The 67,534-nt window shown below is 49.8% G+C and overlaps 1 protein-coding gene across 1 annotated transcript; it reads left to right on the forward strand.

The window, feature by feature from the left end:
- The first annotated feature begins 24,884 nt into the window (after positions 1 to 24,884).
- On the forward strand, positions 24,885 to 45,125 carry LOC135287408 (zinc finger protein 239-like). The gene is made up of 4 exons (XM_064400767.1): positions 24,885 to 25,019; positions 25,592 to 25,659; positions 38,292 to 38,370; positions 38,557 to 45,125. The coding sequence occupies exons 3-4, from the start codon at positions 38,319 to 38,321 to the stop codon at positions 39,405 to 39,407; spliced, it is 903 nt and encodes a 300-aa protein (XP_064256837.1). The 5' UTR covers positions 24,885 to 25,019; positions 25,592 to 25,659; positions 38,292 to 38,318; the 3' UTR covers positions 39,408 to 45,125.
- The last annotated feature ends 22,409 nt before the right edge of the window (positions 45,126 to 67,534 follow it).

Raw genomic sequence — 67,534 nt, forward strand, 5'->3', positions numbered from 1 at the left:
TTACAGGTGAGTCTGCCAGGAGGACTTCTCCAGCTCCTTTGCTGATCCCTACAAAGAAGCCTGGTTCCCATCACAGGGGTGAGTAGTGTGTCCCTGCTGAACCCACAGGCTGAGCCCTGCTTTTGTGGGATCCGTTCGTGGGAAATGGAACTATGTTGCTCTAAGGTCCTCCGAGGGGAAAGGACCAACCTACAGGACACCAGAAACCCCATGAGCCATCCAAAAACATAAGGCAAATGGTGAAGGAAATGCAGCAGGCAGGAGACGGTGGGTGCATTTCCCTCATGCTTCCCCTGGGTCTCAGCAGCCAGGGGCTTTGGCTGCACATCTGGACACTCCGTGCCTGGCACAGCAGGAAGGGATCCATGGCAGCCTCGCTGCCCTGCTGCTGCTTTGACGCCCTGCAGGGCTGTTTCCCAGCCTGGCCTGGATGCAGCTTCTGCCCAGCCCCTGCAGGAAGGCATTTGGCATCAGTTGACAGGCAGCCCAGCTACACCACAGGCCTGAGATGCCCTGCAATTTCCAGTTGCTGGGTAGAACAGAAAGGGCACCAGTTTGGAGAAGGGAGGGCCCTGGCCTACCCAAAAAGTTTATAGGGATTTCCTGATTCTTAGCCATATCTTTGGCAAGCATTCCCTCCTGAAGGCGCCACCTCCCCAGTGGGGAACAGCCCCACCTGATCCAGCTGTCCCTCTTCCTTTCTCCAGAAGTGGATGGAGAGGCTGGGCAGAAGGCCACATTTCCCGGAGGAAGCAGTGGATCTGTGCCAGCCTCTGCTGCAGGAAGAGAGGCGATGCCAGGCACAGTCCCAGGAGGTAATTGCTGTGCCTCTGGGCCTGAGCCCTGCTGAGGCTTGAGCTGCCCTCTCTGCTGCGTGGCAGTGCAGGCACAGCCCGGACAAGACTGGCACAGCCCAGGGGAATTATCCCAAGCAGGCTCAGGGAACTCCGGTACTGAGCAGTCCTGCTGGGGTCCCTCTGTGGGAGACACTTCCTGAAACCTGGCAGCGACTGCACAGGGTGCCCATGGTGGGGAAAGGACAGAGAGGGAGATCAAGGCTCCAGTGTGTCCTGAGTGGGCTTGACTATGTGCCCTTGGGCTGCGGGATTTGTCCCAGGGGAAAAGAGAGATGGAGCGACAGAAGAAGGTAGAAAGGGAGGGAGACAAGGGCAGGAGGGATGGAGGGATAGAGGGTTAGTTGTGGCACTCCTGCCGCAGTTTTCCCCAGTGCTTTAGCAAGAGTTTCAGGTGTGGGAGTGAGAGAGAGCCCCAGGGTCCTAGGCTGCTCCAGCAGCCCCTCCAGGGATGTTGCAAAGGGCAGGGAAAGAAGGAGCAGGAGCCAGCCCAGAGTTCCTAAGGCCCCTGTGCAGCTTTGGCCATGTCCATTGACATCGGGCTCGCACGGCCTTACCCGACCCCCTTGCAGTGCCCAGTTCCCTGAGGCAGAAGGGGATCCCAGCACACCCTGAAAAATGTTCTCATCTGTGCTCTGATCTAGCTGAGATTGCTCAGAAGGCTTCTCCATTAGCTTGGCTGCATAAAGTTTTGAAGCCCTTGGAGTCTCCTGCAGGTATGTTCTCAGTGTGCCACCAAGGAATAATTGTTGACAACCTGGAAGGAACCAGGTGACAGAAGCTTCTGTGGCTCTTGTGTTACAGATGTGTCTGCAGGGAGGACTTTTCCTGTTCCTTTGCTGATTCGTACACAGAAGCCTGGCTCCCATGGCAGGGGTGAGTAGTGTGCTCCTGCTGACCCCACAGGCTGAGCCCTGCTTTTGTGGGATCCATTCCTGGGAAACGGAACTACTTTCTCTTAAGGTCCTCTCAGGGGGAAGAGCAAAGGCAAAAAACAGAAGAAACCCCACGAGCCAAACAACATCCTGAAACACATCGTGACAGAACTGCACAAAGGGCATGGTGAGAGCATTTCCTTTTCACTCATGTTTCCCCTGGGTCTCAGCAGCCGGGGACTTTGGCTGCACATCTGGACACGCCGTGCCCGGCACAGCGGGAAGGGATCCATGGCAGCCTCGCTGCCCCGCTGCTGCTTTCTCAGCCTGGCCTGGCTGCAGCTTCTGCCCAGCCTCTGCAGAAAGGCATTTGGCATCAGCTGATAGGCTGCCCAAACTGCACCACTGGCCTGAAATCCTCTGCAATTTCCCAATCCCCAGACCCATCCGGAGTGGTGGCTCTTTGGAGGAGGGAGGGCCATAGCCAGCCCCAAGGCACTGGAGGGATCAGGATTTTCCTGATCCTTATGCATGACTGGGACATGTGTTGCCTCCTGAAGAGGCCACCTCCCCAGTGCATAATGATTCCATCTGATCTAGCTGTGCCTCTTCCTTTCTCAAGGGATGGACAGAGAGGCTCTGTGGAAGGTGGCATTTCCTGAAGGAAGGGAAGAGATGCCAGGCACAGTCCCAGAAGGTAATTGCTGTGCCTCTGGGCCTGAGCCCTGCTGAGGCTTGAGCTGCCCTCTCTGCTGCGTGGCAGTGTGGGCACAGCCCGGACAAGACAGGCACAGCCCAGGGGCGTTATCCCGAGCAGGCTCGGGGCACTCTGGTACTGAGCAGTCCTGCTGGGGTCCCTCTGTGGGAGACACTTCCTGAAACCTGGAAGCGAGTGCATGGGGTGCCCATGGTGAGGAAAGGGCAGAGGAGGGGAGCAAGTCTCCAGTGTGTCCTGAGAGAGCCTGGATATGTGCCCTTGGGCTGTGGGAGCTGTTCCATGGGCAGGTGGGCAATCAGGAGGGAGGGTCAGAGGTTGGGAGGGATAGTTGTGGCACTACCTGCTGCAGTTTTCCCCAAGCATTTAGTGAGGGGTTCCTGTGTGGGAATGAGGGAGGCCCAGGGCCCTGGGCTCCTCCAGCAGCCCCTCCAGGGATGTTGCAAAAGGCATGGGAAGTGTGTGGAGAGTGACCAGGAGCCACAGGCTCCCACAGCCTTACCCAACCCCCTTGCAGTGCCCAGTTCCTTAAGGCAGAAAGGGATCCCAGCACACCATGGAAATGGTTCTGATCTCTGCTCCCTTTTAGATTGGGATCATGACTTAGATCACTTGGAAACACTAGTAAATGGTGGTTTGAAGACCTTGCCAGATGTTGGAGGCAAGTTCTCAATGTACATTTCCTGACAGAATAATCAGTGTCCATGTGGCAAGAGCTCAGTCAAGTGGCATTTCCCTTAAGTTCCTCTGAAGGTTGATCAGTTCAGGAAATCTTGCCCTGCTCCATTCTGGAGCTTGGAAGGATCCCACAGGATTGCTGTCAGTGGAAGCATTTAGCTGTCCATCTTCCTCCCGTGTGCAATGCCAGTGTGTCCTTCCTTGTGCTCTGTGCAGCCAGGGAGAAGGGCAGAGAGGGAAGGGGCTGGGCCCAGGGCTGTGCCCCGGGGCTGAGCCTTTGGCAGCTCCGTTGCCAGCCCCAGGGAGCCTGAGCTGCTCCTGCTGCCACTGCCAAGCCCTGGCCCTGCCTGCGGCTGGCTTTAGAGCAGCTGGCAGCTCCAGGGAGTCCTTTATGCCCCGACTGCCCCGCAAGGGGCTCCTTCCATTCCAGTGTGGGGCCACTGCAGGCACGAGGTCCCCCTGCTCCTGAGTGGAAGGCAGAGCTGAGGGAGTGCCTTGGAGGACACCAATCACCCAAGTGCCCTCACTGCCACTCAGGCCTGAAGGAGAATCTTCAACAGTGCCACAGCAGCTCTTCTGTCCTGCCTTTCTTTGCAGCTAACCCAGTTGGTGAAAGTGATCTGGCTTCCCAACCCACGTTCAGGATTGAGTCTCTGGGAGATGCTGAGGGTAGGTCAAGGCCTTTCCCCTGGGAGAGCTGCCGGCTCAAGGGCCCAAAGCTTGGCCAAGGAGGCAGCGCTGCAGGTGCCAGCACAGAACCATGCACGTGTGTGCCCATGCCCTGCACGATCCACTCATGATTTCTGCTCAGCGCTGGCAGCTGTCTGGGGAAGGGAGAGGCCTGGCCCAGCCACAAAAGCACAGATACTTTGTAAATCCTTTCCCCATTTTTGATAAGCATGCTGCCCTGAAGATGCCAGCAAAGAAATGGGGAATTGTTCCATCTGACCCAACTGTCCTTTTTTGTTTCTCAAGTGATGGACCAAAAGGCAGGGCTGAAGGAGGTGTTTCCCCAAGGAAGCAGTGGCTCATTGGCAGCCCCCGCTGCAGGAAGGAAGGCGATGGCAGCCACGGGCACAGGCACAGCAGGTAATTGCTGTGCCGGGCTCAACCCTGGGTGGGGCTGTGTGGCAGCAGCTCTTCCCCCAGGGCCTGCCCTTGCCCAGCCCGGCAGCAGCCAAAGCTGGAGGCGCCTGGGCTTCCAGGCCTCTGGAGCTGGTTCAGAGCCCCGGGGAAACGGGACTGGTGCAGCAACGTCCCTCCCGCTGCAGCTGCTGCGGAGCTGGCCCTGAGTGCCCAGAGGCCCAAGGCACAGGAGCAGCCCCGAGCGGGAGCCCTGCCGCCAGCCCAGGGCCAAAGTCAGCCCTGGCTCCCGACTGAACAGGGGCTGCGCTGGGTCCTGACAGGGCCTGAGCCTGTCCCCTGGGGCTGGGGGAGCTGTCACGGGGCAGGGAGGGCCAGGGGTGGCAGTGGCTGCTCAGGGATGGCTTTGGCCCGTGTCCCTGGCAGCAGCCACTGCCCAAGCAGCTGCGCTGTCCCCGGGCTCTCCTCCCGGCCTGCTGGGCTTTGTTGGGTGACACAGCCTGTGCCAAGGGCCGGCAAGGTGCCTGCAGGCCCCAGCTCTGGGGGAAACAGAGAACGTCCTGCCCGTATCCACCGTGCTGCCAGCTCAGCAGTGCAGCACAGCACGGGCTCACGCTCCCCATTGCTCCCACAGATGCAGCCGGCACCACAACACGTGTTCCCGATGCCCAGAAGGGCCTCGGAAGGGGCTTCTGTAAGGGAGCAGGCTGCTGGGCAGGGTTACTGGCAGGCCTGCTTTTTTTGGAGTTTATCTTCATCTTATGCTGGGTCCAAATTAATTTTTACTGCAAGAGAAAATGGTGAGTGTTTTCTTCATCTTTCCCTGAAACAGCTGCTTATGAAAATCTAATGCAGACAGGAAACATTCGCAGGGAGGCCGCCATGGAGTTGTGGCCAGTCCATGATTCTACAAATAACTCTGCTGCGGGTTCTGCTGCTGCCCAGTGCTTCCATTGGCCTCCTAATTGCTGGGCCTTGTCCTGGGGGGCCTGCTGGGGTTGCAGCCAGTGCTGGCTCCCACTGAGGCTGCCTGGCCCAGAGCAGCCCCAGGGGCACGGGGCAGAGGCAGAGGGAGGTGGGGAGGAGAAAGAGCAGGGCTGAGATTGCCCTTGAGAGGCAGGGGCCCGCTCCTGGCCAGGGACCCTGCCCAGAGCCGTCCCTGCAGGCCTGTGCCAGCAGCTCCAGCCGTGCTGGGGAGCCTTGCCAGCTCTGGGCCCTGCTGTGCAGGAGGGTCCCTGTGTGCCCCTGGCAGCTGGGGCCTCAGCCACCTCCTCTCTTCACAGGTGTTCCTGTGCATCTCCAGAAGACGAGCCAAAAAACAGAGGCAATGAGAACCTGATCGTTTATCCCAGGTCTTCACTTCCGCCCCTATTTGCCCTGCCGTGTCTGCATCACCATCCATGAGTCCATTCCAAAACCCACCCCTCCAGAATGTGTCCCTCTGCTCCTGAGCCCCCTGGTCCTGTTCCCCGGCCAGGACTGAAGGTGGGCAGCCCTTGTCTGGCAGGGCAGGTCTTGGCCCATATTTTATGTTCAAATAAAGCGTTGGAGTTTTCACAACTATGTCCAAGTGGTAGCAGCAGCAAAGCCCACCCGGCAGCAGCACTGGCTGAGCTCCATGCCCAGGAGCAGGGGCTGCTGTGACCAGCGTCGGGGCCCCAAGGGGATGGGGGAGCCTATGCTGAGCGTCCCTGGGCTGAGGGCACATTTCCTTCTGGGTGATCAGCTGGGCCTGGACCTCATGAGGTTCACTGGGATATTTTGGGTTCCCTGCTGAGGAGTGCAGGGATCCCTCATGAGGCACAAAGGAGTATTGATGGCCTCTCCTAAGGTGTGCAGGGATCCCTCATGCAGTGGGCAGCAGGGTTAAATTTGAGGGGGTTTTTTACTCTTCTCAGCACAGCACAGGGACACTTGGCTGAGGTTTTGCCAAGCTGGGAGAAAGCCTCTTGCAAAGCCTTGGGCCCAGCCTGTGGGCACAGCGGGCGGCGCAGCTCATCCCCTGGGCCAGTCCGGGCTGCTCAGGCCGGGCCGGGCCGGGCCAGGCTCGGGCCCCGGCAGGGAAGGGCCGCGGCCCTGGGCTCTGCTGAGGCTGCTGAGCTCCGGCCTGCCCTGTTCTGCAGCCCAACACATTGACAGCCATGGCCGTGCCCTGGGCCACCGCAGGCACCCAGGGCTACAGCTGAGGCCGCGCCTTCTCCCACTGAAGGGAGGCTGGCTCTGTTCCCTCGGAGGGCACAGCTTAGCTCCCAGCACCTTTGTGAACCTGCCTGCTGGGGAAATGCTGGGGGCCAGAGTGTTCCAACCCTTCTCACTGGGAAGTGTGGCTGGTGGTGTAGGGATTTTAACATTTTTTCCCTCTAAATTTGTGTCCTGGCAGAGGGTTAAGTTTGCTTGCTCTCAGTAGGGCGCTTTTCTTCTTGGCGGTCAGTTGGGTTTCAATGCAGCCAGGGTTGAAAGAGGATCTCTGGCCGCTTGGGCCGTGGTTGTGGGACACCTTGGCTTCATCCTTCCTTTGGCTGTGATTTGCACTGGTGCTTGTGCAGGCATTTTACAGTAACTGGCTTCAGTTTGTTCCTCCTGGTACCAAAAACCGAGACTAAACCTCTTTAACACCACTGTAGTATTAAGAGGCAGGCCTTACTTTCTTGACTTGCTGGATGCACAGGCCATTGGCATCACAGGGCCTTCTTGGTGGGGTCTTCAGATACCCTGGTGGTCACTAAGGAAGGAAGCTTTTTTTTCTGGGAAAAACATACTTTCCCATGTGTGGAAAAGGATAACCTCTCACTTCCCCCTCCCTTTCTATACAAAGTGATACAGGCAAGTGCATTCATATATCTCTATCTTCCCTATCTATCCATCTATCTATCTATCTATCTATCTATCTATCTATCTATCCTATTAATCTATTGTGATGTTGCGTTTTATTCAACTGGTATGCTCTATCTCGAAAATGTACCTCTTGAAAATATATGGTTTATTCCAAGCTGTGTTCCTCCCCTGAAGTCTCATCAATCTGCAATCCCATTGACCCAAATCTTATTTCGCACCCACTTTGAATTTCCCTCTTAAGCTGTGCAAGCAAGAACAGATTCTCTCATGGCCCATCTCTCCCCTAGGCTCCCCCTCTCTCCCCCTCCCTTTCCCTTTCCCCCTTCTCCCTCAGAAACCATGTTACATCCGGGGCTGGGACCCCAATAAACCCTCATCTAATCAGCACCCTCAGAAGCCGTGTGGAGTCTCCTTGCGTGCCTGCTGCTGCCAGCGAACTCACAGCCCAGGGGGCCCTCCGGGGACTCCCCGGGGAGCTCCCCTCAAAGGAACTGCTACAATCTATGAAATATTTCTATGCACGATATTTTGTTTATTTGGAAATTATGACACATCACTTGAGAGCTGGAAAAGAAAACCATCCATCTTTGATATAGCAAAGCTTGGGTGGAGGAGCAAACCTGAACTGTGATTTCCTTCTTGCTAGACATATGCTGGCTTCTTTAGATTGACTTTGAACCAAAATCCTGCAAAGCAGGAAAATGACTGGTGGCCATCACTCTGATATCCTTAAAAGCACTTTTTTCATTTTAATTGTTTTCATCTACGATGGCTGGTAAATACCTTCCTTAAGTTATGTGCTGGCAATATTGGAGGTAGAAAATAACATAATACTGCATATTTTAGATACTTGATAGTTTTCTTGTGAAATTTTCTGGCAGTATCTCCTGCCCCAAAACTAAAGCAGCAGGTCAGCTACTGAGCACAACTCATTGCATAGCTGCAGCTCATGTTTCTACAGTGGAAGTGGCTTTTTGTTCTTCTGCATGGGTATGAAACACTACCAATTGAAAGGCTGCCTACAGAGCAAAGAGCCTTTTTTAGGGTAACCTGGACTTTGGGAAGGTGGTAGCTGTTACATGAATACCCAGCAAACTGCTGAAATTAATTTTTGTGACTACTCTCTCATGATTTTGGCCTGGCTTCTTTAGGAGATTCAATTTTCATTAGAAATGGCACAGTGGAGCCAGTGCTGCCTCGGGACAGGTGGAGCTGGGACAAATGGCACATTGATTTTGATCTCAACAAAAAGCCACCTGAGCTCCTCATGACAGCAACCCCACAGACTGGTAACGGATCCATTAAAAATAACTCATCACAGACCTTTTAACTTGAAGCTCTGACACATGGAGCTTGTTCACTTCTGCCATGGAGGAAGGGAGTTTGAAGACAAAGAGGTTTAGCAAGGAGATCCATGTACAACAAAAGTGCTTCTATTTTAGCAAATGAAGTATCATAGGATGTAAAACCTCATCCATACTCCAGTCTTATCCCTCCATTTACCCAAATTCTTGATCTTAATTCCTTTGTCAGTAGGAAAATATGAAAGGGAAGTGTAGATCCTCTTTCCTTCTTCAGCTGGGCAGCTTGTAATCTCGTCTGCTTCCGTAAACAAGAGCAGGCAAACGGGAATTTTGTCATGAAAGCATACTTGGGAAAGTTTGCCCTGTGTTTGTTTTTGTCCTGAAGTAACTGAGATTCATCGGAGTATTTACAAGCCATAAATGATGGATTTATTTGGTTTGCTAGAATTTTGATTTTTTTAGACCTTTTCTGCTGCAGAAGAGCCTGGCACTTGCAGAACTCTTGCCCCATGCACTTCTCCAGTGCTTCTTGCAGAGAAGCTTTGGGAAGTACTTAGGAAAAGTGCCATGTTCATGTGTGGTTTATGGAGCTCACAGGACAGGGAAATGTCTTTGCAGTGGGCACTGCCTTTTATTCCAAGGTGTAGAAGGATTCTTGGCTGAACAGGGCCATGATATTCTCCTGTGGGAATGGGACAGCCCTGGGCTGCAGATTACAGAGTCACTCTGAAAACCATGTAGCGTCCTCAAACAGGAACAAGATAGACCATGCACTGTCCTCAAACAGATACAACAATAAAGAATGAGCATTGTGCCAGGATGAAACCAAATGCGCCAAGCACGTCGTGGGAGCTGCTCATTTGGCACACCTTAGCTAAAGATGCTTATAGCATGACAACCAATCAGTAATTAAGATGTATGTGTGAATATAGCTACTTAACCAATGATCATTAAGCACTAGAGGCATGAGAATGTGTATAGAAAAGGATAAATATGCCAATGTTGCTTAATAAAGGAGGATGACACTTAGCCACATTTGTTTTGAGTGTCGTTACTCAGCGGACTCTCCGTGGGAGCCTCACCACCAAGGAATTGTCTTTGCTGTGGGTACTGGCTGTTATTCCAACACCTGTGTCATTTGTTCTACTGGAATCCTTGTGAGAAAGGTTGTTCTTTGCCATTGAGATTTTTAGTTGACATTTTTGATCTCAAACAGCCCAAAGTTTTCCATCTCTCAGGTTTCTGATGCTGGTTTTTCCTTTCCAGTCTGTTGTTGGCCAAGGAAGATGCTGCTTAGATTCTGCAGGCCCCCATACATGAGTACTGTTATAGGTAAAAATTAAATCCAGCCAATTTAATAAAAATAAAATATAAATTTATTCACAACCGATATACAGTCAGGACAGCCAACAATCAAGGACAGCACCGACCCCGAGATGGAAGCTGGGTGAACACAGATCCGCCTTCTATCGCACCCAATCCCCCCTGTTCACCAATGCCGCTTGGCAGAATCCGTTCTTATACTCTTTTTCTAGCCCGTGTGAGAGTCCCTTTGTCTTTCCTCAGGGTTCTTCATATTCATGACGCATCTATTCTCCGTCCTGTGCTGGACAAAACCTTGTCCGGGAACTGATGTGTATCCACTCTTCGGTTACCGGAATCCCGTGTGCAGATGTATGTCCTTGATGGTCCCCTCTGTCTAAGATGAACATCTCCATGGGCCATCATCGCTGGGCCTCCTCCTGTTCACACCAGTGAGAACGACAATCTCCTGTGCCGGCGAGGTTCACTTCCTATGTTAATGACACTCCTCCTACCCGACTGCCAGCTGCGGTTTCCTCACCCTGTGAAGCAATCTCCTCTTCCCTTGCTACTGTGATTTCAAGGTTTGATATTTTATTCTTATATATATACATATATTCTATCAGTACAAATTACCATAATATACATAACAGGTACCAAGCTGAAAGTTCTCCAGTGCTCCACAGCAGCCCAGTTATTCACAGGAGGGCCAAGAGCAGCTCCAGAAGCTCCAAGGAATTCTAACAGATGAATTTCTGTCCCTCAGGAAGGCAGGGCTGGGTCTGAAGTAAAGGGTCTGACCTTGCACCCACCTTTGCATAAGAGCAGCTGTCCCACTCTTTATGAAAGACACATAACATGCGCCACTCTTAATTCAGCACTGGCTTAGTCAGTCTTATAAATCTCTTTAAAAAAAAAAAAAAAACAAAAACAGACTGGTCAAAATTATTTATATTTTTGTTGGTTGGGTTGTTTTTGGCTTTTTTTTTTTTTTTCTTGTTTCTTTGCATGATGCTCAGAGATCATGAAGTAAAAGAGATTTTCTGTTCAACTTGCCTGGCAGTATGCAGGGGGCAAGGAAAGGAGATCAGTGTTTCACCAGCTGGTTAAGGAGCTCTAGAAGCAATTGTGCTGTCCCTAATCAGGGGATGGGGGCACTGCTAACAGCCTGGATTGTCCCCACCCGTGTTCCCCTCCTTACCAAAGTACTGTGTAGATCCAGAGCCTTGTACCTCGGCCTGATGGTGCAAAAATCCTCCCAACATCCCTCAGATTGCAAAAATAAAGGCTTTGTGCTCATTAAGGTGAAAAACTGTATGGGTGGCCTGCAGCTAATGTTCTTTTGTTGCCTGGACCCCAGTCAGTGCTGACATCTAAATGACTGACCAGCCCCAAGCTGCTCTTAAGACTGTTTTAATCAAAGGCACTGAAGCTCTGTTGAGTGCAAATTCTCCAGGAAAACAAGCACAGGAACTTGGATAATGTTGGTGGTAAAAGCATATTACAGAATGGTACCAATTCCAGCCTTTATTTTGCCTTCTTTTGCTGCCATGCATTAAACTGTCAGACTCATCAATGAACTGGGTTCTTCCAGGATGGGGTGTGCAAGGATGATCCCTCAGCTCGTGTGTGGACCTGGTGTGCACCAGGCCAGAGAGGTGACTGTCATCCATAGCCAGCCCCCGTCTGCCAAGAGAACAGGGAGCTGCAGCTCTGAGGAACTCAGGGGTGAGGCAGCAAACAGCCCAAATGCCTACTTTATATCAGTTACTGGTCAGGAGTATTTACTGCGGAGAGATTTTTATTTTCCTGCCCAGAGCTGGAAAAAAAGAACCCTGGCAGTTTGCTTTAGCTGTGAAGAGACTCTCTTCAACAGGTTCCAGCTCTGCTGCTTGTTTCAATTAAAAGCAGAGCCAAACTCTTCTGTTGGTCACATCAAACCAACATAAGTTTCAGGAGTCTCTGAAAGACATAAGAGTGTCAACATTATTTCATTTTATAGTACTTACAGTCTTCTAATTCAGCCATGGGATAATTAGGCCATCACTCACTATATCAATTAACTGGAAAAAGCCCTGGAAGTTTATTTACAACTAAGTTTTAAAAACTAATTAACAAGTTTCATAAAGAAAACCATGTATTAAGAATACAGTAATTGAAACATCTCAAAGCTCTTTGATAATGGAGCCCTGAACCCCAGTCATGTGCAGTGCAGCCTCAGCTGTCCCTTTGAGGCCAGAGAACTGCCAAGGCTCAGGGCTGGGATGAACCTTCGTCCAAAACCTGCTCCAAGACTGACTGGGAATCAATCCAGAGCAGGGCTCACACAAAGAGCAAAGTCTCAAGGCCAAATCCAAACCTTCATCACGTTGGATTTGTTTTAACACAGATCTGGAGCAAATTTGCTTCCCCTGCAATACCACTGTTACCATGAACCTTTACATGAGCTACTAAATAAGCACTGTCCTGTCCTGAGCCTTGCTGCCCAAATACTGTGGAGAACTTGCACTGCCTCTGCCCTGTGCCCCTGGGGCTGGCCTTGGCCAGGCAGCCTCAGTGGGAGCTGATGTTAAGGGAAAGGGCACATGAGTGAGCTCTTGCCACATGGACACAGATTATTTAGTCAGGAAACACACATAGAGAACTTGCCCTCAGCATGCTGTAGAATATTCAAACTGTCATTCACCACCTTTCCAATATAAGCAATGTCACAATCCCAATGTAGAAGGAAGCACAGACCAGACCCATTTCCATGGTGTGCTGGGATCCCCCTCTGCTTTTGGGAACTGGGCACTTCAAGGGGGTCGGGTAAGGCCATGGGAGCCAGATGTCAGTGGACAAAGCCAAAGCTGCACAGGGGCCTGGGGAGCTCTGGGTAAGATCTGGTCACTCTCCACCCTCTTTGCAGGCCCTGTGTAACATCCCTGGATGGGTGGCTGGAGCAGCCCCAGGCCCGTGGGGGCTCTCTCTCTCCCACAGAGGAAACCCTCCCCAGAGCCCTGGGCAAAACCATCCCCAGTGCTTCCCGGGGAGCAGGGAGCACTGTGGGTGGCCAGAGTAGCTTCCCCAGGCAGGTGCTGTCGGGGTGCCTGCAGCACCAAAAGCGTCTCCGCTTCGGGCAGCCTTGACAACTCCCCCAGCCCTGCAGACGCCTGAGCCTGGATGGAGTAATGACAGCCTCACCAGACAGACGAGGGCACTCTTGGCTTGGCAGATCCAGCAGGGTTTGTTTAGGGAAGATCCAGGGGTCCAGGTGGGGTGAGGGTGAGGAGAATGAACAGGAGCACGACCTCTGCTGAGGATAACCAGGGGCCAAGAGTGACCAGCAGGGGATGGGCCAGGGTATATCACTGGGGGAAGGTAGGAGGGGTCAGGGTACAAATAATGCAATGGGGAAGGGAGTCAGGGGAGGAGTTGAAATGGGGTGACTGGGGTCCACCAATGAGGGAGCAGAGTGGGGGTGGTTTCCCAGGGAAAGCCAGTGGGGGAAGAGGGGGCACAGAACTCTCTAGAACAGGGGGATGAACAGCAGTTGAGTGACAACAGCACATTAACAACCAGAGACTCCTGGGGATTTGTGCCAGCCTCTAACTAAACAGCACTGTCCTCCCAGGGCATTCCAGCCCCATCATTCCCATGACTATCTCCCACATCTTCCCCCTTTTTATTTATTAAATAAACATTTCCTAAAGTTTTGTCTCTGGTTTTCTTAAAACACTTCAGTGCTGTTGAGAGTACAGCAACGATGAGAAAGACCCACTGTAAACTCTTAAGAATGGGGGCCACTCTCCCAGGAACGCCCCATTGCATAAGTGTTTTGTCCATCATGTCCACAACCTTCTTATCAGTAAGAAGAGTCTTCATTTGGTCTTGCATTTGCTTGATGTTGGCTCGGATCGACGTGCTTCTTGAACAAAGGTTAAAACCACAAAGTCCTTCAAAATCCTCACAACCATGGCCATGGGCGAGCAGCAGGAAGTCAACTGCTGCTCTGTTCTGGAGGGTGGCATGTCTGGTGGTTTCTTTGTCCACCAAGAGGTCTGATAGGGTGGCAGATGTAGCGTTGGTCGGCTTACTGAGCCAGCACTCCAGGTGAGAAAGCTCACCAAGGGCTTTGGCGGCTGCAACCCATGGCAAAAATATGGACACAGCTACCCCTCTTTGTCTTGCCCCTGTTATAAATTTGGTCACCACAATTTTGGTTGAATTGAGTGTTTGATCGTTTTTGGTGTGTCAATTGAGTTTCTCACTTCCAATATTTAATTTGAGTAGTGTTGGGGTAAGGGTGGTAAGCTGATCAAGGCTGCAGGGGCCCCCTTTGATCTTCGAGGGATCCCTGTGGCTGCAGATGAGAAACACTGCCCTGGGGAGCACTCTGGGAAATGGAGAGGACTTAGACAATGTTTCAACAGTATAATTGCACCACTCAACAACGTTGTATCTTTTACCATTTGGAGATACATCTTTTCTCACAGTAATCTGTGGCTTAGTTATTTCCGGACAATTTTGTTTGGGTGGTTCACAGAAAAATTTACACAGTAAGTCGCTTTTGAGGAGCCCAGTAGGTCTAGTTGCTGGGGCTCTTGTGGTGCATGTGGTAGAGTCTTCATCCAATCATCCCAAGTCTACATTGGGGTGGGTTTCTTACCTGTCTATGGGTACTCGTTTGGTGACAGGGGGATTCCCTCCAGACATGTAGACAGCAGGTCTTCTACGCTTCCCATGGCCATGCAAAAATTATCTTGTTTGAGAGATTTCACTAGTGTGATCTATACATTTTCTTTCGGTTGTGGCACGACCCATCCGACCGATGTTTGGATGCACAGGAGGGCAGTGATGGTGGTGGCCGCTCTTAAGATGTTTTGGGGTGTCCTGGGAGTGGGCATCTGCTTCTCAAATGAATCAGGTATAGACTGTTTGAGCACTGATAGAAACAGGAATAGTAAAGTTAGTTGTCATGGTTATTTTCTTTGTTTTGTCCCCACTATATATTAGATCTTTGGTTTTCCTTTCTGTCTCATCCTATATTTAAATTAATAGGTTAAAGACATAGGTAAGGTTGGTTATGGGGGTAATGGGTAGGGGTTATGGGAGAGATCGAGGGAAGTGGTATGAGGGAAATGCTACTGGGATTTCAGGAGAGGGTATAAAGGAACCTGTAGAGTCATTTAACATTGGAAAATATTTCCAATATAACAAAATATTAGAACTTCAGCAATGATGTTTGGCTGGACAGGCTTCTTTCTTCGGCGTCGCCAGGCAACAGCATTCTCGGAACTGTTCTGCGGTGGGGGCATGTTGAGGTAGTCTGATGTAGTATTATCATCTGCTGCGGTGTCCAGGGAGGGTTTGATGAATTTCCCTGGGATGCATCGTGGGCCCTGCTCTGTGGAAACACACCCGTACCCTCTTCCCCAGGTTATCAGGGGGTACAGACCTTTAATACATTTCAAGTCTGGGTCTTTTATTAAAACAGGAGGTCTCTCCTTTAAATGTGCATAGGTGTTGGTATGGAAATGCCTGAGAATGGGCGGATTTGGCTCTCTTAGAGAACAGTTTGTAAAGTAAATGACATAAAGTGCTTTGCAAAGTCTCTCTGTTGGAAACATGGTTAGCTCAGCATTGTGCTGTTGCTCAAGCATTCTTTTTATTTCTTTGTGCACTCTCTCAACTACTGACTGGCCAGTGGGGTTACAAGGGATGCCAGTACAGTGGCTGATGTCCCACAATTGTGTGAATTCCTTAAACTGATTTGTGCTGAACCCAGGGCCGTTATCTGTTTTTATAGCTTTTGGGACGCCTAGGTTGGCAAATGCCATATAGAAAGGCTTTATGATATCTTTTGTTTTTTCTCCTGTGTGGGTGGATGCGAACACAACTCCAGAGAATGTGTCTACTGAGATGTGTATGTATTTGAGGAGTCCAAATGGGGTGTCGTGTGTCCCATCAGTTTGCCACAATTCCAGAGCTCCCAAGCCTCTTGGGGGTCTGATGCTACAGATGGAAGGGCTAGGGACTGGCAACTGGGGCAGGTGGAGACAATTGCTTTGGCTTGGTCTCTGGAGGTCTTCAATTGATGCACTAAAGCGGGAGCATTCTGATGGAAAAATGTGTGACTTAGATGAGCCTGTTGAAAGACTTGTGGTACAGCTGGGGAAATGTGAGTGGCATTCACCGCCATCACTAACAAGTCTGCCTTCCCGTTGCCCTCAGTGATGTATCCTGGCAGCTCTGTGTGGTACAGGACGTGATAAGGTTGCTCTCTGTGGGAAATGAGCCAAATTAATTCAGAGAGCAAGCTATATAATTTTTTATTCTGTACTTCTTTGAGCAGGGCATGCTCTGCTCGCTCTGCTATCCCAGCAACATACGTCAAATCTGTGACCAAATTAAAGGGTTGTTGAAATTTTCGGAATGCTCTCACAACTGCAGCGAGTTCTGCAATCTGGCGGGAACCTTCAACAACCTGGACATCAGAGTCCCACTTCTGAGTGTCCAGGTCCCTCCAGGTGAACACTGACTTGTGGGATTTGCCTGAACCATCAGTGAACACTGTGACAGCTTCTTGATTGGGGTTTTGCTTTTGTATGATTTTGGAGCCAAATGTAGTGAATCTCTAAAAAGCCTATGTTTAGGTTAATGAATTTAAATTTGTCCGGGATAGCTGTCTAATGGAATTTCGAGATGTTCATTTGTTCGTAATAGAGAATCCAATTGTTCAAGGGAATAAGGAAGATAAATGCACGCCGGATCACAAGCTGCAAGAGTCCAGAGACCATGTCGGCCTTTGATAATAAGTTTGGCTATGAGTTCCTGTGGAGTGGTGACTGTCTTGTGTGTTTGGTGCGGCAGAAAAAGCCACTCGAAAATAATGAGTGGGTCTTTGGAAAAGGCATCCCACTGAAAAAGCAATGCATGGAAGTTCGGCACTTACAAAAAATACCAAGATTGAGGGGAAGGGACCGGTCGATCCGATGTGCCTGGCAGTGCTTGATGGCGCCAGCAACTTTCTCCAAGGCCTCACGGACTTCCGATGTTATCGAGTGTGGGGAAGCCAGGTCGCCATCTCCCTGCAGAAAGTCGATGAGCGGTGCCAGCTCCTTTGTGGTGAAGACCAGGAAAGGTCGGATCCACGTGATGATACTGCACAGCTGTTGCCTATCTCTTAAGGTCTTAGGATGTTCGTTGATGGACAAGCTTTGGGGCATGATGGTCCTTCCCGTGATTAAAAACCCGAGGTACTTCCATGGGCTCGATAGCTGAATTTTGTCCTCAGCTATCTGAAATCCTGTTTTCGATTGCTGCCACAGTGTTGGATAGTGCTGAGTCTAAGTTTAGTACGTTGTCCATGTAGTGTAAGATTATAGCTTCTAGGAGCATCTTGCACACAGGAGACAACACTTGTGTGACAAAAGTTTGGTAGAGCACCGGGGAATTTTTCATTCCCTGGGGCAAAGTGACCCAGTGATATCTTTTGAAGCGCTCTCCATGGCTGACAGATGGAACAGAGAATGCAAACCTGGGAACATCTCCGGGGTACAGCGGGATGTTCAAAAAGCAATCCTTGATATCAAGGATCGTGAGCTGCAAATCCCAGGGAAGCATGGAGGGAGAAGGGAGGCCAGGTTGTAGGGGGCCTATATCCTCGACAACCTCATTGACCTTACGTAGGTCTTGCAGCAAGTGCCACTTGTCTTTGCCAGGATTATAGTAACAAAGACAGGGGTGATCCAGGGACTGGTGGATGGTACAAGGTGCCCCAGACACAATTGCTCCTCAACTAATTCATGGAGCGCGGTCAATTTTTCTTCTGGGAGGGGCCACTGATCCGCCCACACTGGTGTGTTGATCTTCCAATTCAGAGGTGAGGCTGTGCACTCTGCAGTGGCCCATACTAAAAATCCCACTTGGGGTCAGGGATATTGAGGCAGGCTCCCCACTGGGACAAAACATCCCTTCCAAGTAATCTGATGTTAGAAGAAACAACAAATGGCCAAGTGGTGACAATCTGCCCCTCAGACCCTTCCACGCTTACCAGATGCTTGCTTCGCAAGGAATTGACAGCTTCCCTGATGCCAGAAATTGTGCCACAAGGGGACATGAACTCCCAGTCGCGAGGCCACTCTGCCCTGTGAAGAATGGTAATATCTGCACTGGTGTCTGCCATCATGTCCAGTTCGATGAATCACCCTTTTTGGGATATGACAGAGGAGATAGGTGGTCTTTGCCTACTTAAATTCTTAGAGTAATAAACATGGACATCCTTGTCATCATTTGGATAGTCTTGTCCGGATAAAATATACATTTGAGAAAAGGGGGACCCTTTGCACAGGGTATAGGGTGGGTTATAACACATTACAGAACCAGTGATTTCATTTCCAGGATCGATGGTCACCACCTCGGGGAGGACGGTAAGTTTGTGCGGTGTAATGCGAGAGTCTCCGAGGAGGAACACGGTGGTGCTGCGGTCGTGGTAAGGGGGACCCAGGTACCCTGCAGAGACCTTACCAGATCCTCGTCGACGAAAAACAGGTGGATGCAGCTGTATAAAATCCTACCAGTGTCTTGGTTTACGTTGCGGGTTCTCCTGAAGGGCCTGAGTCCTTCTTCATGGCTCCAATCCTGGGAAATGAGCTGTCTGGGAACTGGGTCTCCTGGATGGTCGGGAGACTTTGGTGATACGGCCTGCCATTTGGTGTCTCCGCGTGGAGCTGCCATGCGCTCTGCCACCCGTTTCCCGGATGGTGTGGGGATTGGTGGTTTCCAGGCATTCTTGGCAAAGGCACATAGGGTGAATTAAAATGTCTGGGGGGCAAATGAGGATGGTTACCTTGGAAATGGCCTAATTGGCCACAGTTAAAACACCTGACATTGTTTATGTTCACCACTGCCTCCCCGACTCCCTTACTGACAGCCAAGGCCCAGGTGTTTTCTAGAAAGGAGGCCTTGGTGCATGCATTGACCATCTGTGGTATGGTTGGCTCGGGCTCCTGGGGGACAGCTCTGAGGATATTTTTTGTTTCCACGTTGGCGTTGGACATTGCCATTTTCCTCAAGAGCTCATCCCTGGCATCAACATTGTCTATCTGGCGTTCAATGGCCTCTCGGACGTGGTCGACAAATTTAATAAATATCTCTTCAATCCCTTGATGGATCAAAGAAAAGTTTTAGAAGGGGGTAGTTCCGTCAGGTATTTTTAAAAGACCACTTTTTGCAGCAGTTTTGATGTCATCTAAGACAGCAGCAGGTAACATGACCTGGTCTTCCAATCCAGAGAACTCCCCCTCACCCGCAAAAGCTCCAGGGCCTTCTTCCCCTTCTACCAGCACAGCACCTAAATCACATTTGGAAAGAATGGGCTTCAACAGCTTTTTCCATTGCATTTCCCATAGTAAAAATTCAGTGGGAGAGAGCAATGCGGTAGTAATATATTGTAAATCATGGGGAATTAAGGTGTGTCGAGTAAAAGTTAGATCTAGAACATTTTTAAAATATGGTGAATTGCAGCCATAGTCCTTGGTCGTCTTTTTCAACTCCTTCACCTCGGTGTAGGGAATGTGCTCCCATCACGGTTCCGTCCCTTGGTTCATAATGACTGGCGCCGCAAAGCAATCAAGGTCCCGCACCAAACCCAAATCACCCTCCCGTAAGGCTTTTTCCCTGATGGTGCATGTCCACCTTCCTCCCAGCCTGATGGTGCTGCTAGGGATGTCAGCGTTCCCATCGTCCTCGGAGGATGAGATCAGGCAAGCTGGGGCGCGGAGTCTCCGACTGGCCGGCGGGACCTGGTGACTTGGGTCCCGGCAGGCCAAAATGGCCTGCTTCTGGCCAGGCCTGCTTCCGGTTCCGTTGGCATGGGAACCAGGAGAGGCAGGAGAGGGAGGGGTGTGGCCTGGTGGTAGACCTGACCCGCCCACTGGGGCGTGGCCTTCTTGGAGGCCAGAACCACCCACAGGAGGCCCACCCAGGGGTCTGGTCAAAGGGACGGAGGGGTGGGCCCCGACAATGACACCATCGATGCAACCGCGCACGAAGGGGAGGGACCCGACTTGGGGAACGTGAGGGGGTGAAGGAGGAGAGACGCCATTTCATTCAGTGTTATAAGTAAAAATTGTTTTAAATTAGATTAGGGTTCAATTCTATTGTATTAATTATGTTACGTTAAGAGTTAGAATGGTTAGAATGTTCTGGAGGAAGGGTACAGGCTTTGGTGGAGGGGCAGTCTGGCGGGCAGAGCAAGGATGACGAAGATTGGACGGAAGATCTGACCAATCATTCGACGCCCTGCAGAAATGATTGGTCCAGAATGAACGGCATTAAAGACCAAAGAGAAGGCTGTAAACAGACCAATCACCGTGCGGATCCAAAATCCACCAATCCTGGACTGGAATGGGGCTATAAAAGGGGAAGTTCGATTTAGCTTGGTTCTTTTAGGAAACTTGTTTTCTGGGGAGAACCCAGTACGTTTGAGAACAACATACTCTTTCGGTTTTTTGAGTCGCTGCATGAGTGCTCGGGCCTACCCTGGGCACTCTGTTCCTTGTAGCTATTTAAATAAACAAGAACCTCTTTCTCCTGAGAAAGTTTGGCCTCGTTCATATTCATAACAACATTGGGGTCTCGTCCGGGCTAGGCCACACCCCAAAACGTTCCAGTGTAGCCCAGGACCTGGGAGACGCGTCCAGCCACCTTTTTGGCTACCAGAGACTGGACTACATCGGACCACGGAAGGGATTGCGCCTATACCCGAGGCTGCAGGGAACACAGCGACTCAAAAGGTGAGAGCCCTCCGAGAGGGAGCGGAGCTCACCTTGCCTCTGAGTTACGTGAGTGGGGTTTAAGGTGATAGGGGGTGGGAAGTGGGTGTGTGTGACTGAGATGGGGGCTGTGAGTACAGACCCCCAGAGTGAGTGCAGACCTCCCAGTACCATAGTTCTGGACTCCTGTGAGGGGGGCTGACCGGGAACGGAGGGAAGCAAGTGTTGTAGAGTGTGTGTACCCCTATGGATCCCCGGGAGTAGGGGAGACGGGGAGTGCCTACCTATAGCCACCCTTACCCACTCAGGCTCCCGTTCCTCCAGTGATTGGAGGTTCCTAGGGGTGGTTTGAGCCATTGGCCTGAGTTGTACCCCTCGAACGAGGATCCCATTGGGGGACCATAGAGGGGGACACACTCGGTACCCCAAGCTAGGATCCCATTGGGGGGGGTTGTAGGGGTATCCGAGGAGGGTTAGTGGGGGCGGACTTGCCCAGTGAGGAGTAGAGCTTCGACCACTAGCTCAAACCAGCTGGAGGGCTGTTCCTCAGGAGCAGACCGGGGGAGTCTAGTCTCTGAGGAACTGGGACCTTGGGGGTGGGAGAAAATACTCCTATACGGAGACCACCTAACAAAGTGGCCACTGTGTAGGGGAGTGCCCCTTTTTGAGGCCAGGGAAGGGGACGGTGCCCAAACCAAGGGGAGTAGGGCCCCCTCGAACTAGGACCCCAGTAGAAGGGGGTCATAGAGGGGAAGTAGGCTCACCCCGAGCTAGGATCCCAGCTAAAGGGGGTCATAGGGGTGGCTGAAACAGACTTCGCAGGTGCGGGGACCCACAGTGGGGAGGTGGGCCACCGGCTGCGGAAGGGCCCTTTCAGTCACTAGGACTAAAGGGGAGGTTAGAACCGCCTCACGTTAGGGAAAGGGGTTTTAGTGTGTGTGTGTGTGTGTGTGTGTGTGTGTGTTGGAAACTGGGACCCCTGAGGAGTAAGGTTCAGAGGTGAGGGGAACCAAAAGTCTTCTGACCGCTCCTTGGGGATTCTTTTGATTTCGTGTGTGGCAGGCCGAGAAGCGGCCATTTTATGTTTCTTGTGTGGTGAGCTGAGAAGAGGCCATTTTATGTTTCTTGTGTGGTGAGCTGAGAAGTGGCCATTTTAAGTTTATAGCGTGCTGTTTTGAGTAGGAGATTGCAGCTAGTTGTTGACCAGCCATCCTGTTAAACAATATATACTTAGAGTTTAAATCATATTTTTATTAGTAGTAGTAGGTATAGGTGAAAGTAATTTTATTTCTTGGAATCGCCATTCATTATTTCGTTTTCTAATTACCATTTTGCCATTTTCTCCCTAGTATTTTTAACTATTTTTTAAAAATTATTGATATTATCATTTTTCTATTTTAACCTCCACCCTTAAATCACCCCATTAAAGTCACCATATTGATTTAATTTCTTTAATTCGCTATCTTTATATTTACTCTATTTCTTTAAGTAGCCATCTTTATTTTAGTTTCCTATTTCTTTAAGTCACTATCTTATTCTATTTTCCACATGAAATTCACTGCCATATTTATTTCGTTCCTTTAAGTTGCTATCTTTATTCTGTTTCCCACATTAAAAAGTGCCATATTTATTTCCGACACCAAATATTTTCTTTAAATCATCATTTTTTAAATATCTACTTCCTTTTAATCGATACTTTAATAATTATCTAGGCAATTCCATTCCTGGAACTTTATTATTTAAATCAGTAAATCAATTAATTCAGCGGTATCTAAAGTCTGAAATATGGGGCAGTGTGTGGGAAGCTTTTCCCACTGGATTCCCAGAGGAGCAGCTCTCTTCTCCACTGGATTCCCAGAGGAAGCCCAGGCCCATCTACACTGCCACTGGACCTTCAGAGGAAAACTCCACCCTTCTACAGGATCACTGCTCCAGCAGAATCACATCTATCACTGCAGGAAGACTGCAGCCACCATTTAATGGGACTGCTGCCAACACCCTGACCAACGGGGTGTCAGGTCATATTCTGACTCTGTCAGTATTTTGTATTACTGCATTGTTTTGGTTTTTTTTAAATTTTATTTTCTTCCCTAATAAAGAACTATTATTCCCATAAGAGTCTTTATTAGGGAAGAACTCCTTATCTTTGGGAACTCCCATATCTTTATTAGGGAAGAATTCCCTGTCTTAGGGAAGAGCTCCCATATATTTGCCTGAGAACCCCTTAATTTCAAAATTAAAACAATTTGGAGGGAGGGGGTTTACATTTGCCATTTCAGGGGAAGCTTCTGCCTTCCTTAGCAGACACCTGTCTTTTCAAACCAAGGCAGATTTCTATAACAAACCCCCCTCTTATTCTTTATAAATTATTTGGCTTGAGCAATATTTCTTGTCCACTTGTATGTTTTGGACTACGCTGGTAATTAGTCAAATAAAACAGGATTAAACAAGGAAGAAATATCAAACCATCTGTAGCACATAAAAGGAAGAAGCCTAATTTCTTCCACCTTTCTATCCCCAATACATTGCCCCACTAGCTAGATTTTAACATTGGTTCCCAATTTTGGACCGGTACCTGGGTTATTTTTCTGATATCTTTTGCTATTTCCAGGATGACATCCCTGTTCTCATCTATATTCAACAATCTGATATATTATAAACTTTCCACAAGCACCCACTTCTTTAGTCAATAGTCTAAAGCCAATCCATTTTGATACACTATGGTTTTTGTTTGGCTTTGTTGACTTGGTATTAATTCTGATGCCTGAGGACTTCTGTTTGTTAATATCTCGAAAACTGCTTGGAGTCTTATCATAGAATTCAGCACATAAATTTGGGTTCATAATGAGTTAGATTGCTGTGCTGGTTTTGCCTTTTTGTTTACTAATTGTTTTTTTTCCCGAATCTTGAACTACACCCCTAAGGGCAAATGGGAAACAAATCCATCTCTCTCCTTTTGGATATTCAATTCCCAGTCTATAAGCACTTTTTCCTAAGTTTCTTGCAATCCAATATTTTTTCCCTTTTTGCCTACAGGTACTTCATTTGGATGGGTTATAACAGTGCCTGTTGACATGGGGGTGTGCAATAAAAGAGGAACTTTGGTTTCTTTCTATGTAATGCTTTCAGTAGCATTTGTGATACAATCTTGCCATTATCCCAAAAGGGAAAAGACAAAAGATGAGTGACAGAAAAAGGAATAACAGAGGTCTGGTATGGCTTATACCCCCACCTCCCATGCCCATGGGGTTGCAGCCTGTTGGAACCCTGCATGCTGAGAATTTTAGATTTTCTGTACAGACAGACTCTGACACCCTGGAGAGCACTGCATTTGACCTGAGGCCGTGGAACAGGCTTCCAAAATTGATTGATAGCACTGGGGTCATGGGTGTGTAACTGGTTAGAGGTGTATAATATCACAGGGTGGAAAATGTAGAGTTTGGGTTTTAGAATATCATAATAAATATGAAGCCAGATGGAGGTTTTAGGGTGGAGACAGGTTGTTCTTCTTTACCTTCTTCTTCCTTCTTCTCCATGTGTTTGGGTGGTCTTTTGTAATTAGACAGAAAAGTCCACCCTGTGGGCTTTGAGGGATTAGTTATTGGGTTAAAAGGGAAAATAATTTAGGCGTCATTTCTTAATTGGATAGTTTAGCCTTAAAAGACCTTGTAACAAGAGATAGCGAGCCATTTTGTGCCTTGCTAATGAAAGTCTGCAGAACTCACGGCTGTGAGGCTGTCACATTGATAGGAAATCATAAACACCTGAGTCTGAACGTGAACTATCCTCTCAAGTGCCTTCATTTTTGACCTCGACAGAGGCAGAAAAAGGAAGCTGAAAACCAGCAGCAAGCCATTGCAGATGTATTTGATCTTCTCGGAGGCAAGTACAGCGGCCAACCCAGTCTTGCCCTCTTTTTCCCTTGTCACTTCCTTTTTACTGATTTCCAGGCAAATAATTTTTGACATTCCTTAACTGTTTCCCACCATTCCTCAGGTATCTCCCATTCAACAGGCACTAATAATTCCCATCTACAAAGCAAAGTTATTATTTCAGTTGTTTTGAGTTCTATTTGGATAGGGGGTAGATTTGGTGCTTGACATTTCATGCAATGAGAGTCCGTTTTTTTGAACTACAATACGAATTTTTTCACAATTTAAACATTTACATATAACTCAGCTAGCACGTCTGGTATTGGGATGAATCAGACAGGGTATACGATATGCCTCTGATAGAAGTTGTAATTCTTTTTCTTCCTATAAGTCACAGGCTAAGGCCAGAATATGAGAACTCTCTGTCTGAATCAGTCCTGATGCTCCTGTTTGAAGAGGAAGGATTCCTCCCCAGGGAGGTGTCTCAAAACTTGTCCACGAGCCGGTGCTGCTGTGGCCGTGGGGTAGAGCAGGTGCGGAAGGCGGGTCCGGGGCGGGAGCGGAGGAGGAGCGGGAGGAAGGGCAGGGAGAGGGGAAGGGGAGGAGCAGGAAGGCGAGGAGCACGAAGAGGAGCGGCCCGAGGAGGAGCAGCAGTGGCAGGAGCATTGCGGGGCTCCACGGCGAGCCCGCTGAGCCCGCAGCTCGGCTGGCCCCGGCAGCATCGCATTGCCCTGCGTGCCGCGGGTGAGCGCGGAGGGGAAGCTCGCCCCGAGCCGATCGCGGCAGCTCCGGGAGGGATTTTTGGGGGGCGAAAGGAGGGAGGTTGGAGGGGTTTGGGTCTCGCGGAATCCGGAGTCGCGTCCCAAATATATTTCGGTTTTGCTGGGAGCGGTATTTTTTCTTCCTATGACGAGGGGACATTTTTGGATGTGGCCGGAGTGCAGAGCTGAGCCGTGAATGGCCCGGGGGGATTTTGCGGGGCCCACGTGGCGCTCGGCCGGTGGCGGCGGGCGGGCCACGGGTTTGGGGATCCCCGGGAGAGGCGGGGATGAAAGGCGGGAGCCCCGGCGTGGGGAGAGGGGCGATAGCAGAGCTGGGGGAGCTCCGGCAGGCTGGAGGGGCGGTGGAGCCGGGAGATGAGTGGGGCCCGGGCCCCGAGCCTGAAAGTATTGTCGGGGAGCGGGGGAAGCGCTGAGTGCCTGGGGTGGGGGGATGCTGGAGAAGGGGACCCTGGGACACCTGGGAGCCGCGCTCGAACTGATATAACATTTCAATAACCAAACTGAATTTTTTTTTTCATGTCTTTTATTTTAAAGCAAGCAAGCAGCACTGGGTTTTCGGGAAGTCACCGCTCTACTCACGGCACACACCACTTACAAGTTCGGTAAAGTATATATACTGTTTTTAAGCCTACAAAGCATTTTCCAATGTGCTCGGTTAGTCCAAATCAGCAAATATCAATAAGCTGGGATCCGCAATTTCATAATCTTTCCAGGTGGTCCTTGGCTTCCTGTCCTTCCTGTGGTCATCTGGAGGGAGGTGATTTACACTGGTGTCTGCTACCTGATTTTATCACGTTGTTGTAGGTAAAAAATTGATGCAGCCAATTTAATAAAAATAAAAACAGAATTTATTCACAACCAATATACAGTCCTGACAGCCAACAATCAAGGAACAGCACCGACCCCGGGATCTGAGCTGGGTGAACACAGAGTCCGAGGTGGCTAGCAGGGAATCCCCACTGTTCACAAAGAGAGCCTGGTAGAGCAGGCTTAAATACAGTTTTTCTAGCCCCAGGCAGGGTCTCTTGTCTTCCATGTAGGACTCTCGTCTTTTTTCAGGTTTTCTCATATTCATGTCATTTTATTTCTCCGTGCAAAAGTCTTAACAAAGCTCGTCCAGGAATCCATGTATTTTTGCTGCCGAGTTCCTGGAATATGCATTTCAGATGTAAGTTTCTGATGGCTCAGGTTATGTAGGTCAGACATCTTCATGGGCCATCATGGCTGGGTGGCTCCTGGTTCATTCTAGAGAGAACACCCATCTCCTGTCTCAGCCAGTCTTTTTCATGTGTTAATTTGGATTCCTCTGCTGCCAGCTGTGGTTTCCTCACTCTCTATAGCAATCCCTTGTCTCTGGCTAGTGTGCCCTCATGACTTGTTTGATTAGAAATCATACTATATCCTATATAACACTCATACCACATCTGACAGAATACTCATAATGTACGAATTATCAATATACACATACACATGTAGTCTCAATCAGCACGAATTGCCAAAATACACCTAACAATCCCTCCCCTTCTTCATAAACACATTAAGTTGTGCTGTTTTTCTAAAAGTGTTCATGCGTACATCTTTCTAGCCTTTTAAAAATTTTCCCTTAGAACCCATGTGATTACCTTTAGCTACTTGGTGCTTATGTGAGTTTACTGTTAGGATGGAAATACATGGAGTATACTCTTCTACTTCATGATATTCTTTTCCTTCCCTGCTGATGCAAATTGTTGTAATCACCCTTTTGTTTTTGAAATCTTTGCATTATCGCATTTGAGAAGCTGCTCTGGAGCTAAACTCTCACTTTTCTAGGGCTATTTTTCTGCTGATATGAGCCTTCCACAAATCCAGCAGTTGGATTGTTCCACCCTCTTCTTCTTTATTTCTGACTCCTGTCGTCTTAACTCTTGAGCTACCTGCTTTATTTTGCTCTCTGGATCCACCCCATCTTTATTCTTCAAAAACAAAAAGTCCTATCATATTGCAGACAAGCCCTGTCATCATGATCTTCAAGAAGGTCAAGAATAACTGGCTCATTCTTGAGGATAGCCTATTTTCATATTTCAAATTCTTTCTTACCCAGTATGTTTTCTTCTTATCACACACCTTTTCAGGCGATTATGATCATAACATAGTTTGTTAACTTGGAAATAAGCTACAAACTCCATTATTCCCCCAGTCTACATAGTGTGATTACATGTATCACAAATAGGGATGGGTATCTGTTCAATATTCCTCTTATAAATTTTATGCATGGGTGTTTCTAACTTTTTGCTTTTTGCACATAACATATTATTTTTCCATTCTAGTCACATATACTGAGTAATATTTAAGGTACTGTACCCACTTTTCTTACCTTTGCTGCAATCTGCTGGGGCTGGGTGTGCTGAAGTCTCTGTCTCTGCTTGTCCTCTCAGGACAATCTGCAAACATTGCCTGCACTCATTACCAGGACTCTGCCTCTCCATGCTGGGCAAATTTTCCAGGTGTGAACCAGCTGTGCTGCACATGGTTAGACTCAGGCCCATCAGGATCCCCATATTTGTATTCTTCTGCTTCTGCTTATGCCCACTGGGTTGCAGCCAGCAGCAAGGTCAGACCATCTTCTCAGCAGCAAGAATATTCTTCTGGGGTCCCATACCCGGACCAAGCCACATACTTTTTTAAAGATGCCCCATCTTGAGAGTTGAACTGTATCAGTTCTGCAGGGCACTGTGTTCAATCTCTGGTACTCGATTGTTAGAATTTGAGCTTGCGAATTTACTTTTTCCCTCTGTCCTGTTCTGAAACAAGTGATGTCACTCCAGGGAATCCAATTCTATTATGCCTAATTCAGTAGTGATTTCTAAGATACAGCTAGTCAGATACTGTTCTTCCTCTGTATCCCTTGTACATAAACCTCTTGGTCTATATCCCCTCCTACAGTGTGTGACCTAGACTTAGTGACAGCATTCGCATTTAAAATAGATGGATGTGCAACCAGTCACTGTGCAACTTACCTGATCTTTTTCAGTCATTTACTTGGCTTTTCTCTTTTAATTTGGTGCTTACTAAATATCCAACAGTTTTTGTCGTACTTTAACTTATTTTAATTTTACTTCCAATGTTTCTTATAACTTCAATCTAGTTTGTATCTTATATACCCAGTCTTTCCAGATTTTTCACTAATCACGTTACTTGTTTTATTATATTCTTTACAGTATCTTCTAACTATTCAATATACTTAAAACAACTTCATGAATAATACTCATAGTTCCAAAGAAAAGATTTTACTTCTCGTAACAATCTGTTTTTACAACTTACAACCTTAGGTATTAACATGCATAAACACAGACTCATTTACTTATAAAACAAGAGGTGTTTTCCACACTTCAAAATTACTAGATGGACATTAATTATGATGGGATTCTTTTGATTTTTTGTGTAACCTTGTGGCAAATAATTTATCAAAGAATATTTTAAAAATTGAAAACATAGGAAAAGATTGGGAAGATTTCATCTCACTTGTGCAAGAGAAGTTAGTTTAAGAGCAGTTTAGTTGCTTAGCTTACAGTTTGGCAATTTACTAGGCCTACAGTGTCTATTGAACTTGTAAATTGAGTCGTTTAGGAGATAAAGGCCTGGATGTCTCTTTTGTGGTTCAAACAAAGGGCTCAGCTCTGCCTTTGGGAGTCTTTAATAGGGAGCTTATCTAGCTCCCAGAAGAAGTTTTAAGTTTTACAACATTTAATAAAAACATAGTAACTTGATGCAACTATAACTTTTCTCAGAGGATGACAGTATTGTTTCAGATCACACTACAGTTCTTAAACTTATAATTGCTTTGTCTTAAAAACACATCTAAACTTTTAAAACTTCCACCCAATGTAGCTTTTCTTAATTTCACACATTGAATGTGATGTTTTAAATCTTTCTCTTCTGTTTAAGCACAAATATATATATATATATATATTTTAACCAATATACTACTAGTTTACTTTAAAGCACTGTAATCATAATAAATACAGCACAAATTTAACACTTAGAGACAGAGACTGGTTAAACACATATTTTATGCACATATCAATTATAAGCTACAAGACTCGTTTGGACTTCAAACATATAAATCTGGCTGATTTACTTTAGAGCTGCTAGTTCTGTTAAACTTTTGTCCAAACTTTTAAAACTGCATATAATTCACAGACTTGAGCAGACACTTAAGGATCTTGATCTTTACAATATTCTAAACGTCTTCTTAGCCTAGCCTTTTTGTGGTAACACAATAATTTACTTTCAACACTTCTGAAAACTTCTAAAACTTCTAAAACTTCTAAAATTTTTTTCAAAAACTTCTCAAGACTTTCAAAACTCCAAGCAAATTTCCAAAAATTTTTTAATCTGCAAAAGTGCATCAATCTTTCTCAACTAGTCTCTCTTAAAAACTTTTTTTCAAAGTTGTACACCATCTCTATAGGTATGCACATAATTAAGGAGATACACTTCAATACTACTTTCTTCTAGGAAAGAAATGTTGCTATTTTTCTCTAATAACACCTCTAGATCTTTTCTTAACACATTGAAACTTAGTTTAGAAATTGATAAGGTATTTATTCTTTTATATTTTGGTGTCTCTCTTAATTGCAACACTTTTAATAATAGGAACTTCAAATTCTTTTCCTTTTTCTATTTCTGTAGGGACTTTTCATGTTTCACATCTTCCTGGTATTTCTATAATACATGTTTTCTTTGCACTAAGATCAAAAGCTTTGCTAATGTGAGCCTCTTGAGATAATGTGAGCTGTATCTACTGGCACTTCTTCCTTCTCTCTTTTTCTTGAATTCAAATAATTAGGAGGAGCAGATGGTCTTACAGCCTCCTCCACAGGCTGGGCAAGGGAGGTAAATTGTCACAGGACTCCCAAGTGTTATTTTTGATTTTCAGCTTTAACCCTTGATTCTGACTCATCTTGTCCATTTTAACCTATTAGTAGTAAGTTTCTCATAAAGGAATTTTACCTTCTCACTATACCCTTCAATCCAGTGCCTGCAATACCTTAGAAGTTTCAGCAGCTGTCTGATCTCTCTTTTTGTCTGTGGGAGGGTAAAGCAACAATTCTTGCTACTCTTTCAGGGTCTAATTTATTTTTCCTTTTTATTAACCAATGTCCCAGATATTTAACTTCAGGTTCAGTAAACTGTAACTTAGATTTTGAAATTTTTAGGCCCTTATCTTTTAAGAAGTTTAATGATGTTATGGTACTTGCTTTTACATCTTTCTCTTTAGGATTAGCCACTAAGAGGTTATCTACATATTGTAATAATTTTGTCCCTTCTATTTGCACAAATTGATTTAATAATTGTTCAAGAGCCTGACCAAACAGATTTGGTGAATCTACAAACTCTTGAGGCAAAGATGCCTACTTGAATTGCTGCTTTTTATTTGTCTTTGGGTCGCAGCATTTCTGTAAATTTTGATTGGGAATAATCTTGTACTAGCATAGTCCCATAATCTGGCAGAGTCCCCTTCCTCTTTATTTTGCAAATTCTTACCACCCACGTGATGATGTAAAGCTTGGCAAGTCCATCTTTTTGAAGGTGCTAAACACAGGCTAGATTAGATGTTTTCTAATTTCCTCATTTCCCCCTATTCTACGCAATAATGTATCATTAGTTCTTTGGATCTTATTTGTCTCTTGGGGCAGTTCTCTTAGTGTTCTAGCATCCACCTCAACGCACTATTTCTCGGAATTTCAGGTAGACCGTTCTCCTGTTCTTTTTCAGGTTTGCTCTGAGTATTTCCCTGAATCTTGCTCTTTTTTTGCTCCATTTCACAAGCTCTTCCTAAAGTTCCCTTAACGTACGTACCTTTTTCTGAGCTGAAAGGAATTCCTAGAAAAACTTTTTTACTGGTACTGTGTCTAAGTTCTGATCCCCTTTTGAAAAAATATTACCAGTCTACTAGACACACAGCGAACCGGTCTGTGGATTTTCGGCTGGTAATGAGCTCTTGTTCTTTTCTTTTACCTGGATTTCTTTTTCCCCCATGCTGGAGAACTTACCTTCCCCTTTCTGATCCTGCCCGTAATCGATCCCCCTAGCTCCCCGACTTTCAGGTTTTTTTGTCTGAAAATGATTTTTTGTCTGCTTCCCCCTCGACCGACCACTTTCCTCTCGGAAGAGTGGAACTGTGATCCTGGGGTCCACACTCGCTTCGTGACAGTGCCACGTCTCATGACTTCATGACTTGTTTGATTAGAAATCATACTATATCCTATATAACACTCATACCACATCTGACAGAATACTCAAAATGTACGAATTATCAATATACACATACACATATAGTCTCAATCAGCACAAATTACCAAAATATACGTAACAAAATGCATCAGGCTTTTTATTATGCATAAGCATTTAGTTGCTTTGTTGTAATATCTCTTAGCTTTAGCACAAGTTCCTCTATTTTATTCTAAGCATCAGTTGTCTTGCTACTTCCTGTCTTTTACTCTACTATACTTCTTTTATTTTGATGCTTTATTTGGCCATTTGGTCAGAAAGTTTCAGAACCTTTCTTTGTGTCTATTTTGGGCACAGCAGATAGAAACATTTGCTGATTCCATTGCCAATTGCCACAAATCACAAAAACATTTTTCATAATCCTCCCCTTTATCTTATTGATTCATGTCTTTGCTTCAAATTGAGCTAATACTGTTTGAGTTTCAGTTTTATTTGGTTCTGCTTTGCCCTTGACTGTCATAAGGGAGAGAGTTTTTTCTCCTGTGGTTGTTATTTTAGGGTTTATGGGTATTGCTGAAATCTGCATTCCCTGGATCATTGAATGCATTAACCTAATAAAGCATGGAATCAAACATGGTATAAACAATAGGCCTAATGCAGAAGAAAGCAACATAAACCCCAATGTTTTCCACCAGGCACCTTCAAACAAATTATTCCGTGAATTGTCAGTTAATGTGGAATTCCATTATTGCACTGGAACACGTGCAACTTGTTTAATTTTGTCTACCAAATGTGTAACAGCCTCTCCATTATCATCAGTCTCTAAACAGCACTCAGATGTACTAAATTTTCCACAAAACTCCCTTTCTTCAGCTCATAAGTAATCTGGGGCTAGCCTATTCTGATATACTGCTGCTCTGGTCTGGCTTAGTTGTCTAGCTACAAGCTTCAATGCCTCTGATGTTTGGTTAAAAGTAATTTCTACACTGGCCTGTAATCTAATAATTTGGTTAAGCATATAAATAGGGGTTCTATAACCCCAGCTGCTGTGCTGAGCCCAGGAGGCAGGATCACAGTAATCTGTGATCCATTGGGAAGTCCATTCTTCATTTTTCCAGGTCTGTTTTCCTCCTATTTCAGTTTGTTTTCTTCTGCGCAGAGTTTCCTAAAGAGATTGTCCCAAATATTCACCTTTGCTCTTTGGTAGCAAAAAGAATGCAGGTTGTATAATTGCAATTGTACAGGTACCTCTCCACCTCTTTGATAATTCATCATATGCCCCTTTACCACATATCCAAAATAATCCATTTGAAGCTTTCCTGTTTTCAGCCTTCTGCCCCTGATTTTCCCAATATCCCTTAAGATCTTTTACCTCCTCTAAAGGATTAGCCTGTGTTACACTTTTCCAGCAAACAGTTCCATTGGTACAATTGATGGAGCAATAACCTGTTGGTGGTTTTGGCCACCAGGTTGTAAAAGTGGAGTTGGTGGTATATATCAACTTGCAGGAGGTATGTCCTACATACGTAGTATAATTGTTTCCTTTCCTAGAAATACAAATTTGGCCTACTGCTTCATGAGTCAATATTTACCCCTGAGGTTGAATTTCATTAAATCTTTGTGTCGTGTTCCATAATATCAACTGATCAGGTCCAACCCCTTCTCCCCTCCACAGCCATTGCTCGGTCATTTGGGATCCCCACCAACCCAGCATTTAGTCACATTTAGTTCCTTAACTACTTTTTGCATCAGATCAATGAACAAATTTTTTTCCTAACATGGCGAGGTCCCAATCCCTGAGTCTTTTCTTAATATTTTATACAGGTCACTTCCTGCTCTTGTTCTTTTTGGTTTGAATTTCCCCTAAATTCTTTGTGATGTCTTTCACTAACTCTTCCTTGAATTTATCTTGTATTCCCCCTTTATTTGAGTATCCCCACATTCCGCCTTTGGGAAAAGAGAAGAATGGTTCTCCCTGGTGACAAAATTGATAGTTTCCAGGTGCCCATCCTCCCACTCCTGAATCTGTTGCTACCCAGTAACTCTTCTCTCCTGTTGTACAGGTTTCAGGTTGTCCTGGCCCATAACATCCTGCATTAATATGAGTATGTGCTCGGGCCATGGTCCAGCCATACTTTACATTTTGGTCGCACTTCAAGCAGGGATTGGTTTCCCATTCCCTGGAAGACCCAACAGTACCAGAAGGCCCCAAGGTTTTATTGTCCCTCTTCCTCCTTGGCCTCCCGGGGTGCTCCCAGCAGTGAGGGGTACCATCTTTGCTGCAGCAAGGATATTCTTCAGGGGTTCCGTGTGAGCTTTCCTGCATTCCGTGCCGTTTCTTAAATACTTCCCAGTTCTTTGCTTTGGCTGGCTTGGATCTGCAAAGGACTCGATTACGTTTGCAACGCTCAATCTTTTTAATGTTTGACTCACTTGATAGTCCCCCTCTTAATCCATATTTCCACAACATCTACCACTCATAAGAATCTAGTTTTAATGTTCCTTTCTCTAGTCTCTTTTATAAAAAATATATTCAGACAAAATCTGTTCAATGTGTTTACACTCTGGACACAACCCACTTGGAGGATTACCCCTGTGACAATGATAACACCACCTCTCCTTCCAATAGTTGCATTCAGTGCTTACAAAGGGGTAGCAATTACAGTCCTTTTCAATACAGGTTATTTTATCTCCTGACATCTCTTGAGAATATGGCATCCCATATAACATCTTGTATGGGGAGATCCCATGCTCTGAGTTTGGCATTGTTCGAATATTTAACCACAGTAATGGTAAATACTCGGTAAATATTGGATTAATGCTTAATCCAAGATAGTTTTTTTTTAATCATTAGTTTTGCTAGGTGATGCTTTAGGGTCTGGTTCATTCTTTCGACTCTCCCCAAACTCTGAGGGTGCCAAGGGGTATAATATTCCCAAGAGATCCCTAGAGCTTTCATTACTTTTAACACTTTTGAGGTAAAGTGGGAACCCTGATCCAAATCACTCACTCTAATCATCCCAAATCGTGGAATTATTTCTTCTAAAATAATCTTTGTAACAAAATGTGCTGTTGTTTGTGCCACATGGTAGGTCTCTACCCAATGAGTTAATTGGTCTATTATTACTAACAAATACTTGTATCTTCCCACTCTCAGTAGTTTGGTAAAATCCACTTGTATCTTTTCAAAAGGCCTATAGGCAGTTTTTCTCTCTCCCTGTGAGGTCTGTCTAGATGTCTTCTTGTTAATTTTCTGGCAAATAATGCATCCTTGTGTCTTCTGTTTTGCTATATCAAATATTCTTATACACCCAAAAAACTTTAAAAAGTGGTCACTTAGTGCTCATGTTCCCCAATGAGTTCATGAATGTAACTTGGGAATTATTCTTTTAACATTACTTTTAGATAGCATTTCTCTACCATCTGGTAAAAGCCACTTGTGCCCTTCTAGCTTAGCCCCTAGTTTCTGCATCTCTTGTATTTCCTTTGAGAGATAGCATTTTTGATACTTTGTATCATCCTCACTTTTATTCCAATTATTTAAAAACACAGGTAAGCATACTGCTGCCCTTTGTGCTTCTGCATCAGCCAAATTATTGCCATGAGTCCCATAATCCGTTCCCCTCTGGTGTCCTCTGACATGGACAGCAGCTATCACTGATGGACCCCTCAAAGCTTCTGATACTCTTATGGGAACAACTGGATTACTTATTTCTATCCTTATGGGTCCAGTCTTCAGCTTTCCTATCTCCCCTTTATGGTGCCACACTTTTGGATTAATTTTGTCTTCATCTTTTGACATTAAGGTATAAAACTGTACCTGTAGTTCTCCTTGTTTCACTTCTAAATTTATTCCTAAAGCTATAATTAAATTTCTTCCTAGCAAATTATTATCTGCTTCTGGTACCAATAACAAATGATTCAAACAAATCTTATTTTCTGATTCAATTTCAACATTTTAAAGTATGGGTACTTTAAATGGTTCCCCTTTTGCTCCCACAACTAGAGCAATTTCTTAAGTAATTTTACCCCCTTTGAGGCGGTGCTGTATAGTTGATCTTTCTGCTCCAGTGTCCACTAAAAAGTAAACTTCTTCCCCTTGGGGACCTATTTTTAATTCTATCAAGGGCTCTTTTGATGATCTGGTCCTCAAGATGTACAGCCCCTGACACCCCTATTTGTCCTCTTCAGACTTTTTTTTTTTCCCATCTTTTTGTTGTTGCCTACAGCTTAGCTTTGTCTTCTCCTTCCTCACTAATAGCAATGATAATCTGCAGGACCATCTCTGGGGTTTCTAATTTGGGGAAGTTTCTTATAATCTCCCCTAGGTCTTTGTCCTTCTGTTCTAAATGCTTTATTTTCCCCCTTCTGAGTTTCCCTCACAGCTGCTACAAAAAAAATCTTGGCTTTTGCCTTTTGTGTTTCTTCACCTCTCCTCACGTACACCTTTTGGTCTTCCCACAATAGCTCTTGGAGACCCCAGTCCTGCCAATCCTCTCATTTCTCCAGCCTTTTTTTTTTTTTTCATATGTCTCCCCATAATTTTGCCACAAATGGAGTTTGAAGCAATGCTGTTCCTACTGGTGAATCTGGGTCCACTCCTGAATACATTTGCAGGCTCTTTCTGAGCCTCTCAAGCCAATCTGTAGGTGTTTCATCTTTTTCTTGGCACACGCTGAAGGCCTTGCTAATATTTTGCCCTCGAGGTATGGCATTCTGTATCCCTTGTATAATGATATCTCTAAGGTCCCTCACATTTTGTCTGTCCTGCTCGTTCTGATTAGGCCATTTTTGATCCCCACGTGGACCCTGCTGGTGTCTCCTTTCCCATTCTCTCATTCCTGCTTGCCTAATCATTTCCCTTTCCTTACAGTAGTAAATAGTATTCCTACTATAGCTTGAAGCTCATCCCAGGTGTAGGTATTTGGCCCTAAAAATTGGTCTAACCTCTCGGAAACCCCTAAAGGTTTTTCAAGCAGCCGCCCCATTTCCTTTTTAAATTCTCTTACATTTCCAGTGTTAAGTGGGACTGCTAGAGACACTATTCCCCTATCATTTCTTCCCATAAGTACTTCTCTCAAAGGGAATAGTCTCTTCTTTTGATCTTTCTCCTCCCCACTAGAATTATTTTCCTGGCGTTGTTCTCTCCTCTTGCTCCGAGTCCTACTAGATTGTGATGATAGTGGTGGAGTTGTTGAGCTCCGGGGCCTCTCAGGGGAGGAGAGAGTTTCCTGCCCTTGATAGGGAGGGGGCAAATTGTCTAATGGTTCCCAAGGTTTTTCTTTTTCCTTTGCCTTTCTCCTTTTTTTAGTTTTTAGGGGGTATAATGTTATCACTACAGAGACCCCCCCTCCTCCAAAGTGCCACATAATCACTTTCCTCCTGATCAAAGGGTTCCTTACTATTTACGTAAAGATTTAAAGCTTGACACATCCAATCATGAAAGGACCCAAGCACTGCCCAATATAAATGACCAGGCCTAATTTCTTCCTTAGTCCACTCTACCATACAATAATGGACCATCTCTTCTTTACTTTTTCACTTCCTAGAGGGCATTGCATCCCAATGTGCAGTTGTTAACCCCAGGGGGCTGTCCGGGGGTATCTCTGGTTATTCACTCCCTTTCTCGTTTTTAGAGCCTCTCTGGGGGCCCCATAACCTTGAGCCTCTCTTGGGACCCTTTGAGCCTCTCTGGGGGCTCGTTGAACCTCCCTGGGGGCTCCTTGAGCCAGAGGTCTTACTGTTCCCCTGAGCCATCGTGAGCAGTGTCTCACAGCACTCGCTTTGTCCCTTCACTGGCCGAGCCCCTCGCGGGGTGATGGGAGAGCAGATAGAAGGACTCCTCGATGGCTCCGCGATAATATTGCGTCTCACTCACTTTCACTCAGACACTGCCGTGTCCACCCAGCCGAACGATACTCACAGCCCGCTGCTCTTGTCTGGATCTTTGTGCACTGGAATTGCAGGTGATTTAAACTGCAATTCTCAGGGAGCTCAGTTCCTTGCTTGCTTTCTTTACCAGGTTTGTGGTGTCGTTAGCTCCCGGGCTATTGGCTTCTACGGGCCACAAAAGTGGGGTGCCCCCTGCAGTAGCCTCAGTCCGTGAGATCCCAGGGCATCAGGTCGGCATCACCAAATTGATATAAAATCTTCATAGTCAATCTGAATTTTATTTCTATATCTTTTGTTTTAAAGAAAGCAAGCCAGCAGCACTGGGTGGTCGGGGAGTCACTGATGTACTCAAGGCACACACCACTTACAAGTTCAGTAAAGTATATATACTGTTTTTAAGCCTACAAAGCATTTTACAATGTGCTTGGTTAGTCCAAATCAGCAAATATCAATAAGCTGGGATCCGCAGTTTCATAATCTTTCCAGGTGGTCATTGATTCCTATCCTTCTTGTGGTCATCTGGAGGGAGGCCTTACACTGCTGTCCGCTACATGATTTGGTCAAGTGCATCAAGCTTTTTTTGTACATAAGCATTTAGTTGCTTTGTTGCAATATCTCTTAGCTTTACCATAACTTCCTCTCTTTTATTCCAAGCATCAGTCATCTTGCAACCTCATCTCTTTTACTCTATTATACTTCTTTTATTTTGATGCTTTATTTGGTTATTTGGTCAGAAAGATCTAAAACCTTTTTTTGTGTCAATTTTGGACACAGCAGATAGAAGCGTTAGCTAATTCTATTGCCAGTTGACACAAATCACAAAAACATTTGTCACAGAATCAGGCGAGGATGAGCCCTGGGACCCCCAAAAGCCCCTCAGCATGCCTGAGCAGAACCTGGGAGAGGGGGGATGCCCAGGTCCCACAGGCCCCTCAGAAGTTCTGAGAAGAGGGACCCCCATAACCACAAATAAGGACACTGGAAACAGGGAAATCCTGGGAGAGTGGTTTTGAACTTGCTGATTTTTGGAGCTGTTTCTGGCCACCAGACACCCGGTGACTTCTAGAGATGGACTTGGCCATGGACCATCAAAGGCAATGCACTCACATCTTGTTTTTCCCCGAATCAGGATTGTCCATTCCCAAACCTTCTCTGGATGGAGGAGAAGGCTGCGAGGAAGCAGAAGATGCCCCAGGACACTGAGGCAGGTGAGGAAGAAATCACTGCCCCTTTCCCCCTCTCTCCTGCTCCATCTCCCAGCCCAGCACTGCCCCTGGCTGCAGGACAACCCTGCTGCCAACGCTGTCCTGCTGGGGATGGATTGGGAGGATCTCCTTCTCCTTCCCTCTGGCACGGAGGCAAATCCCATCCTCTCCTTGTCCTTCCTCCCACAGATAATGAGCTGAGGATGGAGAGCAGGGAGGACAAATCCCCATGGCAGAACCTCATGGACGAGGCCGTTTTTAGCGGCTCCATGGCACAGGAATCCAATGGGGAGGAAAAGCCCCGGAGATCCCTCAGGAGGAGGGGCTCCAAACCCAGCCCAGGATATGCTGAGGGAGAAAGACCCAGCCTGTGCCAGGAAGGCAGCCAGAGATCTGGCCAGAGCTCTGAGGTGGTGGTCCATGTGCAGCTTAATGATGACAAGAAGCCCCACCATTGCTTGGAATGTGGGCAGAGTTTCCTCATGAGGTCCCGCCTGGTCCGCCACCAGATGGTGCACACTGGGGAACGGCCCTACGAGTGTGGGGAATGTGGGAAGAGCTTCAGAGACACCTCGGACCTGATCCGCCACCAGAGGATTCACACTGGGGAACACCCCTACGAGTGTGGGGAATGTGGGCAGAGATTCAGCATCAGCTCCTACCTGATCGTCCACCAGAGGATCCACACTGGGCAACGGCCCTATGAGTGTGGGCAATGTGGAAAGACCTTCAACACCAGCTCCAGTTTGATCCTCCACCAGAGGACCCACACTGATGAACGGCCCTATACATGTGGAGAATGTGGGAAAGCCTTCAGGAAGAGCGGCCACCTGAATCGCCACCAGATGACCCACACTGGGATACGACCCTATGTGTGTGGGGAGTGTGGGAAGGGCTTCTGTGACACCTCTGGCCTGATCATCCACCAGACCATGCACACTGGGGAAAGCCCCTACAGGTGCTCACAATGTGGGAAGAGCTTCAGCCGGAGCTCCAAACTGATTGTCCACCAGAGGATCCACACTGGGGAGAAGCCCTAACAGTGTCCCAAGTGTGGGAAGAACTTCTCCCAGAACTCTACTGTGACCCAGCACCAAGGGAGGCAGGAGTAAGGGAAGCCCTACAATTGCCCCGTGTGCAGGAAGAGCTTTGAGCGCTGCTCCAACTCCATCCCCCACTGGAGGACCCCCATTGGATGATCCACAGTGAGACTTGGTGATCCATGGTCCTGGTGATCCTTGTTAGGAAGACACCTGGCTGGTGGTCTGCACATCTTCCTGGCTTCCCTTGGACACTTGGACACAGCCAGAGAAAAATGCATTGGGATGCAAACCGACATCAGAATTTCATAGGGGACAGCAGTTTTTTACTTTCGACCCCAAAATTATCTTACCTTTTGCAGCCAATCATTTCTTCAGGTGGCATCAAGGATGGTATTGGAGGTCTTTTCCAACCTAAATCATTCCATGATTCTAATTCTCCCTGGCCTAGAGACATCATCCACAGCCAAATGGTGATGGACTGGGGCACAAAACCAGGATTTTGGAGACAATGGAGTGGAAATTCCTCTAGAAAAGGTCCATTGTACCCACCCAGGCACATGGATACTCAGCCAACATGGACACATAAATCCTGTTATTTTGGCCTTGATTTTCTTTCACTTTTCTTCATCCCTTCACCCAACACTGGGGTAAAAATAAGACATTTAACTAAGACACGGATGGTGACATTGGGGAATATGGTGGGGATGGGGCTGGGGACATGGACAAGGATATGGGTGTGGACATGGCTGTGGATGGCAATGTTGGGCATGGAGGGGGTGTCACAGGTATAGATGGTGACATGGGGCCATATGGCTATGGATGAGGACATGGGGGACGTGGCCATGGGTGGTGACAAGTGGCTTAGGGGACAAGTCCATGGGTTGACATGTCCATGCCATGAGGTGTCCCATGACCAAGAACAGCACATCCCCACCACCACCACGATACTGTCCCCTTCATGCTCCCGTTTATTCCCTGCTCTTTCCCTGGCTGTGACACCTCCCTTGCAGGATGTCCCCATGTCCAGGTGACCCGTGTCCCTCAGCTACTCCCAGTGGCTCCAGCAGCAGCCAGAGCCCATCCTCAGCACGCAGGATCAGCTCGGGCTTGCGGCACGGGGGTGGCCTCGCCGTGTCCCTCCACAGCACAAACCGGGACAGTGTCAGTGCCACTGCCACCTTCATCTCAGCCATGGCAAAGCTCTGCCCGATGCAGTTCCTGCCACCACATCCCTACTGTCAGTGTCACCCCACTGTGAACCCAGCCAGGGATGGGGGTGGCACTTGGGGACACTCCTGTCCCCACTCCACCACTTACCTGGGGCCAGCAGAGAAGGGGATGAAGGACAATGGGGACCCTTGCTGTTCTCCAGGCTGAACCTCAGAGGGTTGAACACCTGGGGTGACACCAACACAGTCACACTGAGGGGACACAGTTGTCACCATCATGGTGACAGGGACACCTGACAGGGCAGCCCTACCTCAGGCTCAGGCCAGAGGTCTGGGTTGTGGTGGGTCCCGTAGATGCTCATCGGGCATTCCTGGTGAGATGGGAATGGCCACTTTAGGGACAGCAGATGAGGGTGGCTGGTGACACTGTGGACGCCCTGGCCGTGCCATACGCTTGGCGATGACACGGCCATCACGCAGGGGAATGTCCTCAGTGCAGCCCCGGGACACAGCAGTGACAGGAGGGTGCAGCCGCAGGCTCTCCTTGATGCACATGGTGGTGAAGGGCAACTCCCTGGGGACAATTGGGGATAGTATCATGTGTCTGGTGCCCCATGTGTGGAGACATTGAGTCTGGACTCCATGTTCTCAGACGGCTGGTTTATTATATTATGATACATATTATATTGAAATACAATATTATATTGAAATATAATATAAAAAACTATACTAAAAGAATAGAGAGAAAAAATTCATCAGAAAGCTAGAAAGAACAAGAATAGAATGCATAACACAATCTTGTGACTGCTCACAGCCTCGACACAGGTGGCTGTGATTGGTCATCAAGTGAAAACAATCCACATGGACCAATGGAAGATGCACCTGTTGCATTCCACAGCAGCAGATAGTCATTGTTTACATTTCTCTCCTGAGGCTCCTCAGCTTCCCTGGAGGGAATAATCCTAGCAAAGTATTTTTCATAAAATATCATAGCTACAGTACCATGTCCCCAAGCCACATGACCAGGGCTGACCCTGGGGACATCTCACCATTCAATGTCCGCAGTGTCCTGGCCAGCCAGGAGCTCCTGGACCTCCTGGCGGCATCGCTCCTGGTGCTCAGGGTGGCCAGCCAGGTTGTAGAAGAGCCATGCCAGGCCACTGGCCGTGGTGTTATGACCTGTGGGGACATTGGGTGAGTGAGGGGACACTGGAGTGGCTCCTCCCCAGTGGCGCCTGGGAGCTCGTGCTCACCCTGAAACATGAAGGTGTCAGCCTCAGCCGCGATGTCCTTGTCCGACAGGGTGTGGCCGTTCTCGTCCTGCGGGGGTGAGATGAGCCTGGGGCCACCGGTCTACGGCCAAATCCCATCCATGGCCACCACTCTTCCCCCATGGCCACCACCCTACAGGTACCACCATGCCACTGGCCATCAGCTCTATGGTCAATGCTGCCCATGGCCACCACTGTTCCCCTGTGGCCACCAGTCTATGCCCCAGCCCACCATGGCCACCAGCATCCTCCGTGCCTCTATGGCCAACCCTTCCATGGCCACCACCATCCCCTAGACCACCATCCCCCCATGGCCACCACCCTATGGTCACCATCATCTCCCCATGGCCACAGCCACCCTCTTGAGCACTTCCATGTCTCCATGGCCACCATCATCCCCCATCCCCTCATGGCCACCAAAGGATGAGGGTTGGGGGACAACCAGAGGCTGGACATGGTGACACCTTTGGGTGGCCTTGAGGAACCTCAAGGACAGGTTGGTGGCCACTGTGGGGTGGCATTTGGCCTGGCAGTGGTGACACCTCTGGGGACCTGTGGACTTGGGTTGGTGGCTACTGCCTGGGCACTGCCAGGTCTCTGTGCCAGGTGCGGTGACACCCATGGGTGGCCCTGGGGACCCGTCTGATGTCCCATGTCCTACCTGAGGCACTGAGGAGTGGCTGGAGGGTGCTGGGGTGGAAGAGGCACAGGACAGGCAGCCAGAGAAGTTCCCACCAGAGGCAGCTATGACAGTACTGGGCCACCAAGGTGTCCACCTGCTGTAGGGCTTCCTCCGTGCTCTGGCCCTGGGGAGAACAGGACATGTGTGTCACTGGGGACACAGATAGGCTTGGGGACTTGTGTGTCACCAAGACACTGCCAGCCTTGGGGACATGTGTGACTGTCCCCACTGTCCCCTTGCAGGTGCCACCACTCTGTCCTCACCATCCCAAGTGCCACCACCCCATTCCTTCAGTCCCCTCATAGGTGCCACCACCCAATTGTTCCTTTGCAGGTGCCTCCACCCCTGTCCCCGTTGTTCCCGCAGGTGCCATCCACTGTCCTCTCACAATGCCGGTGTGTCCCAGCAACCAATTGTGCCAGGGCAGGATGGGGAACTTGTTCAGCTGGTGACAAGTGGCCCGGAATTGGGTGACAGCCACCAGCACATCCCAGAGCCACCGCAGCAGCAGGACCACCACGAAGGTGCCCAGGGCCACCATGCCCAGGGAACCTAGTGCCATGGCCACCGCCATGGAACTGCTCCTGGGGACAGGCTGGGGACAGGGCAAGGGGCGGGCATGGGTGGTGTCACCGCGGGGTCACGTGGCACCGTGCTGGGTGTCACCGGATCCGCCTTTTGTCGTAATGCACGTTCTGGTGGCAGCGTCCTCTGACACGTCCTGATGGCTTCTTGTGCTGACATGTCCTAGTCCTGCGTCCCCACATGTGTATCCTGGTGGCATCGTGTTCCCCCCCGCTGCTTGCAGTGTCCCCGTCTCCCTGTGTGTGTCCCTGTCCCCTCCATGTGTCCCTGTCCCTCCTTCCCTCTGTGTATCACCATCCCCCACCTGTGTGTCCCTATCTCTCTGCACCTGTCCCTGTCCACTTTCCCCATCGTCGTGTGTTCCTGTCCCGTCCTAGTGTCCCTGTCCCCATCTCCCCCATGTGACCCCGTTCCCTTCCATGTGTCCCTGTCCCCTCTGAGTGTCCTCATCCCCATCTGCCCCGTGTGACTCTGTTCTTTCCGTGTGTCCCTGTCCCTCTCTGTATGCCCCCTGCCCCTCGCCCCTGGTGGGACCAAAAATCCCCGAGGTCCCAGGGCTGTGTCCTGTGGGATATTCACGTGTCCCACAGCATGTCCCTGTGTCCCATAGGATGTTCCAATGGCTGTTCCTTGCACTGAGCTTCTGCCCTGTGCCAGCACAGAGAGGGACACCCCATGACAACCCACAGCACCCCACGGCACTTTGACCTCTGGTTTTGTCTTTTCTCCTTGGTTTGGTGGGCACCTCTGTCTCGATCCTCTGGTACAAGTGGAGGTCGTGATGGTTCATTAACTGATTTCAGAGTGCAAAATCAACACAGAGGGGATTTCAGTATTGATCAAAACAAATGCACCTTTTATTGATTGCCCACAGCAAATGCCATAGAAGTGTTAGAAAAGAGATAAAATATAAAGACAGAGAGAGACAGAGATTGAGAGAGAGAAAGAGAGAGAGAGAAAGAGAGGGTATAGCTACCAAACGTAGAGACAAAATCCTTGTGGTCCAGATTGATGGAAATTAACCTTGTGATGTCGGGGAGAATCTCAACATCCTGGTTAACTCAGATATTGTATTTGTGTTTCCCCCAGACAGGGAAGGAATGATGAATCTGACTCCATGTTCTCAGAAGGCTAATTGATTATTTTGTGATACTATATTATATTAAAAGAATGCTATACTATACTATACTATACTATACTATACTATACTAAAGAATATAGAAAGGATACTTACAGAAGGCTAAAAAGACAATAATGGAACTCATGACTCTCTCCAGAGTCTGACACAGCTTGGCCCTGATTGGCCAATAAGTCAAAACAATCAGAGCAAAAACCAATGAAACAATCACCTGTTGGTAAACAATCTCCAACCACATTCCACATGAGCAAAACAGAGGGGAAGCAAATCAGATAATCATTGCTTTCATTTTTCTCTGAGGCTTTTCAGTTTCCCTGGACAAAAATCCTGGGCAAAGGGATTTTTCAGTGAATGTGACACTCAGGGGTCTCTTATAGTCCTTTGCCAAGGGAGGGAACAGGTAATTCTCTTGAAATCGCTGAGGGGGAACAGGTACAATGAAGAGTAAGTCTGTTGAAACCGTCAAGGGGGAACAGGTCATGTTCTCAGCAGTGAGTGAGAGTCATTGTTTTCTTGACCCAACGACAACACCTGGCACATCTCGCTTCAGTTTGGTCAGCCCCCCCCGCACTTCATGTTAAATTACAGGGGTCTCAATCTCAGTCCTTGGGAGGGGGGGCTGCAATCTCTGTCTGTCATTTTGGTAGAGAAGCAGATGAAGGGTTTTCCATGGGGAACCACCAAAGTTAGCCCTGAAAGTTCATTTGGCCAAGAGGTGGGGAAATTCATGGGCTATTGCCAAGAAGCGGGTGCAAGCATATAGGGCGAGTCGCTCCTTTGCCAGCCCCCAGCTAGAAGCAGTCACTGCAAACACAGCTGTGCACAATCACTTGGGCAGCATCCACCTCAGCCAGGCCAGAACTCCAGTCAGGGCCCTTGGCCCTTGTCCCTGCGATAATCATGAGGCAAATGAGGGAAAGTTTGGACCATCTCTTACAAGGGCCCAGGGCCCCAAAGGGGCCTCTGGATTCTCCAAGACCCCAGAGTGTCACAGGGCCCCTGTGATCCCATCAGTCCCTGCAGTGTCACCATGTCCCCAGGAGGCCCTGCAGTGTCACAGAGGAGCAGCACTGGAGTGGGCACAGCACCAGGGGAGGTTTGGCAGCGTTCCACTCTCTGTGAGACCACAGCAGTGGAAGCCACAATGTTCCCCTCTCTCTGACACTACAGGTGTGGCAGTACCAAGTCCCCCTCTCTGTGAGACCACAGCAGTGGCAATTTCTACATTCCCTTCTTTGACACCACACGGGGTAGTGTCAAAATTCCACTCTTTATGACACCACAGCAATGGCTGCCCCAATATTCCCTTCTCTGTCACACCAGAGCAGTAGCAGCGCCAGCATTCCTCTCTCTGTGACACCACAGTGGTGGCAATCCTGACCTTCCCCTCTCTGTGACACCACAGCAGTTACAGCCCCAGCGTTCCCCTCCTTGTGACACTGCAGCTGTGGAAGCCCCAAGTCCCTGTCTCTGTGGAACTGCAGCAGTGGCAGCCCCAGTGTCTCTCCCTCTTTGACACCCCAGTGGTGGCAGCCCCAAAGTTCCCCTCTCTGTGACACTGCAGGGGTGGCCGTCCAAAGTTCTACTCTCTATGACAGCACCACAGTGGCAGTTCCAACATTCCCCTCTCTGTGACACCTCAACATCTGCAGCCCCAGTGTTCCCCTGTCAGTGACATGACAGCAGTGACAATACCAATGACCCCTTGTCTATGACACCAAAGAGGTTGTAACCCCAACGTTCCCCTCTTTGTGACAACACAGCAGTGGAACCCTCAGCGTTTCCCTCTCTATGACAGCATTGCAGTGGCAGCCCCAACACTCCCCTCTTTATGACACTACAGGGGTGGCAGCCCCAAATGTTCCCCTGTTTATGAGAGCACAGCAGTGGCAGCCCCAGCGTTCCCTTCTATGACACCACAGCAGCAGCCGCCCCAACTTTCTCCTCTCTGTGACACCACAGCTGTGGCAGTCCCCTTGTCCTGATCTCTGTGACACCACAGTGGTTTGTGCCCAAACGTTCCCCTCTCCATGACACTGCAGCTGTGGCAGCAGCACTGGAACAGAAGCAGCAGCCATGGAACAGCAGGGGAGCAGGGGAGGAGCAGAGACAGAGCTCTGGATCAGCGGGAGATGGGCAGTGATGGAGCAGTGCTGGAGCAGTGTTGGACAAGCAGAGGAACTGTGCTGGAACATCCCCAGAGCAGCACTGGAGCAGCTTTTGAGCAGCACTGGGGTAACCATGGAAAAGGTGGAACAGTGGTGGAACCGGAACCACAGCCATGAACAGTGGTGGCATGCTGGTGGCACATTGCTGGCACATTGGTTACACATAGGTGGCACACTGGTTACACATTGGAGGCACACTGGTGGCACACTGGTGGCACAATGGTGGCACATTGGTGGCACAGGCCCCACGGCCGTGGAGCGGCACAGGAGATGCCGACGCTGCGGGACACAGAGCGGCTCCGAGCGCTTTGTCCTGCAGGGGCTGGCTCTGCACACCAGAGCGATCCCAGCAGGCTGATCCAGAGTGGGGACAGAAGCAGGAATTGCTGCAGGGCCCTGGAAGGCAGGGATGGAGAACATTGAATGGTGACCTGGGAGTTTGATCCTGCTCATTGTGGCTGCTTTTGGGGTGCCAGGACCGTTCCAGTCCATTTGAAGTCATCAACTCAGGAGATACTCAGGACAAAAGCAATCAAACTGCCTTCTTTACTGCAGGGAAGCACAGCTTGGGACAAGTTTCATGATTTCTGATTTAGGAACGAAACTGGGTCAATTATTGGCCTGTGGTATGTTCTAGTCCTGAAACTATTCCCAAAGTGCTGGGATTTGGCGTTAAAAACGAGCAATGTGCCTCATCACCTGGATATTGCACAAGGAGTACAGAGCTATTTCTGGTCATTACGATCCAGAAAACAAATGGATATCTTTCCCTGATTTCACTCTTCCTTCCTCTCTCTCTGGGATGAGGGCTCCAAGACTCCCTGCAGGTCTGCTTTCCTGAAGCTGCTCCTCTGGAGTTGGGATGGGACAAATGAGCAGTGGGAAGAGGGAGGAAAATGGACCATTCAAACTGCAAACTCTGTTGTTGTAGCCTCTGCATTTCCAGTGTTTAGAAACTGTCATGTGTTCAACTCTCAGACCAACTCCCACATTTCTCTCTTTTGCCATGGCAGAAAACCTTCCTTTAGCCCTATTTAGGATCTGACCCTCGGAAACACCTCAGTGCAGATGCTTTTTGGTTGGTTTTGCTAACAGATCGCGAGAAAATCAGCACAAGGGGAGGGATGAGGGAGAGGGCAGAAACCATTCCTTTCTTTTCTCTTCCAGGTGCAAAGTCTCCTATGCAGGTTGTGCTGCAGCCAGAGACTTCCCAGGCCAAGGACTGAGGGAAGCGATTCAGCTGAGGCAGCTGAGACATCTCCTCCCTGCTTTGCAGCCCTGGGGCTGGCAGGGGACACAGCTGCCCCCCGTGCACCCCACACAGCCCCTGGAATGGGGGATTCTTCCTGCCTCTGCCAGATGCTCCTTCTCCATCCTTGGCCTGACTGCTCCTGCTCTGAGCTCCCTGCCATGGTCATTGCTGGGGCTGGGGAGCAGGAGGGAGGAGCTCAGCACCAACCTGGGAGGTGCCAGCGGGGTCAGAGATGTGTGGAGGTGACAGTGCCAGAGTGATGGGATGTGCAGATGGACACAGGGACAAGAGAACACCTCTGGGGGAAACCTCTTCAAAATTTGGGGGATTTTTGTTTGTAAAATACATATAGACATGGATTTACAGACACACGGTGTGACTTTGCTGAAAGGGTTTATTGGTTATTGATTATTGAAGGGAAATGGCCCAGGGCTCCCAGGGGATCAGAGGGTTCCTCCAGGGATGATCATCTCCTCATGCCACCAGAGGGGATCGGGACACCGGTGTCCGCACAGCTTCCAATCCTAAAAGACAAACGCCAGAACGTGACTCTGGAGTACACTGGGCCATGGATGGGCTTTGTCTCCACCCCTGTCCCTGCAGGCACAGCTCACCTAGGCATCCAGAGAGGCAGCCAGGCGCTTCACACGCAGATCCAGCAGCTTTTCAGGCAGAGGGGGCTGGGGACAAAGGCAGCGTTAGAGACCCACTGGGGGCACTGGGCTGGACTGGGCGGCAGGGGAGAGCAGGGGGGCCTTGGGGAAGGGGCTGCAGGAGCAATGGGGTGCAGGAGCTGCTGTGCTCCTGCCCAGAAGCACTGGGCTCCTGGCCAAGAGGCACAGCTGGGGCAGGGGCTGCGTCCTGGCTCATCCAGGGGGTCCTGGGGTGACAGGGACGGGAATGCAGCAGGGGCTCTGGGCAAAGGCTTCCCTGGCGAGGAGCCGTGGGGCAGGGCGTTGTCTGGGCTGTCAGTAGGGGTGCACTGGGCTGTGCTGGGACAGACTGGGATGGGCTGGGCTGTGGTGGCCATGCAAGGGGAGGGTCTGACACCGGCAGAACTCGTGGTACCCACCAGAGGCGTTTCCAGGTTCACGACGTTGTCTAAATCCAACTGCAGAGAGAGCAGGAGACCTGGCTGGTCACTGGGATGTCCCCAGTGCCAGCGAGGGATGGGGGGAATGAACTGCCACCCAATTCCCTGAGGGGATGCCCTCCAATGCCAGCAGCCCACTCACCTCCCGGAGATCATCTTGGGTTCCTTCCAGGAGTGCCTGGAAAGGAGAACAAAGGCTTGGTCTGGACTGGCCCTTGTGGGGCTGTGGGGGGACACGGGTGCAGGGAGCAGGGCCCAGGCAGAGGGATGAGAATTCAGGGCCTCCAAGGAGATCTGCTGGAGGTGGGGGAGACCCAAAGACACTGATCTGGGGTCAACTGAGGGCCCATGAGACAGGGCTGGGGGCGTGGAAGGAGCAGGGTGTGAGGTACAGGGGAGGAGAAAGGAATTGCAGTGTAGGGACATGGGAGTGCAAGGGACGGGCTAAGTGGGGACAGAATAATGAGGATGGTTGGGGACAAAACCAACAGGAATGAGAGATTGTGTGGGAGTGGGGGTTGAGTCAGGGAATTGTACAGGGAGACCCTTCTGCCATGGCCAGGAAGAAAGGCAAAGAATGGAGGGGAGACGTGGAAGGAAAGGCCTTGGGAATGGTCAGTGGGAGGGAGTTTGGGGACCCTGAATGGGATACAGAGGAGGGACCAAAAGGGTGGGTTGGGAGGGTAGAAAGGGCAGGATGTGGGGACAGCGTTTGGCTGGTGCCTCACCTTGGCCTGTGCCGGGGGGCACAGCAGGATGCAGAAGAGCAGGGCCACGCTGAGCACAGCCACCTTCATCTTCCTCTGGCTCTGGGCAGCAATGCCTGAGGCTGCAGCAGGTGAGGAGCACCTTTATCCCTGCTGGGACTCCTCCCTGCACCCTCCCTGCCAGCCCCCAGGCCAAAGCCCGGCTTGGCACAGCCTCCAGCCCTGGCCACAAGCCCAGCCCTGGCACAGAGTCCACCCCACCTGTGGCACGGATCCAGCCCCCTTGCCCGGCATCCCTCCAGCTTCCTGCACAGGGCAGCTGCCCCTGGAAGGGTCCAGACACCTGGGGGACCAAGGGGGGCAGGCAGGGAGCCAAAGGCATCTGGGCACCCTGTGGGGACAACCCCCAGTCCAACACAATCCATCCTCCAACACCCCCAGTGCAGATCCCCCATCTCCTGCTGCCCCTCTCCTCCCAGAGCTTTCCCTGTGGGACAGCCCAGAGCTGAGCCCGGCCCCAAACCCAACATGTGGGAGAACAAAGGGAACAAGGGACGTGTGATCAGGTGGGTGATTGGCATCTCCAGTCACTGCAGATACTGGGGGCACTGGGCAATGCGGAACACCTGCAGACAAGGCTGAGGGTTGGGGAACGGCTCAGGCGTGGCAATTCCCACATGCACACAACCTGATATCCCATTCCCTGCAGATGCCAATCCCATCCAGTCTCCATGCCCAGAGGGGAATATGCCCTGACCTGACCCTCATCCTGTCACACCTGCAGCCACTGAGCCCTCCCAGAGCACCTGGGGCATGGCCCTGGCTCTGGGCCCAGGCCAGCACTGGCCCTGAGCAGGATGTGCCCATCCCAGGGACGTGGGGAAGGGGGCACCTGTCCCCAGGCAGCCACTCGCAGCTAATTGGGGTAACAGAGGTGCCCTGTGAGGAGGAGGGGTGTTGGTCCCTTATCAGCATCTCTGACAAGCCCTGTTTACCCAGGCCCTGAGGCAGCAGGAAGTCATTCAGATATCTTGGACTTTCTGGGACTGCCTGGTGCAAGGTGGTATGTGCATGGGGGAGCTGAGAGCAGATGGATCCCTGGTGGGACAACCCCAACTCCAACACAATCCATCCTCCAACAGCCCCCAGAACCACCTACCCCCATCTCCTGCTGCCCCTTCCCTCCCAGAGCTTTCCCTGTGGGACACCCCAGAGCTGAGCCCATCCCAAAATCTGTAGAGCCCCAGCAGAATTGCCCCTGTTCCTGCTCTGGCACTTGGAGGAAACAGTGGTGGGCACTGACCGCTCTTCCAGGGGCATCAGGACCCCAGACTCAGGGAAAGCAGGAATGTGGCAGGACTTTGAGTCAAGGGCAGGCAGGTGATTGGGATCTGCAGCCCCTGGAGACACTGGGAGCACTGGGCAGTGTTGATCACCTGTTGATCACCTTGCAGACAAGGCTGAGCCTTGGGCAATGCCTCAGGTGTGCTTGTTCCCTCAGCCAGACCACTCCATTCCCCTTTCCCTGCTGGCCCCAAACCAGTCCCATCTCCAGCCCCAGAGCAGAGTGCAGAGGGCAATGTGCCCTGCCCTGCCCCTCAGCCTGTCCCACCCACAGCCACCGTGCCCACCCAGAGCACCCGTGTCCCGCTCTGCACAGCTGCCACATGCAGGGTGCCAGGGACCCCATCCCCAGCGAGGCTCAAACTCCAGCCCTGGCCCTGGCTGCCATGGGCTGCAGCTCCCCAGGGCCCTTGGCCCCACACAGGGTCTCTGCAATGGCCTGGCCCTGAACTGAGGCCAGTGCTGGCCCTGAGCAGGATGTGCCCATCCCAGCGACATGGGGAAGGGGGCACCTGTCCCCAGGCAGCCACTCAGACCTCATTGGGGTAACAGAGGTACCCTGTGAGGAGGAGGGGTGTTGGTCCCTTTTCAGCATCTCTCACAAGCCCTGTTTACCCAGGCCCTGAGGCACCAGGAAGACATTCAGATATCTTGGGCTTCCAGGAAGGACAAGCCATGGTGAAGTGATACCCAAGAGCTGTCCTTGGCAGTGACTCCTGTTTGACATTCCAGGCCATTAGTGAAGGGTTGTGCACCTCTCTTTCCCCAGGGACAATGTGGATCCATCCCTGATGTGTTGTGGCCCAGCTATGAAAACATTTCAGGCCACTGCCTTAACTGTTTGCTCTGGAACTTGCCCAAGGAGCTGCAGGGTCCAGGAAGATTTTCTTGTGGAGTGCCCCAGGACTCAGACACCAGAGTGTCCCCATGGGGGATCCTTGACCAGAGGCACAAGTGCTGTGACATCACTGCTGTGCTGACATGGTCTTGGAATGGGATTGAGGAAGTGTCCACAGGGTTCTAATTGCAGAATAATGGCCAAGGAGAGATTCAGACTTCCTTGGAGATCAGCGCCAGTCAGGGGGGTGGCAGTGGACAGCCACTGACCATGTGCTAACAGCCCAGGCAGAGGGAGCTTGACATGGCCAGAGGCTCCCAGTGTGGGCAGATTGGCCCTGCAGCTTCAGGAACCCCATGGGAATGTCCCTGCCCCCCTCGGGGCTGTGGATGAGCTGTGCAGAAACTGTCCCTCCAGCTCTCAGCAGCATTTCAGAAATGAGGTTATTTCCCCTCCATTGTATTCACTGTGATCCCCATGGCAGGAGAAATGATGAAGAGGACTCCTTGGCTATCAGAAGGGTAATTAATTACTATATTATACTACAATATTATATACTATATTACACTATATTACACTACATCTAAACTGAATCTGCCAAGCACTCAACTCTGCTCTCAACTGCCGACAGTCCCGACACACACACACACACTTGGCGCTGATTGGCCAGGGAAACAAAATACCATCACTTTGGGTAGACAGTCTGCATATTGCATTCAACTTCTGCACAAACACAGGCACAGCAAATGAGATAAGAATTGTGTTTCCTTTTTCTGGGGTTCAGAGAATGTGAATCTCAGAAATATTCTTGGGAAGTCGTGCCTTGCTTTTCTCTGTGAAGAGACATGACTGCTGCTTTTGCATCAACCTTTTACAGTGGGGTCCTCAGCACAGGAAAGGCTCAGACTTCGTGGAGCAGTTCCAGAGGAGGCTGAGATGCTCCAAATGCTTGGAGCACCTCTGTGACAGAGACAGGCTGTGGGAGTTGGGGCAGTTCAGCCTAGATCAGAAAAGGCCACGGGAAGACCCCACAGTGACCTTGCAGGACTTCAAGGAACTTCACAGGATACGTGGGGAGAAATGTTTTAGTAGGATGTGTCTCAGCTGGAGAAGAGGAAATGGTTTTAAAGCAGAAGTGGATAAGTTCAGACTGGAGATAAGGAAGAAATCTTTGATGCTCTCGTCGGTGAAACACGGGCACACGTTTCACAGACACCTGGTGCATGACCCATCCTTGGAAATATTCCTGGTTGGATGGGCTCTGAGCAACATGATGGAGGAAAAGATCTCTCTGCTCCCATCCCACGGGAGGCCCTGTGGTGTCAGCTACAGGAGTGGTCGGTGTCTCTTGTAGGATTCAATTCCCCCCGGGGAGCGGAGGGAACACACAGCAGCACAGATGGCAGGAACGTCCTCCCATGGAGAAGGGAATATTCTGGATCAACAGGCTCAGGCTGCCCAGTTTTGTGTCTCTGTAGATGGCCACAAGTGTCAGAAGAGACTAAGAACCAGGAGGCCCTGCAGTGTCTCTGAGTCCCCTCGGTTCCAGGAGGCCCCACAGAATCCTAGGGCCACTTTGGCTCCATGAGGCCCCACAGAATCCCAAGGCCCCTTTGGTCTCATGAGGTCTCACAATGTCACAAGGACCCCTGGACACCACAATGCCTTGAGGAATCCCAACGGATCCTTGCTTCCAACTGGCCTGGCTGTGTCACAAGGGCCCCTGGATTCCCTGAGACCCCACAGTGTCACAGTGTCCCCTTGTTTCCACAAGCCACAGGGTCACAACAGCCCCTGGTCATCTTTAGGCACCAGAGTGTCACAGCATCCCCTCAGTTCCATGAACTCCACAGTGTCACAATGTCCCCTTGGATCCATTCAGTCCTGCAGTGTCAGAGTGTCCCCCTGGTTCCATTTAGTTCTGCAGAGTCACAGTGCTCCCTTGCTTCCATTCAGTCCTGCAGTGTCACAATGGTTCCTGGGAACCATGAGGCCCTGAGGGATCACAGTGGAAGTTTTCATGAAGCCCCACAGATTGGCAGACTCCTCTTGATTCCATGAGGGTCCATGGCCCCAAAGGGGCCTCTGGATTCTACAAGGTGTAGAATGGAGTGTCACAGGCCCCCTGTGATCCCATCAGTCTCAGCAGTGTCTCCTTGACCCCAGGAGGTCCTGTGGTGTCACCATGTCTCCATGAGTCCCTGAGATGTCACAGTGTCCTCAGGAAACACCGCAGTGTCACCATGTCCCCAAGAATCCCTGCAGTTTCAGTTTCCCCGGGAGGCCCTGCAGTGTCACAGAGGAGCAGCACTGGAGTGGGCACAGCACCAGGGGAGGTTTGGCAGCGTTCCCCTCTCTGTGACACCACAGCAGTGGCAATTCCAATATTCCCCTCTATGTGAGACCACAAGGGTGGCAGCCACAAAGTTCCACTCTTTATGACCCCACAGCAATGGCTGCCCCAGCGTTCCCTTCTCTGTCACACCAGAGCAGTAGCAGCGCCAGCATTCCCCTCTCTGTGACACCACTATGGTGGCAATCCTGACCTTCCCCTCTCTGTGACAACACAGCTGTGGCACTCCCCCTAGTACCCCTCTCTCTGACACCAGAGCTGGCACCCCCAGCGTTCCCCTCTGTCTGACACCAACACAGTGGCAAACCAAAGATTCCCCTCTCTATGAGAAAACAGTGGTGGCAGCCCCAAGGTTCCAATCTCTCTGACACCACATTGGTGGCAGACCCAACGTTCCCTAGTCTATGAAAACACAGAAGTAGCAGCTCCAGCCTTCGCCTCTCTGTGACACTGCAGCCCTGGCAGTCCCAGTGTTCCCCTGTCAGTGACACTACAGTGTTGGCAACCTCAGTGTTCCCCCCTTTGTGACATGACAGCAGTGGCAATACCAGTGTCACCTTGTCTATGACACTGAAGCAGTTGTAAGCCCAGTGTTCCCTTCTCTGTGAAACCCCAGGAGTGGCAGCCCCAAAGTTCCCCTCTCTGTGACACTACTACAGGGGTGGCCATCCAAAGTTCTACTCCCTATGACAGCACCACAAGTGGCAGTTCCAACATTCCCCTCTCTGTGACACCTCAACATCTGCAGCCCCAGTGTTTCCCTGTCAGTGACATGACAGCAGTGGCAATACCAATGACCCCTTGTCTATGACACCAAAGCAGTTGCACCCCCAGCGTTCCCCCGTCTGAGACACCACAGAGGTCGCAACCCAGCGTTTTCCTCTCTATGACAGCATTGCAGTGGCAGCCCCAACACTCCCCTCTCTGTGACACCACAGGGGAGGCAGCCCCAAATGTTCCCCTGTTTGTGACAGCACAGCGGTGGCAACCCCAGTGTTCTCTTCTATGACACCACAGCAGCAGCCGCCCCAACCTTCCCCTCCCTGTGACACCACAGCTGTGGCAGTTCCCTTGTCCTGGTCTCTGTGACACCACAGTGGGTGATGCCTAAACGTTCCCCTCTCCGTGACACTGCAGCTGTGGCAGCAGCACTGGAACAGAAGCAGCAGCCGTGGAACAACAGGGGAGCAAGGGAGGAGCAGAGATGGAGCTCTGGATCAGCGGGAGATGAGCAGTGCTGGAGCAGTGCTGGAGCTGTGGTGGAACTGTGGTGGATGAGCAGAGGAACTGTGCTGAGAGTCCAGAGGAAGATCCCCAGAGCAGCACTGGAGCAGCTTTGGAGCAGCAGTGGAGTAACCATGGAAAAGGTGGAACAGTGGTGGAACAGGAACCATAGCCATGAACTGTTGCCACATTTCCCTTCATAGAGAAAAGCAAGGCACAATTCTTCCCAAGGATTTCTGAGATTAATATTCTCTGAAGCTCAGAGAAAGGGAAAACACAATTCTTATCTCATTTGCTGTGCGTGTGTTGTGCCAAAGTAGAATGGAATATGGAGATTGTTTACCCAAAGTGAGGATGTTTTGTTTCCTGGACCTATTAGGGCCAAGAGAGTGTGTGTGTCGGACTGTCGGCTGACAGTCAGGGGAGAGTCACGAGATGAGTGCAGTTCTGTGCAGTTGTGTGCAGAGATGAGTGCTTGGCAGAATCAGTTTAGATGTAACGCATATATTATGGTATAATAACGTAATTAATTAGCTTTCTAATATTAATGGAGTCCACCTCTTCATTCCCTCACCAACATCGGAGACATCTTTGATTTACAGTAATGAACACTGGTAGCTCAGGAACCACAGCCATAGACAGTGGTGGTACATAGGAGGCACACTGCTGGCACACTGGAGGCACACTGCTGGCACATTGCAGGCTCATTGGTGGCACACTGGTGGCACAATGGTGGAACATTGGTGTCGCATTGCAGGCTCATTGGTGGCACATTGGTGGCACATTGGAGGCACATTGATGGCACAGGCCCCACGGTCGTGGAGCGGCACAGGAGATGCCGACGCTGCGGGACACAGAGCGGCTCCGAGCGCTTTGTCCTGCAGGGACTGGCTCTGCACACCAGAGCGATCCCAGCAGGCTGATCCAGAGCGGGGCCAGAAGCAGGAATTGCTGCTGGGCTCTGGAAGGCAGGGATGGAGAACATTGAATGGTGACCTGGAGGTTTGATCCTGCTCATTTTGGCCGCTTTTGGGGTGCCAGGACCATTCCAGTCCATTTGAAGTCATAAACTCAGGAGATACTCAGCACAAAAGCAATCAAGCTGCCTTCTTTACTGCAGGAAAACTGTCGTGGTTTGGCCCGCAAGTGAGTTTCTGGAAAAGTCTAGGTCAAACCAATCAGTGGCCAGATTTGAAACTGCCATCTGGTGTGGCCAATGGGGATCTGGATGCGCCTCTGAGAACACACAGGGGTTAAAAGCAGAGCATTCTGAGAGAAACTTCCTCTTTTGATCCAGCCGGTGAGTGAGTCTGACCTCCTCTCCCCTGCCCAGCTGCGTCTAGGTGGGGCAGGGGAGGCCATGCAGCCTGTGGGGAGGGAGGCCGGAGCTCTGTAAGGTGCAGGGGTGGAGGAGACCTGGGATGTCTGGGCAGCCCCCCCGGGAGAGAGTGATAGAGACTGTTCTGGCAGCACAGCCGGCCAGAAGCGGGGGATGCGGCGAGAGAAGGTGCACGGCAGCTGTGGGAGTCCTGGGCAAACAGAGGCGAAGATTTTAACCCCTTTGTAGAATATGGAAACCTTACAAATACTGATCCTCCTGAATCGGAATGAGGAGAGAGATGAAGCACGACGAAATGGGCAAGTGTGAGGAAAATTTGGAAGAGGTGAGAAGAATCCTAGGTGGGAAGAGATGATGGAGTGGCCTTGGGCTGGACTCTTTCTTGTATGGCCATGGACAGACCCGTGTTTTTTTCCTGTGACCCAGAGACTGTATTTAGGGGGAGGCAATACCTTGGAGTCAAGAGTGAAGCATCGTCGTGAACAAAGACAGCTGAAGAGGGTGTGGGATGCCCTCTGTCTCCACGGAGAGGAAGATCTCTGTTCACGAGGCCCCTCGGCCCCAGGCAGTGAAATCTGGGGGGGACTGGTGTCCTAAAGTTGAGAGGTGAAGCAGTGGTGAGAACAGAGATGGGTGAGAAGGGTGTGAGATGCCCTCAAACCCTTCAGAGAGGGTTTGAGATCTCTGTTCACAAGGCCCCTCGGCCCCAGGGGGTAAATTTAGGGGGGGACTGATGTCCCAAAGTTGAGAGACTGCTGCTTCTGGAACTGGATGGAGCATCTTTAAACAGGGAACCCTAAAAGCAGTCCTGGCCCATGTCCAGTGGTGAGAGTGCTGGACGTGGGGGGGAGAAGTCACGAGGGCCGATGTTCTCTGGGTGGGGCCATGGGTGACACGGAAGCACAGGAGGTTTTAATTGTGCTTCTGGGGGAAGCCTATGGTGCAAGGGGGGACTCCTCTCTCTCCCTGATGGATTTGAGAGTTGATTATTTGAGGGGTGGTGAATCTGTGGAGAAAAGGGAGGGGGGAGGAGGAATGTATTTGGAGGGTTTTCATTCTTAGCTTTGTATGTGTTCCTTTCTAGATGTTGTAATGAATAAAGTGTTGTGTTTTTCCTTCCATCCCCAAGTGGGAGCCTGCTTTGTTCTGTTTCCGGGTCACATCTCACAGTAACCATTTTGGAAATACACCTTTCATGGGGGCCCTGGCACTGTGCCAGGGCCAAACCATGACAATCAGGAAGGTTTCTGTATTGGTTTTGGTTCACCATTTTGAGATTTCTTGGCCAATGCAGCAATTAGTCTGTTGGGTTCAGTGTTGGCTAATTACCAGTGCACTCACTAGAATATACTTCCTCATTTCCTGCTCTGAAATATGATTAGGAGAAAGGCAGAGTTTATTAATCGTAACTAAAGGAAAGAGCAGTAAGGATCAGAACAGAACTTTCAGAACAATTCTCCTCTCCCTACAACCGTTTCCTTCTTCCTGACAATGTAAAGAGACAAATCCAAAAATTTTCAGTCAGTTTACCACCTTTAGAATAGTTTTCTTCAGTTTGCTTAGGGAGAGGATTTTCTCTTTCATGCTATGGAGACTTCTCCATAAGAAAAGTTTTCTCGTAGCTCTCAATTCCCACAAATAGCAGCTGCCCAGAAAATCTCCAATCGTCAAGTCCCTCCCATTTTTCACAGCTTTTCCCACTGTTGTGTTTATGGGCCATGACAACTTATGGGGTATGAGTTTAAAGATAAGCTGTTTAAGAGCAAAGGTTCTCTTCATCTATTTCTGAAATCATTTCATTTCTAAGAACAGAGATCTTTTTCTTTTCTCTGTGATGGCACAGGGTCTCATCACTCTTCTGTCTTTCAATGTTCAAAGTTCTCATGGGATCACAGCTACATCAACATTTCCTTACTTTAGCATGTAGGCCTTTGCTGAACAAGTCATCTCCCTATACTTTTCAATGCACTACAGGGAAAAAGAGAGTCTGATGTATCAATTACATCCTTCTCCATGGCTTTACAAGAGGATTTCAGCCCTCAGATCAGGGAATTTCCTCATTGTTCCCATCAAGGATTCAATTTTCCCTTCACTGAGCTTGGTGTCTTCATGTGGCTCCTCTGTGTGCCTGCACTTTGTCCTTTTCTCTCACTCGAGGGAGGATGGAAGCACTGAAAGAGTTAATATCTCTCCCGGGGCCTGCAGATGGTTCCGTGACCCCGGCCGGGCTGGGTCCTTGCAGCCGGAGCTGTTTTATGATGGAGGTTTCTGCAGCGGCTGCGCTGGGGCTGTGTCAGGATGGGCCGCGCTGGGGCAGGGCCAGGATCTCAGCAGCCAGGCCAGAACACAGCAGCAGCACGGCCGGGGCCCATGGCTTCTCCTCCCCCTGCCCGGGGGTTGCGGGTGAACCCCAAGGGTGGCAGAATCTTGGCCGAGCTGGCCCGGCCTGGGGCTGCTCCTGGGGCCCAGCAGATCCTGGCTCAGCCCGGGCCGGGAGTGGGGCAGGGCTCGGTAGCGCCCAGGTGTTGGCAACCGCAGCCATGGCCCGGCCCGGCCTCGGCCCCGCGGCCTCCCCTGCCCTGCCCGGCAGCCGATGGGGCCTGGGGGGCTCCCTGGGAAGGGGCCCGGCCCCACGGCAGGAGCCGCCCGGCCCGGCCCAGCTGAGACGGGGGCTGGGTCAGCCTTGTTACCTCTTTGATGGCCAGAAAGGAAAGAGATCTTCCCAGGCTTTCTCATCTTTAACATGTGTCTGCACAGAGGCACGTACAGGTTACTAAGTGGTTTAACAGACTGTAAATTCTCAAAGATAATTACTGAATTTTTTTTGTGAGACACAGAGGAAACTGCTACAGCTTCTCTTACAAGATCACTTTTGTGATGCAAAACCCCCACAACAGCACAGAGCTCCTTTGTCTATATGGAGTGGTCTTGTGCTGGATGCCTCAAAATCCATTCTTGGGAGATTGCTGGACCCTCTCCAAGGTGTTTTGAAATGAAAACATTCAGCTCCTAGTCTAAGAAAATCACCAGAGGACAGGGCTAGCCTGACCAGTTTTTCCTGGCGACTTTTGTCTTGGAGCAATGCTTGGATATACAGAATTTTGGAGGCCATATTCTAATTTTGGCCATGGTCCCTTGGAAAGAAGGCCAGTTATTTTTCATAGGAAGGAAGGAACAGAGCCCCGGTGTTTCAAGAGCAGATGCAAAGTGACCACCAGAGGCCAAGGCCAGCCAGGGCTGGCAGGTTTTTTTCTGAGAGATACCCTTGCATATGGGAAAATATTTTAGGGAGAGTACCACTTTTGGCAATGGGCCTCTGAAAAGAGGGACGCTTCTTTTCCATAGTAAGGAAAGCACAAAACCTCACTGTTCCAGGAGCTGATGAGAGGCAGCCCTTGACATCCCAAGATCAGCCAGACCTGTCAGGTGGCCCCAGGGAAGCCAAGCCAGCCAGACCTGTTCCATGTTCCCCCAGTTCCATGGGGCCCCACAGCGTCCCAATGGTCCCTTGCTTCCATGAGGCCCTGAGGTGCCATAATGCCCCCTTGGTGACACAAGGCCCTGAAGGGTCCTAACGGTCTCCATGGTTCCATCAGGCCCCACAGAGTCACAATGGTCTCTGGGTTCCATGAAGCCCCGCTGTGTCACCATGGCCCCTTGGTTCCATGGGCTCCAGTGGTGCTAAAATGATCTCCTGGGTTTCATGAGGGCCCACAGTGTCCCAGTGATGTCCATGGGAAGGAAAGAACCCAGCCCCAGTGTCGCAGGGGCAGTCACCAGAGGCCAAGGCCAACCACACTTGGCGGTACTGGCAGATTTTGCCTGGGAGCAACCCTTGGATATACAGAATTTTAGAGGTGCAATCCCAATTTCAGACATGGATGCCCAGAGGAGAAGGACAATTCTTTACCATTGGAAGAAAATGATAGAACATTGTTGTTTCAGGGGCAGATGAATGGCAGTCATCAGAGGCTTAGACCAGCCAGACCTCTCTGTGTCCTGGTAACTTTTGTCTGAAAGCAACCCTTGGACATAGGGAATTTTGGAGGTGGAATCCCAATTTCGGCCACTTCTGTGTAGATAAGTGGGACGGTTCTTTTTCATAGAAGGGAAAGCTCCGAGCCTGAGTGTTTCAAAGGCAGAAGAGGAAAGAGGTGGCTCCTGGGCGGCCAAGCCATCCAGACCTGTTTGTCCTGAAGCTTTTGTCATGGCAGAATGCTTGGATATATTCAATTTGGGAGGAGGAATCTCAATTTTGACCACAGACACTTTGAGAAGAAGAACAGTTCTTTTCCATTGGAAGGAAAGCACAGAGCCCCAGTGTTTGGAAAGCAGGTGAGAGGGAGCTCCCAAGAGGCCATGGGCAGCCAGACCTGTCTGTCCTGGAAACTTTCACTTGGGAGCAATCCTTGATGTACAGAGTTTTGGAGGTGGAATCCCAGTTTTGGACAGGGGCACCTGGTCAACATGGATGTTTTTTTTCTTATAGGAAAGAAAGTGTGAATTCCAAGTGTTCTGGAAGAAGATGAGAGGTGGCCACCCTCAGGCCAAACCAGCCAGACCTGTCTCTTTTGGCACCTTTTGTCTAGGGACTATCCTTGGACATAGGGCATTTTGGAGGAGGAATCTCAATTTTGGCTGTGGAGGCCTGGACAGGAAGAAGAATGCTTTTCATTGGGAAGGAAAGCACAGAGCCCCAGTGTTTCAGAGGTAGATGAGTGCCAGCCCTAAGGAAGCCAAGGCCAGCCAAACTTGTCAGTCCTGGCAGCTTTTGTCTAGGAGCTATACTTGGATATAGGGAATTCTGGAGGCAGATGCCCAATTTTGGCTATGGGTGCCTGGTCAAGATGGATGGTTTTTTCCCATCAAAAAGAAAAGCACATAGTGCCAGTGTTTCAAAGGCAGATGAAAGGTGCCCTCCGGTTAGCCAAGGCAGCCAGATCTGTCTGTCCTGGCAGATTTCATCTGGGAACAATCTTTGCATGTAAAGAAATTCAAAGGAGGAATCCCAGTTTTGGCAATGGGCCCCTGGAGGACAAGGACAGTTCTCTCCAGTAGGAAGGAAAGCCTGGAGCCCCAGTGCGAGTCCCGAGAAGTAGCCCTCGACATGCCAAGGTCAGCTGGACCTGTCAGGTGGTCCCCAGGAGGCCCAGCCAGCCAGACCTATTCCCTGTTCCCTTGGTTTCATGGGACCCCACAGTGTCACAATGGTCTCTTTGGTTCCATGAGGCCCTGGAGCGTCACAATGTTCCCCTTGCTTCTGCAGTGTCACAATGGCCCCGTCCTCCCATGAGGCCTTGCAATGGTTCCACAAAGCCCTGATGTGTCACCATGGCCTCGCGGCTCCATGCACCCTCGCTGTGTCTCAAGGGCTCCTCCGTGACACTCTGGGCTCCACAAGGTCACCATGGACCCTTGGTTCCTTGGAGCCCTTGAGTTCCACAATGGTTTCCTTGATTCCATGAGGCACCAGAGTGTCACAAGGGCCCCTTGGTTCCACGAGGTTCCATAGTGTCCCCATGGTTGCTGTCAGAGGCTGGATGAGATCGATGTCCCGAGACACCTTGGGATGCTCGGAATGCCCTTGTGGGGCCAGGCCCGGGTCAGGCCTTGGTTTGTGGTGGGACAGAGCCCCGCCCCCAGCCCTGACAGAGCTGTCAATCACACAGCATGGGCTGTGCTAACCAGCTCTGATTGTCCCAGCTGCCAATCAATCACACACTAAAATATGGTACCTTCCCTGACTGACTGGACAAGCCACTGGCAGTCCCACCCCAGGGGCGGGCCCATGAAGGCCCAGGGGGTTAACAGCCAGAGCTCGAGGCCAGCCCCTGCTCTGGATCCTGCCTTGCGCTGGGGTTTCTCTGTCAGTGATGCTGGAACCCGAGCAATTTGTTCCTAAGTGCGTGTCTGTCTTTCTGTTTTTCTCTAATTCTTCTCCTTCTAATCCTACTTATCTTGAATATTTTTTGGGTAACAGCATCTCAATGGTTAAAGGTTTTTAGGTTAAATGTGTGAGAATCCAGGGCACAGGGAATATTTCTCTGTCTGCTATAAGGGGTCCTGCCCCCCAGAGAAACACTGCCTTTAACCTTCACCCATGGAGAGGACTTCCAAGACTTTGAGATATATGAGAATTTGCCAGTGTGAAATAGGTAATAGAGAGTAGTATAGTATGTCACTTGGTTGAGAAATTTAGGTTTTGGGATTTTTAGTATGGTGCAGATAGGAAGCAAGAAGGAATTTTGGTGTAATCCCTGTCTTCTTCCTCTTCATCTACTCCATTTTCTGCAGTATTCGTGGCACTGGGTGATTGGTCAAGGAAAGCACAGTGCAGAGGTTAGGTGGACAGTCAAGGGATGAGTTCTTGGTAGATAAGTAGAAATAATGTACATTTTTGTCCTGGCTTGTAAAATATGCATGTATTCTATTTTGCCATCTGTTGGGGGTTGGGCAGTTTTTTCTTATCTCTTTCAGGAACAATGACACTGCCCGGAAGACAATGTCCTGCTAATGGGCTATATAATGTCCTGGCTTGTAAAATAAGCATGTATTCTTTTTTGCCATCTGTTGGGGGTTAGGCAGTTTTTCTTATCTCTTTCAAGAACAATGACACTGCCAGGAAGACAATGTCCTGCTAATGGGCTATTGAATTACTCACTGTGGCTGGTAAGATTAGTTACATCATCCCATTGGGAGATGCTCCACCCAGAGGGAGGAGCCAAGCATCCCTGCCACCATAAAACAAGCACTTCTGAGACCACAGACAGCCTTCTTCGCTGGATTTCCGAGAGGAATCAGGAACTGAGGCCCAGCTGCTCCTTCGCCGCATCTTCAGAAAGGATCTACACCCTTCTGCAGATCGCCGCTCCAGGAGGAGCAGCCACCATTTGGCTGGACTGCTGTCAGCACCCTGACTTCTCAGGGTGCCAGGTTTTTCTCACTCTGCCAGTGGTTGTTTTGCTTGTGTTAAATTACATTGTTATTTAGGTTTTTTTCTTCCAGTAAAGAACTGTTATTCCCGTTTCCCATATCATTGCCTGAGAGCCTTTTTTTAATTCTGAAGTTGTGATAATTCGGAGGGAGGGGGTTTACCTTCTCCATTTCACAGGAGGCTTTTGCCTTCCTTCACAGGCTCCTGTCTTTTCAAACGAAGACAATTTTAAGAGTTAATTGGATGAGACAACTTTGAAAGACCTTGAAACTGTACATTTTCCATCCCACTGAGCCTGGTGTGCACAGCATGAAAAACTTTACGTAAGATAACTATAAACAAGAAGCTGAAGACCAAAAAAGTCCCGTGAGTCTCCTTTTCCCTGGCACCGAATGAGTGTTTTCCCCATCCAGAGAGCCCCCAGAAGGCTCCAACGTAAAACAAACATCAATAACTGGTGCCCCAACAATGTTTGTAATAAGTTGTTTTTTCCATAAAGTTGTCTACCTATGGGTGTTGTCTTAATTAGCCAAGCATGTGGAATGTGTTGATTAAATGAGCACTGAGGTCCACCTGTAGCAAACCAAGGTCTAAAAGAAGAAGATTGAATAAATGGGTGCCTTTTAGCCCTTAGCCTTCTGATCTGACTCTGTGTCATCTCTGACTCAGTGGTGACATTTGGGGATTTGTGGGGGCTATTGGGGATCCTTTCTGCACCTCGAGACCCAAAAGGATCTTCTCCAATAAACTTTGCCTGAAGCTCCCACTGTGCCCATGACAGGAACCCCTGCAAGTGTCTGGGACATCCCGGCTCTATCCCGATGTCACCACGGAGCACCCGTGAGTATCCGTGACAGATCGGTTCCTTTGCAGCCCAAGGTGCCCTGGGATGTCACCATGGAATGGCTGTGACTGCCTCTGCCCACAGGGCTCTTTACAATCCCCAGAAACCCCTGGGAGGTGTCCATGGAACCCCAGTCTCTGCCTGTGACATTCCAGCTCTTGAACAGCCCGGAGACTCTTGGAAGGTCCCCATGGAACCCCTCTGAGGGCCTGTGACAAATCTGATCCTTAGCAGGCAACCATCCCCAGCCCCCCATTGCTATGGTCAGTTTCCATGGCAGACATCCCCAGCCCCCTGTTGCTGTGGTCAGTTTCCATGGCAACCATCCCCAGCCCCCTGTTGCTATGGTCAGTTTCCAGGGCAACCATCCCCAGCCCCCTCTTGCTATGGTCAGTTTCCATGGCAACCACTCCCAGGCCCCTGTTGCTATGGTCAGTTTCCATGGCAACCATCCCCAGCCCCCTGTTGCTATGGTCAGTTTCCATGGCAACCATCCCCAGCCCCCTGTTATTATGGTCAGTTTCCATGGCAACCATCACCAGCCCATTGTTGCTATGGTCAGTTTCCATGGCAACCATCCCTAGCCCCCTGTTGCTATGGTCAGTTTCCATGACAACCATCCCCAGCCCCCTGTTGCTATGGTCAGTTTCCATGGCAACCATCACTAGCCCCCTCTTGCTATGGTCAGTTTCCATGGCAGCCATCACAGGGACCCTGTTGCTATGGTCAGTTTCCATGGCAACCATCCCCAGCCCCCTGTTGCTATGGTCAGTTTCCAGGGCAACCATCCCCAGCCCCCTCTTGCTATAGTCAGTTTCCATGGCGACCATCCCCAGCCCCCTGTTGCTATGGTCAGTTTCCATGGCAACCATCACCAGGACCCTGTTGCTATGGTCAGTTTCCATGGCAACCATCCCCAGCCCCTTCCGTTGCTATGGTCAGTTTGAGTGGCAGTCATCCCCAGCCCCTTCCGTTGCTATGGTCAGTTTCCATGGCAGCCATCCCCAGCCCCCTGTTGCTATGGTCAGTTTCCATGGCAACCATCCCCAGCCCCCTGTTGCTATGGTCAGTTTCCATGGCAACCACTCCCAGGCCCCTGTTGCTATGGTCAGTTACCATGGCAGCCATCACCAGGACCCTGTTGCTGTGGTCAGTTTCCATGGCAACCATCACCACCCCCTGTTGTTATGGTCAGTTTCCATGGCAACCATCACCAGCCCCCTGTTGCTATGGTCAGTTTCCATGGCGGACATCACCAGCTCCCTGTTGCTATGGTCAGTGTCCATGGCAACCATCCCCAGCCCCCTGTTGCTATGGTCAGTTTCCAGGGCAACCATCCCCAGCCCCCTCTTGCTATGGTCAGTTTCCATGGCAACCACTCCCAGGCCCCTGTGGCTATGGTCAGTTTCCATGGCAACCATCCCCAGCCCCCTCTTGCTATGGTCAGTTTCCATGGCAACCATCACCAGCCCATTGTTGCTATGGTAAGTTTCCCTGGCAACCATCCCCAGCCCCCTGTTGCTATGGTCAGTTTCCATGACAACCATCCCCAGCCCCCTGTTGCTATGGTCAGTTTCCATGGCAACCATCACTAGCCCCCTCTTGCTATGGTCAGTTTCCATGGCAGCCATCACCAGGACCCTGTTGTTATGGTCAGTTTCCATGGCAACCATCACCAGCCCCCTGTTGCTATGGTCAGTTTCCATGGCGGACATCACCAGCTCCCTGTTGCTATGGTCAGTGTCCATGGCAACCATCCCCAGCCCCCTGTTGCTATGGTCAGTTTCCAGGGCAACCATCCCCAGCCCCCTCTTGCTATGGTCAGTTTCCATGGCAACCATCACCAGGCCCCTGTTGCTATGGTCAGTTTCCATGGCAACCACTCCCAGGCCCCTGTTGCTATGGTCCGTTACCATGGCAGCCATCACCAGGACCCTGTTGCTGTGGTCAGTTTCCATGGCAACCATCACCACCCCCTGTTGTTATGGTCAGTTTCCATGGCAACCATCACCAGCCCCCTGTTGCTATGGTCAGTTTCCATGGCGGACATCACCAGCTCCCTGTTGCTATGGTCAGTGTCCATGGCAACCATCCCCAGCCCCCTGTTGCTATGGTCAGTTTCCAGGGCAACCATCCCCAGCCCCCTCTTGCTATGGTCAGTTTCCATGGCAACCACTCCCAGGCCCCTGTGGCTATGGTCAGTTTCCATGGCAACCATCCCCAGCCCCCTGTTGCTATCGTCAGTTTCCATGGCAACCATCCCCAGCCCCCTGTTATTATGGTCAGTTTCCATGGCAACCATCACCAGCCCATTGTTGCTATGGTAAGTTTCCGTGGCAACCATCCCCAGCCCCCTGTTGCTATGGTCAGTTTCCATGACAACCATCCCCAGCCCCCTGTTGCTATGGTCAGTTTCCATGGCAACCATCACTAGCCCCCTCTTGCTATGGTCAGTTTCCATGGCAGCCATCACCAGGACCCTCTTGCTATGGTCAGTTTCCATGGCAACCATCACCAGCCCCCTGTTGCTATGGTCAGTTTCCATGGCAACCATCCCCAGCCCCCTGTTATTATGGTCAGTTTCCATGGCAACCATCCCCAGCCCCTTCCGTTGCTATGGTCAGTTTGAGTGGCAGTCATCCCCAGCCCCTTCCGTTGCTATGGTCAGTTTCCATGGCGACCATCCCCAGCCCCCTGTTGCTATGGTCAGTTTCCATGGCAACCATCACCAGGACCCTGTTGCTATGGTCAGTTTCCATGGCAACCATCCCCAGCCCCTTCCGTTGCTATGGTCAGTTTGAGTGGCAGTCATCCCCAGCCCCTTCCGTTGCTATGGTCAGTTTCCATGGCAGCCATCCCCAGCCCCCTGTTGCTATGGTCAGTTTCCATGGCAACCATCCCCAGCCCCCTGTTGCTATGGTCAGTTTCCATGGCAACCACTCCCAGGCCCCTGTTGCTATGGTCAGTTTCCATGGCAGCCATCACCAGGACCCTGTTGCTATGGTCAGTTTCCATGGCAACCATCACCAGAACGCTGTTGCTATGGTCAGGCTCCATGGCAACCATCACCAGGACCCTGTTGCTATGGTCAGTTTCCATGGCGACCATCCCCAGCCCCCTGTTGCTATGGTCAGTTTCCATGGCAACCATCCTCAGCCCCCTGTTGCTGTGGTCAGTTTCCAT

This window comes from Passer domesticus, chromosome 29, assembly GCF_036417665.1.
Source record: "Passer domesticus isolate bPasDom1 chromosome 29, bPasDom1.hap1, whole genome shotgun sequence".
Taxonomy (NCBI): Eukaryota; Metazoa; Chordata; class Aves; order Passeriformes; family Passeridae; genus Passer; species Passer domesticus.

Bases quoted from the DNA above. Each gene is read 5' to 3' on its own strand.
- LOC135287408 (XM_064400767.1), top strand. From the start codon at position 38,319: ATGGAGGAGAAGGCTGCGAGGAAGCAGAAGATGCCCCAGGACACTGAG. The intron at 38,371-38,556 runs GTGAGGAAGAAA...TTCCTCCCACAG, and splicing joins GCCCCAGGACACTGAGGCAG to ATAATGAGCTGAGGATGGAG.